This window comes from Saccostrea cucullata, unplaced genomic scaffold, assembly GCF_032062105.1.
Source record: "Saccostrea cucullata isolate Sc308-1 unplaced genomic scaffold, CSIRO_AGI_Scuc_v1 ctg1163, whole genome shotgun sequence".
NCBI classification, from domain to species: Eukaryota; Metazoa; Mollusca; class Bivalvia; order Ostreida; family Ostreidae; genus Saccostrea; species Saccostrea cuccullata.
Window position 1 is genome coordinate 2,889 of NW_026926444.1, and position 72,089 is coordinate 74,977.

At 33.1% G+C, this 72,089-nt stretch overlaps 4 protein-coding genes across 4 annotated transcripts in view; 1 reads left to right on the top strand and 3 right to left on the bottom strand.

Annotated features, from left to right (window-relative positions):
- The window catches only part of LOC134271711 (probable serine/threonine-protein kinase pats1), a gene marked incomplete at its 5' end in the record, with an annotated part of 6,473 nt that extends 2,637 nt beyond the window's left edge, over positions 1–3,836 (top strand). The window contains 2 exons of the mRNA XM_062753920.1: positions 1,935–2,050; positions 2,504–3,836. Coding sequence (XP_062609904.1) covers positions 1,935–2,050; positions 2,504–3,733 — 1,346 coding nt within the window. The remainder of the gene's footprint in view (positions 1–1,934; positions 2,051–2,503) is intronic.
- Positions 3,837–12,864: 9,028 nt separating this feature from the next.
- LOC134271708 (uncharacterized) lies at positions 12,865–38,541 on the bottom strand. Its single transcript, XM_062753916.1, has 6 exons — positions 36,784–38,541; positions 34,733–36,598; positions 30,388–30,458; positions 29,752–29,918; positions 14,291–14,429; positions 12,865–13,121 (listed from the first exon to the last, which is right to left on the bottom strand). The coding sequence occupies exons 1-6, from the start codon at positions 38,539–38,541 to the stop codon at positions 12,953–12,955; spliced, it is 4,170 nt and encodes a 1,389-aa protein (XP_062609900.1). The 3' UTR covers positions 12,865–12,952.
- Positions 38,542–38,664: 123 nt separating this feature from the next.
- LOC134271709 (interaptin-like) lies at positions 38,665–44,998 on the bottom strand. Its single transcript, XM_062753918.1, has 2 exons — positions 44,930–44,998; positions 38,665–44,586 (listed from the first exon to the last, which is right to left on the bottom strand). Exons 1-2 carry the CDS (start codon positions 44,996–44,998, stop codon positions 38,665–38,667), a joined length of 5,991 nt encoding a protein of 1,996 aa, XP_062609902.1.
- Positions 44,999–70,323: 25,325 nt separating this feature from the next.
- The window catches only part of LOC134271710 (uncharacterized), a 12,833-nt gene continuing 11,067 nt past the window's right edge, over positions 70,324–72,089 (bottom strand). Inside the window, exons 3-4 of the mRNA XM_062753919.1 lie at positions 71,228–71,394; positions 70,324–70,355 (exon numbers count right to left, since the gene is read on the bottom strand). Coding sequence (XP_062609903.1) covers positions 70,324–70,355; positions 71,228–71,394 — 199 coding nt within the window. The remainder of the gene's footprint in view (positions 70,356–71,227; positions 71,395–72,089) is intronic.

A 72,089-nucleotide genomic window follows, 5' to 3' on the forward strand; every position in this document is an offset into this window, starting at 1 on the left:
ATCACTTCCATAGTGTCGGAACCGGGGGGGGGGGGGGATAAGGAGGTAGACATAAAATATAGGCATTGAATATTGAGGCGTAGGTTCAGCACCCCCCCCTTTTCAACGGGTATGTTGCAGTGTACGTCAAAAAAGGATAAGTGGGTTTTTTTATTTGCTTGCCAAGGTTTTTTTTAGAAGGTCTGAATTTTTGTTTCTCTTTCATTTAACCCCCCGATCCCCATTTAACTTTCAATTTGCTTCCGACGCCAGTACTTCAAATATTTTAACGCCCTTTTTCATTCATGAGAAAGGGTAATACAAATACAAATGCAAATTCTTGCTTTAAAATTTTGTGTTTTTAAAAATACCTGCGAACATTGAATTTAAAAAAAAATGCCCCCCCCCAGGGATGTATTTTGTACAAATGTAATGTATTCATCCAGTGATTTTTCATCCGAAATACGTACAGATTCTTATAGCACTCCATACTTCAATTCCTTTCCCTTAAGTATGCGTGCACTTTTAATTATTTTCTAAAGATTATGATAAATTGGTATTTTTCAAACAACTATCTTTAAACTTACTGACAGTTTTAATATTTTTCAAGAGTCAATGAACGTAACGCTGGTGTCCATATGTGCTTAGGATCAAAGACAAATATATAATATATACCCAGAGTATTTCAAATTTTAAAATTCTGTATTAATGAGACACAAGCTGTAAGTGTAAGAATACGCTACAGACCTCCAATATGAAATGATAAATACCGAATAAAAATAAATCAAAATCGACTGAAATAGCTTTTCATAACAAGTAAATCAAAATTCTTGTAAACATCTTAAACATAAAAAAGTTTTGTACCTAAATTTTTAATTATAAATTTGAAAAGAATTGACCATCGATAGCTCGCAGATACTTGGCACGATTTCAAATTGGTCTGCTCAAAGCATAAATGTGAATAGATTTGAGTCACGTGTTCAGTGCTTTGTTATTCATGAGGTCAAAGACGGGTTGGAATTTGTAAACAAGGTACCTTTACTATGGAGACAAGTACCCGTGGTTTTGCACCTTTTTGCAAAATAACAATTGAGCGCACGACTGTTTCAATTTCTTTCATGAATGTAAATAACTAGTATAACTCTTCACATTGACCGTATTTAGCACAACTTGAAAAATCAATGCGCTCATATAAAAAAAGGGCTTGCAAAATGGGGGTGTGGCCTTAAGTCTATGAGAAATCGATTTAAAAAACGTACCCCTGCCATATTAATCAGATAAATTTCCTAATTAAAGAGCAAGAAAATAAAAACCGAAAATGAAATTAATCAACTACAATGTTTGGATAGATGGAGGCAAAAGTATGTAGAAAATCTTTAATCTTATTTTTTGTAAATTATCGGGGGGCCAAATGTGAACGTTTACCCGATTCATTCTTTGACATTATCACGTTCATCATTTATTTTGTTGTTGGGTTGCAAGAATGTGTTTTTCTTGTAAAGTATCCAAATATGAAACATATTTTTCTTCTACATGTATTTCGATTTCATTGTGTGATATTGAATCAATGTACATGTAGTTTTGAAAATGAATATCGTTAATTGACAAAACGTCTTTTTTATTTTTGTCGAGTTGACGTCCACAGCAAGAGATTTCTCCTTAGCATGAGTTTTTTTAAAATAAATTCTACTTTATAATATTGTAAAATAAATACGAGTATGCTACATGTACATGTAATATTAAACCCCTTATTCCAAAAGATTGTTCGTAAACTTGATCTCCAGTAAGCAATGACTAATTTTCTAAATGCATCTCCAAAGAAATTTCAAATTATACAAATACAGGTTACTTTGACTGAAAGTGTGAGATTTGTATATTCCAAATAAGATGGCACTTTTGCTTCATTAATATCCTATTCATATTAATTCAAACTCTTTTCTCCATTCCTTTTTAAGATTATTTCCTATTCTGGTTGAACTCTATCCACACATACTGCTTTATAAAGGGTGGAAAAGGGAGACATGTAGATGTTGTAATTGTGGCGTCACACTGGGACGAAAAAATCTACAAGGTAGATGTTGTATTTTATTTTAGTAAAGCTTGTATTCCAATCTTCTTTTCGAGTATTTTAAAATAATTTTCTTAATATTCCACTGAAAAATCATTCAATAAACATTAAAGAGTTATTTTTCTTTTTCAAATAACTTGGTTAATGACTTTTAACTAATATGGCAGTTTATGAGTAATTCTAGGAAATAATTCCAATTTTTGAAATTTTATTTAAAAAATTTTCTTACTATTATTGTGTTTCTTTATTCTCTCTTTTAAGGAGCAGTCAATAATTGCATTATATTTCTAAACTTGAAGTATTTTTATGCAGAGGTTGTAAAAAAAAAACCATGTGCTTTGAGCTTTATTTTTCCTGGTTTTTAGCAAGAAATAAAATATAAGATGTATTTGAATAGAATTTGAATTTTGCTTTAATTGTTGTATATTGTATACATATATTGTCTTATAAACATAGGACAAAGCCGACTTGCTGAAATCTCTCGGGGATGCACTTCCAGGTGATTCAAATCTTTCTCAATATATCAGAGAAGACAGATGTTTCCACGTACAACTTTTGTCTGATCCAATAGGAAAAATAGAGAAAATTCTTGTAGAAATAGCAGACCTGGATATATTGGAAGAAGACATCCCACATGAATGGTTGTTTTTTGATTATGAATTAGGGTTAAATAAGGAGAAAAGGCATATTCTTCCTTTTGAAGAAATTACTGAAAAAATGTCGTTTATGGAGGAACAGAGAAAGGAAAAAGTGGAGGGAATGTTGCGGTATTACCATGACGCCGGGAAAATACTATATTTCAACGAAGAGGGGCTCAGTAAAAATGTCATTATTGATGTCCAGTGGTTTGTAGATGCATTCAAAATCATCATTACTGACCGAAACCACGTCAAAGGAATTATTGCCACTATGAATGATTGGAATGAATACAACGATACTGGATATTTGAAGAAATCCCTTCTATGCGAAATTTGGAAAAAAGAAGATGAAAATTTGTTTAAAAATTTCGATAGAAAGGAACACGCAGCCGACATCCAATTTGATCAGGATTCACGATTTCTTTTGTATCACACAGAAGAATTGTTGTCATATATGCAAAAGCTTGGATTATTGTTCATCGGATCGAGTTCTCTGTATGTTCCATGCATGAATAAAAGGAGTTTTGGAGAACGGAGAGAGAAGTTAGGGGCAATTGATTCCAGAACATCAATTTTAGTTTTCTCTTTCGAATTCTTCCCGTTCTTTATTTTCTGCCGACTTATAGTAAAATTGACACAGATTAAAAATTGGACGGTCCTTAGAGATGGAGGCAAAAGCTGCTTATACAATAATGCAGCCATTTTTATATTCAAAGAGCATTATATCTCAGTAGCAATGTCATCATCCACAATTCAGCTTCAGATCTTTAAGTCTGATTCTCAAGTTTTGAAGGATGTTACAATTTTAATCAAAAAGGAAATCGAAAACGAAATCATGCAACTTTCTCAAACTTTTTACAAGCAACTGAAACACAAAGTAGGATATTCATGTAAGGATCACAAAAAACAGATTCTGGGTTATGAAGTCACAGATGACTTTTTGGAACAGACAATGCTGCGACCTAAAAAACGAATGACTTGTCCCCAACATCGCATAGAAAGACTGCATGCAATCAATCCAAATGACCTTATGTTATTTTGGAAATAGAGAACAGAACTTTCTTCCAAAAGATACATCATAGGTGCACATTTCTACAGTTTTACATTGTACATGCTTATGAACCGTGGAAAACAATGGTTAAAATTATATGTGAAAATATATGTACGTTCTAAGGAAAGAAATGTATTATTTAATTAATTGGTCATGAATTGTGTTCTCAACGTTTGGATTGTTTGGAATCGTCTGAAAAGTATTACGATTGATATTTTCTTTTGATTAAGAAAAATTACGTCTATACATTAATTCGTTTATTTCCGAATTGAAGAGTACATCCTGACAATCATGCAGTTATGATAAACCAGTATATCGATGATGAAGTGTGGCAAATATATAAATAACTGCCCCACCTGTCTGCTTAATCCCTTCCTCAATAAAAGAAGCAGCAAGAGATAATCTCAAAACTTCCGTATTTATTCTTTATTGTTCAGAAATAGGTACTGAAGCGAGTGGGTTATTTTCTAAGATGACAGCTTAAATTGTCCCATGAAGAGTTTATGTATATACGGTGTGGTACATTTGTTTTAAGTAGGTTAATATTATTCTTAATTAATTTATTTTACATTTAACAATCCAGAGAAGAGGCCAATATGGTTCTTCATCCTTAGTCATTAACTACCCCTCTGGATAATTAAAGTCTATGGAACGCCGTCACCGCCTTATGTGGAGAACTTTCATTTTATGATAGTATTTTGTCATTATATGATGGTATTTTGTCATTATATGATAGTATTTTGTCATTATACGATGGAATTATTTCATTATATGATGGTACTTTGTCATTATACGATGGTATTTTGTCATTATATTATGTTATTTTGTCATTATATTCTACTACTTTTCATTATTATGCTTCCTGTCAGTTTGTCTCTATATAACATATACCCTACTATTCCCACATAGTGGTCTAAGGATTTTAAGCGTAAACATACTATGCCGGAATAGTGCACGGCTTTATTTACTGAATAAAATTCTTCAGAGCACACGTCGAGGATCGAACTCACGACCATGAAATTGTCAGTCCGATGCCTTGTCGATTACGCCACAGAGACGATCACTAATTGGTAGAATTTTATAAAATATATAAACTTAATTTATACAATTGACACAAGACGGAGAAAATAGACAAATTTTATTTGAAAACAGTTATATTATTCTAAGGAACATTAGATTAATATGTACAACAAAGTTTCAAACTAATTACATACAGATCGTTAGATGAACTGATTTCATAGGGTCATAAAAACGCTTTTTATATGACGCTTGATTGAAGGGTGTTAAAGACAATTATCAATGAGAATCGACGTCTGCAAACAAATAAGTCTTACTAACAAAACAGAAAATAAAGATGAGTTGCTTTGGGACAGAAAATCCTGACTTGTTTAGAGAAAATATTAATAACCAAAATAACTAAGGTTGCAACCAATTTTAGCATGAAGATTTTGAATGAGTTCTTGCAAGTGCACTGTGTTAGCACCGATATTTTCAGGAAAATTAAAATGGATTGCCGCATAAATAATTACAACAGTCAGCATAATAATAACAATAGTGTTGCATTATGCATTTACTATGCCTAAATAGTAGGCAGAGTTTGACACATAGTGCACTCGCCTCCGGCTCGTGCACCATGTGTCAAACCCTGCCTACTATTTAGGCATTGTACATGCATAATGCAACAATATTATATAATTATGATGGTATTTTGTCATTATATGCCACTACTTTTCATTATATGCTACTACTTTGTCATTATATGCTCTTACTTTTCATTATATGATACTACTTTGTCATTATATGCTTCTACTTTTTTCATTATATGCTACTACTTTGTCATTATATGGATATAATTTTGGAATAGGTATAACATCGGGATCGGGATACCGTTAAGTAGTACACTTAGTTTAAGGGGAAAATGGCGCAAAATTGTGAAAACGCGATCACATTGAAAAGCATCCTCGAAGAACTAATGATGGGTCCGCAGGTCATCGATAGATTTGTAGAAGAAAGAAGAGATGTTGAAAATATTTTAAGCTTGAGCGATGAACAATAGAGCAGTTCTGGAATTACTACTATATTGGCGATCGAATTCGTGGACGAGAAATGGTCAAATGCAAAACCGAGAGAAGTTCAAACAGCAGTGGCAAATTTAAGGGCTGGCGGGAAATCTAGTCTTCCCGAGTCCCGACGGTCCCGGATTTAAGATTTTAAGCGATTTCCTTTTATTGTTGCACAGAATGTATTCAAAATTTTTCATAACATTTTCTAGGTTTAAATGAATTCATTAATGCATGAAAACTTTAGGAGACATGCGTATTCATTACATGTACTAAATCAGCAGTATTATTTAAAATATCAAAGGAAAACCTCATTAACATACTAGATAATTTGTACTCACAAAAACTTTAACATATTTTTTTTTAATTTAATTCAAAGTTATGCTCATAAATTATCGATACATAGTGATGAGCGAAGACGTGAGGTTTCGTAGATCATTATATTGGTATTTTTTGGGAAGATAATTGGCGGTGTTAAAAAAATATGAACATATTAATTTTCATTATATCCATAGCATGAAAATGACTTTTAAAGTCAGTTGCCGTAAGAATTTCAATCATATATTTTTTTTAACATGTCAATGGAGACGATAATCACTTATCATTAAAAGCTTTATTGAAGCAATGTTAGATTAATTTCCTAATCACCTGATACAGTGAAAGTGAAGAGATACTCTGTCACTATGTCAAATAAAAAAATAATTCTGCAGGGGCGGATCCAGGAATTGGAGTTGGAGGGGGTGCCAAAATTAGGCAAGGGGTTTAGGGGCCGAAGTCCCCGGAAGCTCCTGGATTCTAGAGATTTTGTAGGGTAAAAATGAGGTCTAGCAATTAGACATATTAACATTTTCTAAACGAAACTGTGATTTACGCTAACTTTGACAATTTTAGGGGGGCGGGTGCGCCCCCCCCCCTAAATCCGACACTGTAGAATATGGTAAACTGCTGTTAAATCAAAGCTATTGACAAAAAAAAACTGTTTATGCTTCCACAGTAATTAAGTTACAAAAGTACAATCAAATTAAAAAATACAAAGGGGGGCTCCAACGTAGAACCATACAAGGCCGTAACTACAATTGAGGCAAGTGAGGCAAATGCCTCACTAAATTTTTAGAGTTTTCTGAAAAGTGAAAAAAGTTTTACATTGAACTTATGAAATATGTGTGTCTACGTGCTAAATTAAAATTTTCAACTTTTGTTTCAATTTCTGCAAATCGTTCATCTCACTAGGTGCCTAATTATTATTTAGAACGCATGTAAAATATATAATTCAAAATGTTTATGTTGTAAGTTGAATCCCTTCTAAGAATTTCTTATTCATATTGAGACACCACTACTTGCCGGTGGAGGGCTGCAAGTTTTAAATTTGTACTGGAATTGCAGATGATTGAACAGTGAGAGATCTTTTTTTGTGCCATCACTTTCTCTGACTTAGGACCTCGATTTTTACTTCTCATCTGAAGGCCCTGTCTCTACATCCCAGTGGGATTTGAACCCGCGATGTAAGGATCAACTCCTTAGTCTGCGACTCTAGAGCGTACGCTCTAACCACTGTGCCATGCAGCGGCAATTCAAAACTTAACACTACCTACGATTAAATATTTATTTTCTAATACTAAAATCAATTTCTAATACTAAGGTTTCAGGACCCCCCCCCTCTCCACCTGGAAACCCCCATCACTGGCCATCAGGCATTACCCTTGCCCTGTCTGGGACTAGGAATGCCTGATGGCCTTGCCACACGGCCTTGCCATGTCAGCGGCTGTGAACATGATGTGACAAAGAGTTCTATTAGTACATGTATACAAGGAAAAGAAAGAAAATATGTGGGTATTTTTGTGCATGCAAATTATCTGGAAGGTAAATGAGGTTTTCCTTTACTTTTTTTTTAATTTACTTCATTTTCAAATTTTGTTGTTTGTAATCCCGATTCGGTATCCGTTTTTGGTTTTCAAATTTATAACAGAGTGCTCGATTTACCACTTTTTGGTAGGTGATACATGTTGTTCAGTAATAAATACACAAATTTGTGAAAGTTTTTATATATTCACGAATGAATTCATTTAAACCTCGAAAATGTGCTTGAAAAGTTTGACTAGTTCTTAGCACCTTGAAAAAGAGAAATCGTCAAAAATCAAAATTAAATTCTAGACCGTCGAGAGTGGGGAAGACTACATTTACCGCTTGTCCCTATTACGCCACAGGTGTTTGAACTTCTCTCGGGCTTGCATTTGATCATTTCTCTGAGACGAATTCTATTGCCAATAGGAGTAAATCTAGAACTGCTCAATTGTTCATCGCTCTGGCGAGCTTAAAATATTATCAACATCCCTTATCTCTACAAATCTATCGATCACCTGCGGACTTATATGTTGAAGTATCATCATATAATTAAAAGTAGTAGCATATAATTAAACGTAGTAGCATATAATGCCAAATTACCATCATATAATGACAAAGTACCATCATATAATGACAAAGTACCATCATATAATGACAAAGTACCATCATATAATGACAAAATACCATTATATAATGACAAAATACCATCATATAATGACAAAGTACCATCATATAATGACAAAGTACCATCATATAATGACAAAATACCATCATATAATGACAAAATACCATCATATAAAGACAAAATACCATCATATAATGACAAAGTACCATCATATAATGACAAAGTACCATCATATAATGACAAAATACCATCATATAATGACAAAATACCATCATATAATGACAAAGTACCATCGCATAATGACAAAATACCATCATATAATGACAAAATACCATCATATAATGACAAAGTACAATCATATAATGACAAAATGACAAAGTACCATCATATAATGACAAAATACCATCATATAAAGACAAAATACAATCTCATAATGACAAAATACCATCATATAATGACAAAATACAATCTCATAATGACAAAATACCATCATATAATGACAAAATACCATCATATAATGACAAAATACCATCATATAATGGCAAAGTACCATCATATAATGACAAAGTACCATCGTATAATGACAAAATACCATCATATAATGACAAAATACCATCCTATAATGACAAAGTACCATCGTATAATGAAAATTCTCCACATAAGGCAGCGACGGCGTTCCATAAAAGTCCGTTAAGTTCAGTTGTTAACAACCTCTTTTTTCCAAGAATAGTAGTCTAGATCATCAAAACACTTGGACTCTATCGCAAAGTTAACAAGCGTCTGGATGATCGAGACTACTAGAAGAGTCGTTGAAACGGTCAAATAGTTCATCCAAAACCTACACTCTGTGATATTTTAAAAAAAAAAATTTAGCAATTTTAATTTCTAATTATATTCTGATATACTTTAAAAGACACGTCTTCATGCAAATATTTCATTGATGCCTAAAAGTTCCAATGATATCAATAATTGACCCGTTCACATAAAGAATCATAACTTCAAACAGACATTCTCGGGCCAGGTCTTCCTACATTTTCAGGTCAAAGGAAGAACAATTAAGCTTCTGACTGCGTACTTTGCATGGCGATTGTCGTTTGCATCATCATTAATATTACCTCACTAATACAGATATTTGATTAGATTTATTTTCAGAAGACAGGTTTTAAAAAAGATAACGACGAAGGACGCCACGGAGCACTCGGGAAAATTCGAGGAAAAAAATCTCAAACTCAAATTCCTTAAATTCCCCACCTCCAAGAATTTGTGCCTTTACGGTAACATATTATTATTTGTTTAACGTCTTTTTTTGCAAGTTTGTCTATGTCTGTTGTTTTATATTATTGTAGTAATCGGGAATAATAATGGATCCTTTTACTATGAGGCTGTCATTTTAGTCTAAGTAGACTTAGCATTTTCTGATTTCAACATTCTACTTGAAACAATTACTGACAAATATTCCTTTAAAAGAAAATGTTTTGGTAGGGGGCTCTATTAATTGAGTCTACCTTTAAATCCAACCTTCTTATGTATTTCGGGACATAATGCAAAGAGGAAGGGCGTAGGCTCCGTGGGGCAGCTTAAAACATGTCTTTCATTTTTATGAGTAGACAGGCACTGAAAACGGTAGCTGACCACAAAAAAGTACCTAAATTCGTTTTCTGATTAATTTCTCCATAATGATCCAATGAAAAATGTTTAATTGCCGAATATGAAACTTAAAAAAGATATGAAATGATGACGTCATCAAAGGGTATTGCTAGCTGTTGTTTTTAAACATGTACATTGTAATGTAAATTATCATACACATCGTTGTTACATGAAAAATGTAAAAAAAAAAAAAAAAAAAAATGCAGGTTAACTTTGTTACGAGGTGTCGAGATATGAGTTGAGATTTTATGTCCAAGATTTCACTGCATAGTAAAACAGACAAGCTTATTATATGTACATCACTTCAAAAATTAATAGACTGTAGCTTAAGATATTTCAGCAATCCCTCTATTTTCAATATTGTGTAATGAAAAATGCGATGGAATACGAAATGCGCTCTATAAACTTGGAACTATACAGCTCAACAAACTTTTTAAGCTCACATGGTTTTTCGCACAAATTAAGGTCACATTGTTGTAATAAAAATTACCACTTTGGAACTGCAGTACAATGGCATAACCCTTCGTTATATTACATATATAATGTCAAGCATAAATGTCTTTTAAAATCAGTATCTTAAGTTTCCAAAGTGGATGTTCTAAAGGAAAATTTATAAATAAATGGTAGGATGTTTCGACTATATGATTCTACCATATGTTTTTACAAATTGTATAAAACGAGCTTTCCTTGATCCCATGTATTTGAAATATTTAAATTTTCTTCTTAAAGGTGAGTTTTTAAAAAAAATATTTGCTCATTTACCATACTCATCTTTGTTTCGTCGAAATGTAGTGCCGAAAGGGCAATAATATTGCAGAAGGAAACCACACTAAAGGGTAGGATAATGAAGTATTGTTCATTTTTTTGAATAGTAAATTCCTTCTATGAAAAGGAAAATTCTTCTGCATTTACGGTTTGAAACGTTAAAATTTTGCAGTGGGATGAATCTTTCATGATTCTTGATTTTAGAAGTTGACTCTTAAAAATCCCACCTTATTAACATAGAAAGCAATCAAAAAGATAAAAAATACTATTACCACCCCGAGTTAAAGAGTCAAAATGTACAGAAAATACAAGTTACAGTAGCTGTACTGTACCCATGTCTACGTTTCTGCCAAGAGCTATTACTTTCAAAAGAACGGATAAAAAGACAGTTACAATTGGTAAGAAACTTTGAAAATTCAAATGAGATTAGTTATTATTTTCAGCCATGAATATATCAAAGTTCTACCAATTGATTCGTGTGAATTATGTTTCAGTAAATGAAATAAAACTCAAATTATGTAAACAAAATACTTTTAATATATATTTTGTTGTCTCCATACACAATATAATATCATATCAATGTTACTTTAATTTGTGCGAAAAACCATGTGAGCTTAAAAAGTTTGTTGAGCTGTATAAAGGCATTAGAGATAAGTAAGAAAATATGATTTTAAAAATCCGTCAAATTATAAAGTTATGTTAGGTTTCGAGATAAATATACTCAGAATCGTGTAGAGTTATCGATGATATTACCTAAGCTGAACATTAAGTAATAAACGTCTCAAGGACGCCTAGGGGGATATGGATTCTCCTACAAACACAGTCTATAGAATTGATTAAAGCAATATTAGCTGCATGATTGACATTGGAAAAAATGTTGCAAATTTGTAATTAACTATTTCAATGACAGAAAAATAGAACATTTATAAACTTCTGTTGTTCTTTTTTGCTATGAAAGAACTTTCTATAAGCTTTGATTGAAGCAAAATTGAATTATTGTCGTCCTGTAAAATAATGATTTCTTATATAATACTGTATATTCGGTTGTACAGATATATATCTTCTGAAACATTTTTAAACTTTATTTTGATCTTATTGATCATAAGGGTTTAGATTACATACAAATTAATCATAATAACACATTTTACCAGCAAAGTAAAATTCTCAAAAATGCAGCTCATATTGCTTTAAGCAGAGTGCAGTCAAAATATGTGTGAGAAAGGTGTAAAAGCAACTCTCTCTCTCTGACAAACACTTAATTTCAGTAGAACAGAAACCTGCGGATGTCGACAAATACCAAGTAAAGTTTGCTCTTGGGACTGTGGATATATAAGCGGGCTAGTCAACCGAGGTCGACATATCATGAGTTTTAAAAACCATTTATTACCGGTATAGTAAATGATACAGGTACCGTGGACAGACGTCAAAATGTAAAATCTTTGATCGTCAGTTGTTGCCCTACTCCCGGGGTCATGATTTGAACAAAATTGAATTTACACTAGCTAGGGATGCTTCCACATGACTTTCATCTTTCCTGGCACAGTGGTTCTGAAGTAGAAAATTTTTTTAAGATTTTACTTATATATTCCTATATAAAAATTTGATCAGCCATTGTGGCCCCGGCCTACACCCGGGGGTCATGATTTGAACAAAATTGAATCTACACTACCTGAGGATGCTTTCACATGAGTTTCATCTTTCCTGGCCCAGTGGTTCTGGAGAAGATGATTTTTTAAAGATGCCACTAATTTTTCATTAATTCATAATAATCTCCTTTTGGAAGAGGGCTTGGCCCTTCATTTATACAATCTTGAATCCCCTTTATCAAAGGATACTTTGTGGCAAGTTTGCTTGAAAATGGCCCAGTGGTTCTTGAGAAGTTGAAAATGTGAAAAGTTCACGACAAAGACAACAACGACTACAACAACGCCAACGACAGACAACAGAATTGTGATCAGAAAAGGTCACTTGAGCCTTTGGCTCAAGTGAGCTAAAAACACAGGAATTTTTTGACTGTAGAAGACGTTTTATCTGATTTCTTTTTCTCTCTCACCTTAAAAGAATTATAACTACTGCTCTGTCATTTATTTTTTATTTCTTACAAAGTCGTAAAATATTATACATGTATCTAATATATATCTTAAAAAATAATAAGCATAAATTGAATAATTATATTAGCATAATCAAACAGCGCATGCATAATCAATAAAAATTACTCAAATTTATCAATTTTAATTTTTCTGTGTTCATTAATCTCGATCTGTAAACCAGATTACTTCAGTGACATATTACGCCAGCATCTTCGCTATGCTGACAGTCATGTTTTCCAAATTCGTTGAAGGAACATTTAGCAAGAGATGATTCACTACCCCCACAATTCACTCCATCCATCCATATCTGCCCAGAAAATTGTCCAAAACGAGCGTTAGATACCGCCTCAGCAGTTCTGAAAATCGAAAGGAAATTGAAAGAAGAGTGCGGAAAAAAAGAGTTGACATACTTAATTAGAAGCTATTTTTTCATATACATGTACCATGATAATATACTCCAGCATGCTAGAGGTTCACGGCGAGATACTTTTGACTTGGCACCGCGTTAACCGAGGCTCTTACTTGTAGGAGTACATGATAATAGTACTCGAGTTAATGGATCTGTATGAATGCTTCAAATTAAATGCATTTTATCATTGTAAACCCTTTGATATTGCAAATTTGTCTAACTGGGCACAAGGCAGTAAAATATTACGATTTGATAATAATGAAGCTTCTTCCTAAAGTTGCCACCCGCGTTGCGCAGTGGTAAGAACTTCGATCTGCTCTAGAGTGGCGGAGAAAAGAGTAGATCCTTACGTTGCGCGTTCGAATCCCACTGTGGGACGTGGAAACAGGTCCTTCGGATGAGACCGTATTAACCGAGGCCCCGTGTACCAGTAGGTGCTGACACCAAAAAGATCCATCACTGCCAATGGCCGTTAAGTGAGAGTATAGGTCAGAATTTGTAGCCTTCCACCGGCAAGTGGTGGCGTCTCCATATGAGTGAAAAATTCTTAAGAGATTAAGATTATTTCAAATCTCCATTCAATGCAATTCATTGATTCTTAAAAATAGCATGCAAAAGTAAACTAATATATGATGCAAAAAGTTATTTTTGCACTGCAAAGAAATATAAATTTCAAAGCCCTTCGATATTACGACATAGAATGGTTTACATATATTGAAAACTATTAACTTCAGAAAAAAATATACACTTGTATGAGTAAATAGAGGGGTGATGATTCCTAGGGTCTTCTGCTATTATTCTATTTTTTTTCAAACCATGAAAACAAATACTTATGTCTAGGTGAAATGAAAAGCCATATGATATAAAGTGTAATACTTTTCAATATTTATCAATAAAATCATATAGAGTGATAAAAATTGCAAAGCTTTACAATACATTAGACAAAAATGAGAATTCTGACCATCATAGATAATAAATATTATCTTTATGTCTTAAAGAATTTGATATCGACTGATTTTTACCAAACCATGCATCCAATGTTTCATTTGTAACAACTGAGGTTTAGAAATATAGATATAAAACATATAATTCATTTCAATCCTGCATTGACTTTACCCATTGTATCCCAACATCCTACAAACCACACGAGCGTCATCATTATCCCAGTTGTCATCACACACACTCCCTTCTGTATTTCCCAGTTTTACAACCACTGTTCCATTAGATGCCGATCCTCCAATCAAGCGGACGGAGACTGTCAAGTACATTTTTTAAAAATATATATTCCATATCTACATCAGTTATATCATATATACTCCGAACAAAAAAGTAAGCTAGCGGTGTCACTCTTTCACAAATGCTCTGCAAAAAATTTAAAGAATGCAATGTCTTCTTGAACCTGTATCTTGAAGCACACCGTCGCCCGCGTGGCGCAGTGGTTAGAGCATCTGCTCTAGAGTTGCAAAGTAAGGAGTCAATCCTTACGTCGCAGGTTCGAATCCCATTGTGGGACGTGGAGACCAGTCCTTCGGATGGGACCCTATAAACAGAAGCCCCCTGTCGCAGTAGGTTCTGGCACGAAAAAGATCCCTCCCTGCTCAAAGGCCCTGAGTGCCGAGCATAGAACAAAATTTAAAGAGCTCCACCGGCAAGTGTTGGCGTCTCCATATGAGTGGAAAATTCTCGAGAGGGGCGTTAAACAATGTACAATCAATGCATCAATTGAAGCACAGCAAGAGAAAAAAATCATGACGACACTGATTAATTTTAACTTTCTCGGAAAATAAGTTAATTATTATGAACCTTGGATTTATTTTTATGAAGAATTGTTCAGTAGTTATATATTTGCAATTTTATATTTCGAAAATCGTGGTAGACATGAATTGTGGGTCTCTTCATACAATGTCCAAAACAACAGAAAGTAAAAAAAACAAAAATTTGTGATTTCACTGTAATTTAAAATCATCAAATATTAGGTGCGATAACTTTTTTAAAAATGAAATAAACTACGGAAGCCCGTTGAGGCCAGTTCAGAGATAGAAATATTTCTATTGCGTTTAAGCCCCGTGAGGATCCGGGTTAGAATAGGTCCTCAGTACCCCTTGCTTGTCGTAAAAGGCGACTAAATGGGGCGGTCCTTCGGATGAAACCGTATAGACCGAGGCCCTGTGTCACAGCAGGTGTGGCACGATAAAGATCCCTCCCTGCTCAAAGGCCGTAAGTGCCGAGCAAAGGCCTAAATTTGCAGCCCTTCACCGGCAATGGTGACGTCTCCATATCAGTGAAATATTCTGGAGAGGGACGTTAAACAATATACAATCAATCAATCAATCAATATTGCGTTTAATCGCAATAATTATTGCGTTTAAACGCAAAACATCAATCGCATTAATCATTGCATTTAAACGCAAAGTACTTTGCATTTAATCGCAAAATATTAAACGCAATAACATTGTTGCGTTTTAATCGCAATAATTATAATTGTGTTTAATCGCAAAATAGTTTTTGCGTTTAATAGCAATAATAGTAATATTGCGATTAACCGCAATAAATTTTTGCATTTAAACGCAACAATTTTTGTTTTTAGAAGCAATCATTTCTATTGATCTTTGAAGAGCGCAATGGACCAACGCTGATATGTAGTAACCTATGAGGAGAAATGTTTATTGTTAAGCTTTATAGAATCAGATTCTTCTAAACAAGCATTTTCTGAATGGTTAAATCTTTGATATGGATTTAAAGAAGAGAAAGAAGTGTCGGTCTGTAAAAGCAAAGACAACCTAAGAAAGAAACAAAGCTTCAGCATGTATAGATATCTATATTCCTGTTAAAGTTTGGTCAATTGCTTACAAACACAATTGACATTTCCTAAATTGTTTTCTCTACTTTTAAACTTTAAAAGTATTCAAACAATTTTTAAGGATTTTCGAAATAAAAGACCGGAAAAGAAATAAAGATTGAAAAACTATCACTCAACGTTGCAGTCACGAAATTTAAACCCTGTACCTGTATAAAGGGCTTAAGGAAACAACTAATAAACTGTTTTGACTTATGTATAATTATGTACATGTACATACTATGTATATGTATATTCACAACCTTTCCTTTGATCACATACGTAAACATACGAGAACACAAGAATTTTTGAGATGGAATCATATGAAATCAAAAATAAATCAAATGAAAACAGATTGGCCGATGTGTTCTACCAAATTGAGATGTCTATTAATTCCACTGAAACATTCTTAATTATCTGTGATATCTAAGGAATTGATTAATGGCTGCATTAAAAGTGTTGGGCTCTAAAAGCTTTAAGAAACTTAAATGTTAGGATGCCGTTGTTAAACTTAAAATCTCATAAACTACAACATTTTCAAAAAGACACACAACCAAACGGCTCTTCTTTAAAGAATAGGACCATAGTATATATTATAATCTTTGCATTTAAATATAAAAAATTATTGCGATTAAACGCAAAAAATTATTGCAATTAAACGCAAAAAATCATTGCGATTAAACGCAATATTATTGCGATTAAACGCAAAACATATTGCGTTTCAACGTTAAAGTATTGCGTTTAAACGCAAAAAATTAATGCGTTTAATGGCAATTTTCTTGCGTTTAAACGCAAAAATACTGTTGCGTTTAAACGCAAAACAACATTGAGTTTAAAAGCAATCTTTTGCGATTAAAAGCAAAGTGCTTTGAGTTTAAACACAATGATTATTGCGATTAATTGCAATGTTTTGCTTTTAAATGCAATATTTTTTTTGGATTAAACGCAATGTTTTGCGTTTAAACGTAATAATTATTGCGATTAAACGCAATTAAAAATACTTCTCTCTCTGGACTGGCCTCAATGGGCTTCCTAATAAACGACATGAAACTCATATTTATTTATATGTTGTCAATATCTAAAAACACAGCAAATAAATATCAAGAAAAACGAACTATAGCGTAGTGGTGGGCATTTGGCATGGGCATAAACATGTTAATGTGTGGCTCAAAATAAATGCATGCATATTAGGTATATGTACGGAAACGTATAACCGTCTCGTTTTGTTGTTCAGAACGCGATATTATGATATAAAAATGTTGTCAAATACAATTACTTCAAGGTTTGGCGAATTAATTATGACAACAATCTCTAATGAATAATACTTTTCTGGTATGTTTTAGACGACTTATACACTTCAAAGTTGAATTCCTAAATGTCGCAATAAAATAAAGTGTAAAAAGTATGCCGCTAAAATTAAATATGCTGACATTGGTGCAATAAAACTATGTGAAGGTTTAGTATTTAGAAATACTTGTCCACTATTCAAACTATGATAACGATATCTTTCATCATGTTCTTAGCTTGGAGAATACATGCAGACATATAAGCATTAAATTTTTCCGTCTGCATATACTCTCTTTTTTAACATTAGGTGAAGATTAATAAAATTAATGGGAAAAAATGCATTTTGTCCTCTTTCTTTTTTATGATAATACACAAGCTCATTAGTTAGTGCTGTACCAGATTTTCATCCAATCATGCAATAATATTATAGATTTTGTAAATTCAGATTTATGTTATAATTTTTACAATCATACACATTTTATGAAGTTGTTATTTGAGTACATTTAAAAAGCATCAACATTAAGAATTATAATACTGTAATAACTACAAATTTCTTATTGCTTATCCTGAGAAAAAAAAACATTGCAACTACTGACAACGTGAAATTTAAGATTTTTAATTTTAATAATCAATTGTCTTAATAATCAATTTCGGAGTATAAAAATCTGACCCGTAGCTACGGTTTTCAAAGGGTGGCATGGATCTTTAAAAAATGCACAGAAAAAGAGGAAGACATTGCCTAACTATGCACTACGGGCCTGCAAGATATCCTATAACTATTTGAAGTATTCCATTAATTAAATCAGACATCGATTCAGTGCCATACCTTATATTAATGAATCTGATGTTACAAGTCGTTTTAATTTCGTTGAATTTTTCTCATTGATTTAATCGAGTCGTCTACGCATAGTCTTCATATTATAGGGTTATTGAACTTATATTGGTGAATATTGGCACGAGTTGGCTATTCAAATGCACGAGCTTGCGAGTGCATTTGAACAACCAACGAGTGCCAATATTCACCAATGTAAGTTCAATAACTCCTTTATTATATAGCTGAAACATTTCTACATAATTTATAATAATTATTCCAACTAAAACAACCCCTCAAATTGATAATTTTTTAGAATTCAAATTAAAGTCTGTCCTATTAGCGTTCAATATCGCATCATTTCGATGACCCTACCGAGCGATATGATTTGCTTATTTAGGTTTTAATGGGTCTAATATGTACTATATTTTAATAAATAATTTCATTTTTGTGTGAAAAATTAAACACATCTTACCTAGGTGCCACTTCCTTTCTTTAATTTAGCTCTAAGAATTTGACCAGACGACTTTTTTTGTTTACAACGTGGCGTTCGATATTGAATGCTCGTATTCGGAATGTTTCGGGCATACTCATATTCGTAGTACAAAGTTAGCGTTCAATAAAATGTCTAGATATTGAACGTTAAAATTCTCTAGATTTTGGTAGTATTTTATTAGAGACTATTTATTAGCTATATAATAATTTTTTTTATTGCATTTATGTCCGCATATTTAATTTTAGCGGCATAATTTCTACACATTATTTTAGTTCAACATTTAGGAATTCAACTTTTATATTTTTAAGTGTATAAGTCGTATAAAACATATCAGAGAAGTATTATTCAATAGGGATTAATGTCATAATTAAATCGCCAAACCTTGAAGTAATTGTATGTGACATTTTTATATATCATAATATCACATAATATTTACATTCAGTGTAATTTTCCTTATGAAATCCATTAGAAATCCACGACGTTCAAATTTCTATAACACACGCGAAACCTTGTCACCGCGCGTTAGAATACACAGTAGGAACTACATGCATTTTCAATACTCTAGGAATTTTAACACCAAAATGTAAAATGTTTTATTTCAATTTACTAAAAAACTATTACCCTGAAAAAGTCACGTAAAAATTAACGTAATGTGCATTAAGAATTAATTTGTCACTTTTTTCCTCGCAATGTTTGTTTGTGTTAATTAACTTTGCAACGTCATTTAACGTCAGTTGACGTCACAGTCGGCTCTTACATCTATTAACTACGGCATTTTTGAAGGGCACTAAATTCACATTTAAGATTAACGAAATAAGCAATTCTGAAAAAGGAAAATCAAAGAATGTAAATATAAGCATTGAATTCATATTTTGGGATGTCTTCGGTCCTATAACACACCTGGCCGTGCCGACAAATTATCATACCGCGCTAACGCGCGGTATTCAATTTGTCGGCACGGCCAGGTGTGTTAAAGGACCGAAGACATCTCAAAATATGAATTCAATTCTTAAATAAAACAACAACACGAGACGGTTATACAATTCCGTATATATAAGATATAAAACAAAATGTCAAAATGAATAGTTACTTCACCCACCGTTTAAAAGTCAAGAAAGGAAATACAAAGAAAAAAACGGAAAACTCTAGCTTCAAAATTCCCACTTGATCTTCTTGATTTTTCTGACAATTAAAATGGAACCCTTAAAGGTAGATGTGTGGTGTCTCGATAGGGCCATTGCAAAAGTGTATTAGGGCGTTAGAAACAACACGCAAGCGCGATAATGACAAAGCACAAGCGCGTTAATAACAACGCGCTAGCGCGTTCTTAAAAACAACAAGCAAGCGCATTTTTTAAGCGTTGAATTCATATTTTAAGATGTCCTCGGTCCTATAACACACCTGGCCGTGCCGACAAATTGAATACCGCGCGTTAGCGCGGTATGATAATTTGTTGGCACGGCCAGGTGTGTTATAGGACCGAAGACATCCCAAAATATGAATTCAATGCTTATATTTACATTCTCTAATTTTCATTTATTATATTTTTTTATTTCGTTCATGTTTAATGTGAATTTAGCGGTCTTCGGTATTGGTGTGCTAAATAAACGTAATAGCTGTTCGTGACGTTGGAAAGCCGTTTGTGACGTTGGAAAGTTAAATAACGCAAACAAACATTGAAAAGAAAAGTGACAAATTTATTTTAAATGCATAATTCGTTAATTTTTTATGTTAATTGTTCACATTTATAGTTTTTCATTAATTTGGAATAAAACATTTTACATTTGGTGCTCCTAGAGTATTGACAATGCATATACATGTATAGAGTTCCGAATGTGTATTCTAACCCACGGTGACAAGGTTTCGCTTGTGTTATAGAAAGAACAAAAGTTAGGAAGTACAATATACGGCCTGTGAATTACTTAAGGATTTAGAGGTGTAATAGGCCACTTCCGGTTAAAATGCCGAGGTGTTTGACATCGGCAGTTCTCGGAACATCTATCTTCGTAAACAAAAATGGCGCGTCGTCAAGACGGCCTAGGACGCTATCATAAAACATACACTAAAGGAACAGATTATAACTAATCAAAGGAAAGAATTGATATAATATTAAATAGAAAACACCTTACTATAATTTGGTTTGGCAAAATAGGCAGTTAAAACGATGTTATCTTTATATACACACTACAAGGGTTTTTCCAACTTCTAAAAATAGCACCGATTTCGAAAAAAACAAACGAAGTAACTTTTCATTGTAATTAAGGTCTTCCGTTTCTAACGGAAGACCTTCTACTGATTCTGTTGGTAAAGATTATTATTCTTTTTTTTTTCTTCTACTTCCTAGACGCCAACTTTGAAGCCTCATATCTCACTCATTTCTCAATTGATTTCGCTCAAATTTTCAGAGATACTAAAAGTTACTAAACTCTATCAGAATAATATCTAAAATTTCAAAAAGTCACTTCCGGTTTTGAGTTATTTCCCTTTAAACGAAAATTTAAAGGCTTTCGTTTCCAGACAAATGCTCAGAGACGGCTAAAGCTGGAGCAGAAATTCTACTGATTTTAGATAATAGAAGGATTGAAGTTGTGCACATCGGTTTTTGTTTTTTGATTTCTCTATTCTAATTGGCTGCTATATAGGGGTCAAAAATTAGAACGCCTAAAAGAACGAAAATTTACACTTATTTTGCTTTTTATCTTCTAAACTAAAAATATTTTGTTAAAACGTATAGAACAAAGTTTGGGCAAAATTAAAAGATCTTTCAAATGATATGTCGAAAAAAGGGCTGACCCCTAAATTAAGGGATCTAGAGGGGCCAGAAGTTTTTTCCAGATATCTCAAAAAGTATTGAGAATTTGTAATGTGTCCAAGAAGCAAGGTTGTTCAAAATGTCAAGCTTAATCTATTGAAATCATCAAAATGCGTCCGGCGACGTCATTTCTGGTCAAACCGGAAGTCCTCAAAAAATGCATATTTTTGCCGTTCTTGACAAGTTTTTGGGTAACATATGTCACTGGAAGCATAAAACTTAATTTTCTGTCTGTCAACATCACTTCCGGTCAAACCGGAAGTAGCCAAAAATAGCTTATTTTTAAGGTTTTGACGCAAAATTAAAAGTATAAAGGGACTGGAGAAGACTTAGCTCATTACTTTCTTTTGTTGACGACACATCCGGTCAAAACAGGACGGAAGACCTACTCGTTGCTTTGCAACGAGCTTTGCTCTAGTTTTGTGATTCTCTTAGTATCAGCTAACAGTTTCAGAAAATAATGTATGTTACAATATTAATAGCATGGCGTGTATTGTGGAATCTGCAATGAATAAATCGACAGATGTTGCGTACATATAATCCCTACATAATGTAATATCCTGGAATTGTGCAAAGCTGTGGCCGTGCTAAATGATTCTCAGGATTTGTGAACTATTGATGGTTTCTTGAAAAATAAATAGATTTTAATAGCCTAGTTCTTAGTTCAATTAAAAACATAAAAGAAGTAGAAATGTATTCGCTTTAGTCTGTGTTTTCCAAATCTGTTGTGGACCATTGTTTAACAGAAGCCCTCCACAGTAGCCAGGCTATAACCAGAATAGGTCTATTTGTTGCTTTGCTGTTTTTTTTTTCAACATTTGACAAGTCGTCAATTTTTTCCTCGTGACGTCACAATATGCAGAAAATGACGTCGAAGTTTTTAGGGAACTTCAATATTTTTCGTACTCGTAATGATTGTTGATTTCAAAAAATATCAATTTTTGAAAAATGTAATGCTGAAAATTTAAATAAATATAACATTATTACTATTTAAAGTTAGTAGATCTACACAGGCTTACATGTACTCAATATATTCTGTATGTAACATAATCATTATCACGCATCGGGTAGATCGCGAGCGATTCACTTGTAAATGTCTACAATAACATAGCTCTATGAAATACAGGTCAGATGTAGATGTGTACTGAATCTTTTTATGGGTATATTTTGCTCAGACATTGATACTTTTCATTTAGTCTGTATATCAAAAGGTAGACAGCATGTTCCAGAGAGCGCCCGGGGGTGAGCGAGGGGGTACTAATATTTCAATATGTAGATTGTGCTTTTTAAAAATCATTCGTAGTAAATGACCCAATATACTCATCAAATCGTGATTTTCAAGTATGTCAGCCCAAGTCTGTGGGCTCTTTTTCCATGTGTATGCTTTATGGTTGGGGGTGTCTATTACTGACAAACAAAATAAGCATCCTGTTAAAAAGGCAACATATGGAATAGGAATACTGTAATATTTATCCAGCCTTTACATAAATAATAAATTTATCAATTTATTATCAGAATTATCTCAAAAAGGAGGAATTGTTTCTGTGCTGTGTTTAAGGTATGAATAATTATGACATACATGTATATTAAAAAGAGTAGTTTCCGACATCGCTCATCATATGGGGTGTATTCACTTTGACAAAAAAAATGACTTATAGAAGAGAACGATTTCCCGAAAAAAGTGACATCTAGAAAATAATTTTGTCCTAGAAATCTTTCAGGGCAGGCCTGTCCCTAAATAAAATCGTGATAGTTCTATAGATTGGAATGTGAGGAATAATTCAAGATAAAAAAAAAGATTAGGGGCACCCCGCCCTAGGGTTAAATTTACAAAAACACACACCCTCATACAAACAAAATAAGGAAACCTTAGGGAACGCCATCACTGCCTTATAGCATAAAACTATGCATTCATTATGTCAGTCTATCATTACGTGATGTGAACATATCTTTACCTTATGTCAATCTTTTATGGGGTGTTGTAAAAATATCTTTACATCACGTCAATGCTGCATTACATGAAGTGAACACATTCTTCCATTATGTAAGCACTTTATAACTTGAAGTCCAAAGTTCATTATGTGAAGTGAAAATATGTTTACATTGTGTTAAAACTTTATTACGTGAAATGAATGTATCTTTATATTATTTCATTTCTTTAATATGCAAGGTCAAAATTGCATTACGTCAAGTTAATTTCGTTTTACCTGTGTTCTATGATTAAATTTATCATTGTTCATTCCCTTTTGTGAGTGTATATTTCTATAATAACAAAGCATTATTACGTGATGAAAATGTATCTTTATTTTACGCCGAGGTCATCACAATGTTAGGTGAAAAAATCTTACCTTTATGTCAGTGCTTTATTACGTAATGTAAAAAGGTTTATAACATAATGTGAACATATATTATGGAGACAGTCCCGGCGTTCCATATTATATCAACACTTTATTACATTATGTCAAAACTCCATTCCATGATGTGGATATATAATTACCATGATTACGTTATGTCAGATTTAAGAATATCTTTATATATATTGTGTTAAATCTTTATCATGTTGATTCAAATGTTCATTACGTGCAGTAAAATATATTCACATTATGTCAAAGTTGATAACCGTGTTTTCACGACGGGGAAGGGGGGGGGGGGGTGTTCTGATTAATTAGGACGAATTAGAGACACATGGGGGGGTGTCTGGCTTCCTCTTTTTTTCCGACATAACTTTATCATAGAAAATGTTCATTGAAGGGGTTTGAAATTCCGCCCCACTTTTTGCTGAAGTGTAAGGAAATTTTTTTTCAGGACTGATCGAAGTTGGACCCCCCCCCCCCCCACTTTCACCCAAATAGGATTTTTGAGTTTGGACGTTATTTTTTTTCCTGGCTGACAAACCTCCCCCAACTTTCAAAAACGATGCAACGTCACTGGAATTAGTCATTTATCAACCATTCCAGGTCCAGAATTCTGTTACAAAATTCTACCAGTCCCTCACTGGTTCTTGAAAAGAGTAGCTATAGAGGGACGGTATGGTGTCTAAGTTGGGGACCAGGGGGTGAAAGCCTGGAATTTCTCAGGCTTTTTAGTGTTTCTTTTTTATATAAAACTTTTCAACTTATTTCAGTTATACTTTATGTGAAACTAATGCAATTACCTACAAAGTAAAACCAATTGATTAATTTCATGCATATTTTGGACACTAAAGATGGGAGGAAGGGATCCCCCCTCTCCCCACCCACACATCGGTGCACGTATGAAATGTAGAAATGCGATGCGTTTACACTTTAAAAAAAAGAAGGAGGGTTAAAGACTGATAAAAAGCTTACGACAGTGTTTTCTAGTTAGATCAGAAGTTTCGGACTTTTCAAAATAAAATGAAAAAAATTGCTGCATTACACATACTATTTGATTTGCGATAATTATGAGATTAAACGGCTATTGAATTTCGACGTTGAAAAAAAAACAATCGTCAATAAAGATTCCACGGGAACATGATCCTACTTATAAATTTTAACCTGATATTTAATTAAGGAATTACCAAGTCTTGTGTATAATTTAATATTTGATATATTTAATTTAAATTAAATCATTTGCATCTTTAACATATGTGCATGTAATATTGAAAACACAAAACGAACTTTTAGGCATAACCTAAACCTTACGTCACACAATAAAGAGTTGAAATATTCTAAGATATACTGACAAGAGGCTAAGCATTTTAGACACAATGTAAAGATACAATGGCATAACATACTAATGATTTGTCAAAAAGTTAGGAAAAATTGACATCATGTAATAGATTCCCATCGTCCTGTAGCATATTGATGACACAATGTAGTAAAGAATTGGCCACATGTGACAATTAGTTCAGATCATGTAATGAAATTCTGACATCGTGTTAAATCGACTTGATATTGAATTAAAGATAAATTCACATCATGTAATGAACTACTTAAACCAAATAGTAGAGAGTGCACATAATGTAATAATGAGTTGAAAATATATAAAAACATCTTTAAACCACGTAAAATTGTTTTGACTTAATGTCATAAAGAGCTGATATAATGCAATGGAAGATTGGCGCAATGTAATTAAAGTGCGAGTTAATGCCATAAAGACTAAACATAATGTAATAAAAAGTTGACATAACGCAATAGTAGTGTGTGTAAATGTCATAAAGAGTTGACATAATGTAACGAAAGATTGACACAATGCAATAATAGTGTGGACTAATGTCATAAAGAGTTGACATAAAATAATGGAAGGTTGACATAATGCAATAGTATTGTGGGTTAATGTCATAAAGTGTTGACATAATGTAATGAAAGATTGACACAATGCAACAATAGTGTGGACTAATGTCATAAAGAGTTGACATAATATAATGGAAGGTTGACATAATGCAATAGTATTGTGGGTTTATGTCATAAAGTGTTGACATAATGTAATGAAAGATTGACACAATGCAATAGTAGTGTGGACTAATGTCGTAAAGAGTTGACATAATATAATTGAAGGTTGACATAATGCAATAGTTTTGTGTGATAATGTCATAAAGAGTTGACATAATATAATGGAAGGTTGACATAATGCAATAGTATTGTGGGTTTATATCATAAAGAGTTGACATATTGTAATGAAAGGTTGACACAATACAATAGTAGGTTGAGTAAATATCATAAAGAGTTGACATAATGTAATGGAAGGTTGACACAATGCAATTGTTGTGTTCTGTTATAAGGCAGTGACGGCATTCCATAAAACCTGATTTTAATAATGTGTTTTTAGTTTAGTAAATCTTGCTTAAAAATTCGAAAGCAGGAAGGGGGGGAGCGCACACCCGAGGCACCGGCCCTAGATCTGCCTCTGATAAAGCGGCGTTTTTGCATTAGAAGTTTGCTAATGCTGCTCTCGGAAGTATTCCCTTAACGAAGCATAGACCGTATAATTGCTCGAAAATACACAAGTGTCAAAAATAGTTGAAAATATTGATAAGCAGAAAGATGACAGGGGAAAATGAAACTTCAACCATGTCTAGTGATTGTCAATAAACACACTGTATAGATTATTTAAAATAAATCCATTTATTACTTCTTCTAAAAACTCTGCAATTGATGATCGTGATAACATTTTGTTAAAACATGAGGATGATTACTTTGACGAAAAGAATATCTTCACAAGTCCATGCGTAAAATATCACGCGGTACCTCTTTATAATTTAGAGGTCTTCTTTGTTGGAGAATGTGTATGGAATGCCGCCGGACTGTCTTACATATGAGGAATAATCATTATACGCTTTATGTAGTACTATTATTATTTTAACATTTAACGCCCCCCCCCCCCGGTTGCTACGTTCCTGTACTTGGCTTTATATCTACAGGTTGATTAAAATATCAAATGCATAAAGTTTGTGTAAATAATTAATGAATTTATTATTTTACAAAATTATCGAAGTCAAACAATGAAACGTTACAATGTCAATGTATAGATCTAATTATTTACGTGTACCGTGATAAGCACACGGGCGCTGAATGGACACGCTGTCATTTATACTTGTACATGTACCTAAGCTTGATTATACCAGACGTCATGATTTCAAATTAAGTTATCTTTTATTAACAAAATATCAAAGCACTATCTGTAATATATTGTAAAATACATTTTTTTGAAATTCTCATCAATTAATAAATATTTACCACTTTATTTTATGAGAACCCAGAAGTGTTAAAATTCACAACGTCATTACGACGTTCCGTAAAATGTACGAAATTCGGCCATATACATATGCTATTTTGAAGACCTCTTACAGAAAATATGAAAGAGATATTGAAAAAAGAAAGTTGGTTTAAAAAAATATACAGTCTGTAGATATATCTAGAGGCAAAATTGTCCTATTTTGAAAACAGGCGAATTTGTGTACTTTCTGACTCATGCTCTTTGAATATCGTGCATATCTTAATATTTACAATTTCCAATGTCTTTCTTTATATGACTATACAAAAAAAAATAGAATTCAATTTTCGATGACATGCAGTCGGTCACATGATCTGACTTTCTTGCGTATGGAAAGCAAACTGCACGAGACATTTGGAAAGTCTTGACTGTGACGTCATATGACGTCGTATATGTAGTAGATGTATATTTTGTTAAATAATTCAATAAATGATAAATAAATAAATAAATTTAAGATAGTTAGATAAATTAAAATCTAAACTCTTTCTATTACTAATAATGTATTAAGTGTTACCCCCCACCCCTCTTGATCCACCTATACATTTCATACACACATTCATTCATTGGTTGAACATTTACATTTCATTGGTCAAGGGTTTTACATTATCTAGTGAGTGATTTTTACTCAGTTTGAAAGATCTAAGAGTTTCAGACGTAGAAAGATAGATCTGGTGAATTATTAAATTATTTTGAATTCTCACTGACTTACTGACAGAAACAGTACAGAAATATGTAAGTACTTAGTCTAATATTTTAACATTTTAATCTATATTAGAATATGAATTATGATACACATAAGAAACTAAGAATTTGATACTTTGTAAAACTATGTGTATAGAATATTTTATGTCTAGATCAGATGTTGATAAATCTGATAATTCCATATGAGTTAATATATTAATCAGATTCTGTTAAATGTATATAAGTAAATATTTTCATAAGAAATATTTTGGTGTAAATACAGAGTTATTGTAAAGAGCATATCTTTAGGAATTTATTTATTATTAATATAGTGTAACACCATATTCTGAAACATGTGGAAAGATCCATACAGTTTGTCAGATGGACTTGGTTCCACAAACCGGTATGCATTACTGTTTTATTATTTTGGTTGCATATGAAAGATAACTCTTCACGATTGTGGAAAGTAATTTTAAAGATGAAGCTTGTAAGAGTTATTGCCCTTTATTCATGTAAAGTGTAACAACATTCCATAGAGTGAAATATTCATTTATGACACTATTTGAATAATGACTCCTATGTATATCTACTATTATATTTTATTGTATCAGTATAATGTTATTGTGTGTTTTATATTAATTTCAGAGCCAATGTGATTGTTAATATATAAATTATGAAACCAGAAAGTTCTTCGACTTATTATTGCCGGGATTCCCGTTACATATATATACGTTATGTTGCATTCAATAACAAAGTCTAAATACGGCATTTTATCTTTGTAATGTGAATAGAAATAAAAATATAAATTTAAGAAATAAAATATCATTTTTAGAGTGTCAATGGGATATGACATGAAGTCGGTACGTGATGAAATCTAATATAACGCCCTTCGGGCGTTATAGAATTTGATCACGTGACCGACTTCATGTCATATCCCGATGACACTTTAAAATGACATTTTATTTCTTAATGGATTTCATAAGGAAAATTTCACTGAATGTAAATATAAGACAATGCGCTAGCACGTTAATCTCAACGCGCTAGCGCGTTAATTACAACGAGTTGTGTGTTAGCGCAAAGTCATGTTGTGAACAACGCGATAGCGTATTTATGTCAACGCGCTAGCACGTTTATGTAACTAGTGCGTTAATGACAACGAGTTGTGTGTTAGCACGTAGTCGTGATGTGGACAATGCGCTAGCGCGTTGACATTAATGCGATAGTGTGTTGTTAGAAAACAACAATGCAACCATACAGGAATACAACAATACAAGAATACAACAATAGGGGGTTGTAATTAACGTGCTAGCTCGTTGTCATTAATGCGCTTGTGTCATGTTAAGAATACAACAGGCAAATGCATTAGTGTCGACGCGCTAGCGCGTTAATGACAACGTGCTAGCGCGTTGTTCACAACACGACTTTGCGCTAACACACAACTCTTTGTCATTAACGCACTAGCGCGTTGACATTAACGCACTCGCTCGTTGTCATTTGGCTATTTCATTTGTTCCTGATCTAGGACTACCAATCAGAAAACAGCTTTTATTATAAGTAAGTTTTGTAAATCACAAAAGATTTGCTCGTGAGTTGGGCCATTAGAAAACGACGTATTTGAAAGCTATATTCTCTTTGATTAGATTATAATTACCCATTAAGGCATGTGTATCAACTTTTAAATAGCAACATACCAAATCATGTGAAGGGTTTGTGTGATTCTAAGGAATATTTTTTAATTGAATTAAATTGAAACTAGCCAAGGACTACTTTAACATTTATATCTGTATTTTGTGACCAAATGATTCTTAAATTATGTTTTACTTGATCAATCCTATATACTAGTAGACTATTCATCTTTTATCTCGAGCTAGACGAAGTTTTTTCCCCTTCATTTAAATATACGAGTCAATAGAACACATACAGCATACAACACCGACGTCTTCACTATGGGAACAATCTTCTTTTGTAAATCCATTATGCTGACAACTTGCTATGGACTTTTCTGGTCCTCTACAAGAGACATTGTCTAGAACTGTTGCTCCCGTCCCTTGTCCATATGGAGCGTTCTGCTTTTGAATCGCGCCATTCCTATTAAATAATTCAAAAATTGATAAATTTATCAATCGTAGGACTGTTATTAAATGATGAAAAATATTTCAGTAAACAATATTTTTTGTACATCTTATATACACTTACTCATAAGTTAGGGACCAGCACTCTTTTGCGAAAATCTTTAAACATTTCATGAAACTCAAACGTATCCAATTAAATATTATAATTTTCGTTTTAAAATCTAAGTAGATCTAATCTTTCCTTAGTCAATGCATGTTTCGAAATTATCTGATAATTAATTAGTTTTATGCAATTGATAATTTTCCAAAGAAAGGATTTCAAGTCAAAAAAATGTAGAATTTAAAGTTTCACTTTAATTTGTTGTTGACAAAAAATGCTGATAATTAGCATGTTTAACTTTATTGGTATTTAAAGAGACATCAATGTTGAACATTTTATAAGTATGGATGTTTAATAATGTGTATATCCACCACGACTTTTGTACAGTTCTTTCACACGCCTTCTCATACTCTGGACAGGTCGTCGTAGGCGGTTTTGGGGGAACTGTCTCCATTCCTGAATTAAAGAGTCTTTCAATTCTTGTATGTTTTCACATCTTGGGGTCCTCTGATTAATTTTACGACCAAGATAATCCCACACATGTTCAATTGGATTCATATCTGGGGACATGGCGGGCCAAGGCATGGTTTCATTGGCTTCTTGGCGAAGATAGTCTTGAACTATTCGGGCTTTTTTGATCAGTTGTCCTTAACTTTTGAGTAAATAAATAATTGACTGATTGTATAATTTTTCAGTCATATGTAGACGCCACCAATAGCCGGTGGATCAACTCCTTACTTCGCGACTCTAGAGCAGACGCTCTAACAACTGTGCCTCACGGGTGACCTTAAATTTATTATGTTCATTCACAGGAGTCTGAAGTTTTTATTGTAAAAAAAAAAAATCCGGAAAAAAAATTTCCTACCCTGAACTAAAAAAACCCCAGGATGGCAACGTGTTTTGGGGGACCCACCAAAACAAATAGATCTGGGCTTGGCCAGAAAAATCTCGCGACTTATTCAGTTTCCGGAGCGATTTTGTTATTTATTTTATGTTAAAAATTCAATCTGCTTGACGACTACGGGCCGTTCCTAGCCCCTTTTCCACTTTGACAGCTCATCCTGGACTCCATGCCACTAAACCGGAAGAGAATCTCGCAGTGTACATGTATATTTGACGTTTATAAAAACTTGTTCAAATGAAATAAAATGGATAATTGTTCAATGTAATTTTATTCAGTTATTTTAAATGTATTTGAGAGAACTTAAAAAAGTTATTTATTCTTTTTCTTACTTGTACGACGATGTGTACCAGGGACAGATTTTTTTTTTGTTTTTACAAGCGCCAAATTTAAATCACTGAAAAACCATGTCGACAAAGAGCCAAACAGTTAGACTAAGCGCCATTATAAAGCAGTATTTTGTTTGAAAAATATATCTTTTTATTGATCACGTATGGTAACATAAAATTGTACATGAAGTTTTACGTGCATTTTTTTGGTTCTTTTCTTCAATTACGTCATATATTCACCTCGGAGTTCACTTCCGGTTTAGTGGCATGGAGTCCAGGATGAGCTGTCAAACTGGAATAAAGGCCATGAACAGCCCGTAGTCGTCAAGCAGATTTGATTTCTTAACTTGAATAAATAGCACAAACACTCCGGATACTGAATTAGTTGCGAGATTTTTTCGACCAAGCCCAGATCTATTTGTTTAGGTGGGTCCCCCCAAAACACGTTGCCATCCTGGGGTTTTTTTTAGTTAAGGGTAGGAAAATTTTTTTCCGGATTTTTTTTTTTTTTTTTTTTTTGACGATAAAAACTTCAGACTCCTGTGGTTCATTTAAGTGTGTAGGCCTTTCAACTGCCGCTAGGGGTCGGTGTTATGAACGATAACTCACTGCTGAAACTTGTTTAGAGCAGGCTCGGGGTATCTAACTGTTTATACGCAAGGCAGTTTTTAGCATTTCTCAGGTGTTTCTTTGCTTTCAGTAGAATCTAGTGGTTTTAAAATTTAGCACCAATGATTAACTTATTTACTGTATAGTTGCGGACACCGGTTTACTGCAAATAATTAAAAATTTTTATTAAAATAAAAAGTAAAATCTACCCTCCTTCTCAGTTCTAACCTATTTAAATTTTTATACTCGGTCGTTCCCCTTCGTGCTTAGTAACACAAATAAGATGATCAATTGCTGCATTTAATTGTAAAAATATATATATTTACACAGGAAGCATTGGCGGATCCAGAGGGGGGGTTCCGGGGGTTGGAACCCCCCTTTATTTTTTGCCAAGTGGAGAGAGAGAGAGAATAAACGTTATCTGAGAAAAAATATTTGTACGTCTAACTTATGTATTGAATAGATAGATTCCCACACATTAAGTTTCCTCAATTCACCTCCATTATTACTTTTTTATGAGCGAATGGTAGAAAATATTTTACTAGTTTTTATGAAACTTACATATGATATGTAACATGCGAGGTTTAATTAATTTGATATGATATTCCCGCGATCTTTGGTTGTATTGGCTATATATATGTACCCTTTTTATCAAATATTTTGAAGGAACTAACATAAAACTCTTTGTTTTAAACCCCATCCGCATCAAGATTACACCCCATTTTTTTTTCAAGTTCTATAAGAAAATTCTTTTTTTACTCTAATTCGGAAATGCTGCAGATCCAATTTTATAAGGCTGAATTTTTGAAATGAGTTTGTTTTTTTTAATTCTGACTTGGGGTACCTTTTCAAAGAAAGAAAAGGGATGTAAACAAAGATATTATTTACCACAACATAAGATCTTTCAATACGTGTGTGAATCTTTGCTTGAGAGTTTGTATGAGGGGGGGGGGGTTGAGGGACACGACCCTGGAACCCCCCTTTCAAAAATTGCTGGATCCGCCCCTGGGAAGCGAAAAAGCGCGAACACAAAAAACATGACATTAAATTTTCTTCATAATAATCGTCAAAGAGAGTTAAACCTATTGAATATAGTCTGTTCCCCATTCATTTGACCCTGTTGTTTCAGGTAGAGAGAAGGCATTCTCTTTCTCTTGGTTAAAACTTTTTGTGTACAAAACAATGTAAGGAACCCTTTTGTGTATATAACAATACCATTGCTGAAGCAGCCTATATGTCATTCTTATAAACGATAACTCATAAATCGGCACTAAGTTGGTCATTTTTCACACCTGAGTTACCTGTCCTTAAACACAACATCGGAAAAGTCAAGTATAAATGATTAAACTTTTTAATGAGGTAATTAAAATGCATAAGTTATTATCTTTTTTGATAATTTTATTTACCTATAAATCTATATATACAATGTTTTTTACCATATGTGCAACTTGAAAAATTAGTTGAAAGGCCTAAAGTGTGTTGAATTTCTTGCACTTTTAAATGTACTTCTTAATAATCTTTGATGCAATTATTTCTAAATATTGTTTCCCGCAGTATTAAGACAGTATCATAATTTCCGACTTTAGACTGGTAGATTTGTTAAAACCTTCTTTTAAAATAATTGCATGAGTTTCTTAGCCAGAAAGAAAATAAAACCAACTTTACCATGTATATCCCAGCTGGCGACAGACAACTTGAGCGTTAGTGTCAGTGAAACCATCATCACATACAGTTCCCCAGGCGTCATGGTACTTGACCTCTACACGCCCTTCACCAGTGTAACTCCCACCAACAAGTCTTACACCTGATAAGTTTATGAATTTTTTTTAGAAAAAAAATATTAGATGATCATAAGTGAACGTTTTAAAGACAAGAAAATCAGGTTTCTCAAATGTACACAAAATCTTTCTACTTCAAACTCAAGTATGTTATCGTTCACAGCGTGTTTTCTCACTCTTTTTAAATGGAAAATTGAATTAAACTTATGACACTTCACAAACCAAAGCTTTTCACTTAAATGAAAAGGAAAATTCAACGTAATCATTCGCATAATATTGTAATACATCTATTTAAAGAAAGCAAATTGATGTTTTATTTAGTGTACTAAATTATTTAATTAATAAATGCAGTCAAACTTTCACGTGACAATGACCTTGTCAGCAAATACAATTTATCATTGAGTCAAATGCTGACTGACGTTTTTCATACCAATTGTGAGTCCATTATTTATACACTGAATTGACGACGGATTTTTTTTCCGTTATATCCTGATCATGACAACGAGCACACGGCGGGTGTGACCGGTAGGCAGGGGATGCTCACTCCTCCATGGCACCTGATCCCACCTCTGATGTTTCGGAGGTCCGTGTTTGCTCTGTTCTTATTTTGTATATTGTTTAATGGACGTTGAGATTGAATACTGTTCGTTATCTCCATATCCTTCTCATTACTAATTAAATTATAAATGTCACTTGATTCAAAGTATAAATCATTAAAACAAATTCAATTCGGGACTTACTAGAAACATATTCTTTTTCCAAAATATGAAGGCGTGAATCTAAATATGTTGTATTGCTGTCCAGTTGTGATAATATTTCAGAAAGGCTCCTTGTAATTGTAGATTCCCATTTCGTTTGTGAAGCAAATTGATTTGATGTTTGAAGTTGATCCTGAGATATTGTGGTTTGTAGAAAACTCAGTTTGCTTTGTGTTGTATTTAGGTCAATTGACAAAGTTTCGAACTGTTTTTCGTTCTTATATTCTAAGGCTGCGAGTGTTTTCAAAAAACGGTTAATTGTAGAGTTCACGTCTTCTTGCAAATCATACACATATAAATGCAGAATTGTTACATGACTTTTTAAATGTAATAGCATCTCAGAAACATTCCTTACATTTGAAGAATAGTTGTTTAATTGTGAAACCAATTTATCTGATATACGAAGTTGGTCTTGAGACACTGTGTTTTGCAGAGATAATAGTTCGGTCTGTGTTATGTTTAAGTCATTTGACAAAGTCACGAGTTGTCTCTTGGTGTAACGTTCGTTAGTTGCAAGTGTGTTCAAAGACTGTCTAATTGTAGAACTCGCTTCTTCTAGATCCTGAACGCGTGGATCCAGAATTGAAATTTTTCTATAAAGTTGATATAACCTTTCGTTCAATTCTCTTGCAGCTGAAGAATATCTATTTGAAAATGCATCGGATGGACGAAATTGTTCCTGAGAAACTCTGTTTTGTAAAGAATTGAGTTTGCTCTTTGTCACGTTTAATTCGCTTTGTAGAGATGTTATTTCACTCTTTGTCATGTATGAGTCATTTTGTAGAGAAGTTACTTCGCTCTTTGCCATATTTAAGTCACTTTGTAGAGACGTTATTTCGCTATTTGTTGTGTTAAAGTCACGTTTTAAAGATGATACTTCGCTCTTTGTCATGTATGATTCGCTTTGAAGAGAGGTGACTTCGCTCTTAGTCATCTTTAAGTCACTTTGTAGAGATGTTACATCGCTCTTTGTTGTGTGAGAGTCACTTTGCAAAGATGTAACTTTACTCTCCGTCAGGTTTAAGTTACTTTGAATTGATATAATTTCGCTCTTTATCATGTATGAATCGCTTTGTAGAGAAGCGAGTTTGCTCTTTGTCATGTTAACGTCACTTTGTAGAGATGTTACTTCGCTCTTTGTTATATCCAAGTCACTTTCTAGAGATGTTACATCGCTCTTTGTTGTGTTCAAGTCATTTTGTAAAGATGTTACTTTACTCTCTGTGATGTTTAAATCACTTTGAAGTGATGTTATTTCGCTCTTTGTCACGTATGAGTCATTTTGTAGAGAAGTGACTTCGCTCTTCGTCATGTTTAAGTCACTTTTTAAAGTTGTAACTTCGCTCTTTGTCATATTGAAGTCATTTTGTAGAGATGAAATTTCGTTCTTTGTCATATTTACGTCATTTTGTAGAGAGGTGACTTCTTTCTTTGTCATGTATGAGTCGCCTTGTAGAGAAGTGAGTTGGCTCTTTGTCATGTTAACGTCACTTTGTATAGCTATAATTTCGCTCTTTGCCATGTATGAGTCACGTTGTAGAGAGCTGACTTCGCCCTTTGTCATATTTAAGTTGCTTTGTAGAGAAGCGATTTTGCTCTTTGTTGTGTTTAAGTCTCTTTCTAAGAATAATACTTTGCTCTTTGTCATGTTTATATCACTTTGTATAGATATTATTTCGCTCTTTGTCATGTATGAGTCATTTTGTAGAGAAGTTACTTCGCTCTTTGTCATATTTAAGTCACTTTGTAGAGACGTTATTTCGCTCTTTGTTGTGTTAAAGTCACGTTTTAAAGATGATACTTCGCTCTTTGTCATGTATGATTCGCTTTGAAGAGAGGTGACTTCGCTCTTAGTCATCTTTAAGTCACTTTGTAGAGATGTTACATCGCTCTTTGTTGTGTGAGAGTCACTTTGTAAAGATGTAACTTTACTCTCCGTCAGGTTTAAGTTACTTTGAATTGATATAATTTCGCTCTTTATCATGTATGAGTCGCTTTGTAGAGAAGCGAGTTTGCTCTTTGTCATGTTAACGTCACTTTGTAGAGATGTTACTTCGCTCTTTGTTATATCCAAGTCACTTTCTAGAGATGTTACATCGCTCTTTGTTGTGTTCAAGTCATTTTGTAAAGATGTTACTTTACTCTCTGTGATGTTTAAATCACTTTGAAGTGATGTTATTTCGCTCTTTGTCACGTATGAGTCATTTTGTAGAGAAGTGCTCTTTGAGAGTCATACTCTCCGTCAGGTTTAAGTTACTTTGAATTTCGCTCTTTATCAGTATGAGTCATTTTGTAGAGAAATTCGCTCTTCGTCATGTTTAAGTCTATTTTTAAAGTTGTAACTTCGCTCTTTGTCATATTGAAGTCATTTTGTAGAGATGAAATTTCGTTCTTTGTCATATTTACGTCATTTTGTAGAGAGGTGACTTCTTTCTTTGTCATGTATGAGTCGCCTTGTAGAGAAGTGAGTTGGCTCTTTGTCATGTTAACGTCACTTTGTATAGCTATAATTTCGCTCTTTGCCATGTATGAGTCACGTTGTAGAGAGCTGACTTCGCCCTTTGTCATATTTAAGTTGCTTTGTAGAGAAGTGATTTTGCTCTTTGTTGTGTTTAAGTCTCTTTCTAAGAATAATACTTTGCTCTTTGTCATGTTTATATCACTTTGTATAGATATTATTTCGCTCTTTGTCATGTATGAGTCATTTTGTAGAGAAGTTACTTCGCTCTTTGTCATATTTAAGTCACTTTGTAGAGACGTTATTTCGCTCTTTGTTGTGTTAAAGTCACGTTTTAAAGATGATACTTCGCTCTTTGTCATGTATGATTCGCTTTGAAGAGAGGTGACTTCGCTCTTAGTCATCTTTAAGTCACTTTGTAGAGATGTTACATCGCTCTTTGTTGTGTGAGAGTCACTTTGTAAAGATGTAACTTTACTCTCCGTCAGGTTTAAGTTACTTTGAATTGATATAATTTCGCTCTTTATCATGTATGAGTCGCTTTGTAGAGAAGCGAGTTTGCTCTTTGTCATGTTAACGTCACTTTGTAGAGATGTTACTTCGCTCTTTGTTATATCCAAGTCACTTTCTAGAGATGTTACATCGCTCTTTGTTGTGTTCAAGTCATTTTGTAAAGATGTTACTTTACTCTCTGTGATGTTTAAATCACTTTGAAGTGATGTTATTTCGCTCTTTGTCACGTATGAGTCATTTTGTAGAGAAGTGACTTCGCTCTTCGTCATGTTTAAGTCACTTTTTAAAGTTGTAACTTCGCTCTTTGTCATATTGAAGTCATTTTGTAGAGATGAAATTTCGTTCTTTGTCATATTTACGTCATTTTGTAGAGAGGTGACTTCTTTCTTTGTCATGTATGAGTCGCCTTGTAGAGAAGTGAGTTGGCTCTTTGTCATGTTAACGTCACTTTGTATAGCTATAATTTCGCTCTTTGCCATGTATGAGTCACGTTGTAGAGAGCTGACTTCGCCCTTTGTCATATTTAAGTTGCTTTGTAGAGAAGTGATTTTGCTCTTTGTTGTGTTTAAGTCTCTTTCTAAGAATAATACTTTGCTCTTTGTCATGTTTATATCACTTTGTATAGATATTATTTCGCTCTTTGTCATGTATGAGTCATTTTGTAGAGAAGTTACTTCGCTCTTTGCCATATTTAAGTCACTTTGTAGAGACGTTATTTCGCTCTTTGTTGTGTTAAAGTCACGTTTTAAAGATGATACTTCGCTCTTTGTCATGTATGATTCGCTTTGAAGAGAGGTGACTTCGCTCTTAGTCATCTTTAAGTCACTTTGTAGAGATGTTACATCGCTCTTTGTTGTGTGAGAGTCACTTTGTAAAGATGTAACTTTACTCTCCGTCAGGTTTAAGTTACTTTGAATTGATATAATTTCGCTCTTTATCATGTATGAGTCGCTTTGTAGAGAAGCGAGTTTGCTCTTTGTCATGTTAACGTCACTTTGTAGAGATGTTACTTCGCTCTTTGTTATATCCAAGTCACTTTCTAGAGATGTTACATCGCTCTTTGTTGTGTTCAAGTCATTTTGTAAAGATGTTACTTTACTCTCTGTGATGTTTAAATCACTTTGAAGTGATGTTATTTCGCTCTTTGTCACGTATGAGTCATTTTGTAGAGAAGTGACTTCGCTCTTCGTCATGTTTAAGTCACTTTTTAAAGTTGTAACTTCGCTCTTTGTCATATTGAAGTCATTTTGTAGAGATGAAATTTCGTTCTTTGTCATATTTACGTCATTTTGTAGAGAGGTGACTCGCTTTCTTTGTCATTCTTTCTTTGTCATGTATGAGTCGCCTTGTAGAGAAGTGAGTTGGCTCTTTGTCATGTTAACGTCACTTTGTATAGCTATAATTTCGCTCTTTGCCATGTATGAGTCACGTTGTAGAGAGCTGACTTCGCCCTTTGTCATATTTAAGTTGCTTTGTAGAGAAGTGATTTTGCTCTTTGTTGTGTTTAAGTCTCTTTCTAAGAATAATACTTTGCTCTTTGTCATGTTTATATCACTTTGTATAGATATTATTTCGCTCTTTGTCATGTATGAGTCATTTTGTAGAGAAGTTACTTCGCTCTTTGTCATATTTAAGTCACTTTGTAGAGACGTTATTTCGCTCTTTGTTGTGTTAAAGTCACGTTTTAAAGATGATACTTCGCTCTTTGTCATGTATGATTCGCTTTGAAGAGAGGTGACTTCGCTCTTAGTCATCTTTAAGTCACTTTGTAGAGATGTTACATCGCTCTTTGTTGTGTGAGAGTCACTTTGTAAAGATGTAACTTTACTCTCCGTCAGGTTTAAGTTACTTTGAATTGATATAATTTCGCTCTTTATCATGTATGAGTCGCTTTGTAGAGAAGCGAGTTTGCTCTTTGTCATGTTAACGTCACTTTGTAGAGATGTTACTTCGCTCTTTGTTATATCCAAGTCACTTTCTAGAGATGTTACATCGCTCTTTGTTGTGTTCAAGTCATTTTGTAAAGATGTTACTTTACTCTCTGTGATGTTTAAATCACTTTGAAGTGATGTTATTTCGCTCTTTGTCACGTATGAGTCATTTTGTAGAGAAGTGACTTCGCTCTTCGTCATGTTTAAGTCACTTTTTAAAGTTGTAACTTCGCTCTTTGTCATATTGAAGTCATTTTGTAGAGATGAAATTTCGTTCTTTGTCATATTTACGTCATTTTGTAGAGAGGTGACTTCTTTCTTTGTCATGTATGAGTCGCCTTGTAGAGAAGTGAGTTGGCTCTTTGTCATGTTAACGTCACTTTGTATAGCTATAATTTCGCTCTTTGCCATGTATGAGTCACGTTGTAGAGAGCTGACTTCGCCCTTTGTCATATTTAAGTTGCTTTGTAGAGAAGTGATTTTGCTCTTTGTTGTGTTTAAGTCTCTTTCTAAGAATAATACTTTGCTCTTTGTCATGTTTATATCACTTTGTATAGATATTATTTCGCTCTTTGTCATGTATGAGTCATTTTGTAGAGAAGTTACTTCGCTCTTTGTCATATTTAAGTCACTTTGTAGAGACGTTATTTCGCTCTTTGTTGTGTTAAAGTCACGTTTTAAAGATGATACTTCGCTCTTTGTCATGTATGATTCGCTTTGAAGAGAGGTGACTTCGCTCTTAGTCATCTTTAAGTCACTTTGTAGAGATGTTACATCGCTCTTTGTTGTGTGAGAGTCACTTTGTAAAGATGTAACTTTACTCTCCGTCAGGTTTAAGTTACTTTGAATTGATATAATTTCGCTCTTTATCATGTATGAGTCGCTTTGTAGAGAAGCGAGTTTGCTCTTTGTCATGTTAACGTCACTTTGTAGAGATGTTACTTCGCTCTTTGTTATATCCAAGTCACTTTCTAGAGATGTTACATCGCTCTTTGTTGTGTTCAAGTCATTTTGTAAAGATGTTACTTTACTCTCTGTGATGTTTAAATCACTTTGAAGTGATGTTATTTCGCTCTTTGTCACGTATGAGTCATTTTGTAGAGAAGTGACTTCGCTCTTCGTCATGTTTAAGTCACTTTTTAAAGTTGTAACTTCGCTCTTTGTCATATTGAAGTCATTTTGTAGAGATGAAATTTCGTTCTTTGTCATATTTACGTCATTTTGTAGAGAGGTGACTTCTTTCTTTGTCATGTATGAGTCGCCTTGTAGAGAAGTGAGTTGGCTCTTTGTCATGTTAACGTCACTTTGTATAGCTATAATTTCGCTCTTTGCCATGTATGAGTCACGTTGTAGAGAGCTGACTTCGCCCTTTGTCATATTTAAGTTGCTTTGTAGAGAAGTGATTTTGCTCTTTGTTGTGTTTAAGTCTCTTTCTAAGAATAATACTTTGCTCTTTGTCATGTTTATATCACTTTGTATAGATATTATTTCGCTCTTTGTCATGTATGAGTCATTTTGTAGAGAAGTTACTTCGCTCTTTGTCATATTTAAGTCACTTTGTAGAGACGTTATTTCGCTCTTTGTTGTGTTAAAGTCACGTTTTAAAGATGATACTTCGCTCTTTGTCATGTATGATTCGCTTTGAAGAGAGGTGACTTCGCTCTTAGTCATCTTTAAGTCACTTTGTAGAGATGTTACATCGCTCTTTGTTGTGTGAGAGTCACTTTGTAAAGATGTAACTTTACTCTCCGTCAGGTTTAAGTTACTTTGAATTGATATAATTTCGCTCTTTATCATGTATGAGTCGCTTTGTAGAGAAGCGAGTTTGCTCTTTGTCATGTTAACGTCACTTTGTAGAGATGTTACTTCGCTCTTTGTTATATCCAAGTCACTTTCTAGAGATGTTACATCGCTCTTTGTTGTGTTCAAGTCATTTTGTAAAGATGTTACTTTACTCTCTGTGATGTTTAAATCACTTTGAAGTGATGTTATTTCGCTCTTTGTCACGTATGAGTCATTTTGTAGAGAAGTGACTTCGCTCTTCGTCATGTTTAAGTCACTTTTTAAAGTTGTAACTTCGCTCTTTGTCATATTGAAGTCATTTTGTAGAGATGAAATTTCGTTCTTTGTCATATTTACGTCATTTTGTAGAGAGGTGACTTCTTTCTTTGTCATGTATGAGTCGCCTTGTAGAGAAGTGAGTTGGCTCTTTGTCATGTTAACGTCACTTTGTATAGCTATAATTTCGCTCTTTGCCATGTATGAGTCACGTTGTAGAGAGGTGACTTCGCCCTTTGTCATATTTAAGTTGCTTTGTAGAGAAGTGATTTTGCTCTTTGTTGTGTTTAAGTCTCTTTCTAAGAATAATACTTTGCTCTTTGTCATGTTTATATCACTTTGTATAGATATTATTTCGCTCTTTGTCATGTATGAGTCATTTTGTAGAGAAGTTACTTCGCTCTTTGTCATATTTAAGTCACTTTGTAGAGACGTTATTTCGCTCTTTGTTGTGTTAAAGTCACGTTTTAAAGATGATACTTCGCTCTTTGTCATGTATGATTCGCTTTGAAGAGAGGTGACTTCGCTCTTAGTCATCTTTAAGTCACTTTGTAGAGATGTTACATCGCTCTTTGTTGTGTGAGAGTCACTTTGTAAAGATGTAACTTTACTCTCCGTCAGGTTTAAGTTACTTTGAATTGATATAATTTCGCTCTTTATCATGTATGAGTCGCTTTGTAGAGAAGCGAGTTTGCTCTTTGTCATGTTAACGTCACTTTGTAGAGATGTTACTTCGCTCTTTGTTATATCCAAGTCACTTTCTAGAGATGTTACATCGCTCTTTGTTGTGTTCAAGTCATTTTGTAAAGATGTTACTTTACTCTCTGTGATGTTTAAATCACTTTGAAGTGATGTTATTTCGCTCTTTGTCACGTATGAGTCATTTTGTAGAGAAGTGACTTCGCTCTTCGTCATGTTTAAGTCACTTTTTAAAGTTGTAACTTCGCTCTTTGTCATATTGAAGTCATTTTGTAGAGATGAAATTTCGTTCTTTGTCATATTTACGTCATTTTGTAGAGAGGTGACTTCTTTCTTTGTCATGTATGAGTCGCTTTGTAGAGAAGTGAGTTGGCTCTTTGTCATGTTAACGTCACTTTGTATAGCTATAATTTCGCTCTTTGCCATGTATGAGTCACGTTGTAGAGAGGTGACTTCGCCCTTTGTCATATTTAAGTTGCTTTGTAGAGAAGTGATTTTGCTCTTTGTTGTGTTTAAGTCTCTTTCTAAAAATAATACTTTGCTCTTTGTCATGTTTATATCACTTTGTATAGATATTATTTCGCTCTTTGTCATGTATGAGTCATTTTGTAGAGAAGCTACTTCGCTCTTTGTCATATTTAAGTCACTTTGTAGAGACGTTATTTCGCTCTTTGTTGTGTTAAAGTCACGTTTTAAAGATGATACTTCGCTCTTTGTCATGTATGAGTCGCTTTGAAGAGAGGTGACTTCGCTCTTAGTCATCTTTAAGTCATTTTGTAGAGATGTTACATCGCTCTTTGTTGTGTGAGAGTCACTTTGTAAAGATGTAACTTTAATCTCCGTCAGGTTTAAGTTACTTTGAATTGATATAATTTCGCTCTTTATCATGCATGAGTCGCTTTGTAGAGATGCGAGTTTGCTCTTTGTCATGTTAACGTCACTTTGTAAAGATGTTATTTCGCTCTTTGTTATATCCAAGTCACTTTGTAGAGATGTTACATCGCTCTTTGTTGTGTTCCAGTCATTTTGTAAAGATGTTACTTTACTCTCTGTGATGTTTAAATCACTTTGAAGTGATGTTATTTCGCTCTTTGTCACGTATGAGTCATTTTGTAGAGAAGTGACTTCGCTCTTCGTCATGTTTAAGTCACTTTTTAAAGTTGTAACTTCGCTCTTTGTCACATGGAAGTCATTTTGTAGAGATGAAATTTCGTTCTTTGTCATATTTACGTCATTTTGTAGAGAGGTGACTTCTTTCTTTGTCATGTATGAGTCGCTTTGTAGAGAAGTGAGTTGGCTCTTTGTCATGTTAACGTCACTTTGTATATATATTATTTCGCTCTTTGTCATGTATGAGTTACTTTGTAGAGAGGTGACTTCGCCCTTTGTCATATTTAAGTTGCTTTGTAGAGAAGTGATTTTGCTCTTTGTTGTGTTTAAGTCTCTTTCTAAAAATAATACTTTGCTCTTTGTCATGTTTATATCACTTTGTATAGATATTATTTCGCTCTTTGTCATGTATGAGTCATTTTGTAGAGAAGTGACTTCACTCTTTGCCATATTTAAGTCACGTTGTAGAGACGTTATTTCGCTCTTTGTTGTGTTAAAGTCACGTTTTAAAGATGATACTTCGCTCTTTGTCATGTATGAGTCGCTTTGAAGAGAGGTGACTTCGCTCTTAGTCATATTTAAGTCACTTTGTAGAGATGTTACATCGCTCTTTGTTGTGTGAGAGTCACTTTGTAAAGATGTAACTTTACTCTCCGTCAGGTTTAAGTTACTTTGAATTGATATAATTTCGCTCTTTATCATGCATGAGTCGCTTTGTAGAGAAGCGAGTTTGCTCTTTGTCATGTTAACGTCACTTTGAAGAGATATTACATCGCTCTTTGTTGTGTTCAAGTCACTTTGTAGAGATGTTAGTTCACTTTTTGTCATGTGTAAGACGATTTGTAGAGATGTTAGTTCACTTTTTGTCATGTGTAAGTCGCTTGACACAAAGTCAATATGTTTCTCATTGTCCCGTTCTTGCGCAGAGAGAGTTCTAAAAGATTTCTCAATTGCAGAAATAGATTTGATATTGGATGCTACCTGATCGGCTGTTTTCTGAAGAGAATTGGAGAAATTCTGATCTATTGTTTCAATTTTTTTATTGAATTTTGTATCCAGATAATTTATCTTATCTTCCTGTTTGGTCATTGACGATGAAAGTGCTTGAACAGCGCCGAACTTGTTACTGAGCTGGATTGTAAGAGCAACGATAAGTGGAATTTCCTTTCTTAGACTATTTAACAAAGGGGACTGCTGCGTGATTTTTATTAGATGTTGAATCAAATTAGCTTGATTTTCAAACGTTTCATTTTCCATTTGGTTCTGCAAAAGGTCCATAATTTGAAGCATGTCGGTAACAGCATTTGCCTCCTTATTAGACGAGTACAACGTAGGTGATTGCTTTGTGTTAGTAAGAGAACAATAAATAGGGGTGTTTTCGATAAAAACGACAAATACAAACGCCCACGAGAAAAGGAACATTTTGTGATTATGTTCTCCCTGAAAAAAAAGAATAAATGTTAATCAATATTAGAAAATACAAATTAAACTGAATTCTTTATTTCATATAACTTTATATTGATGAACTAGTTTTTGGTATTATTTTATTGCACATTTAAAATGATAAGTCATGAAATTCAATTATATTTATTTGATTTTAACAGTTGAACTGTGGTTCTCTATATTCGGATAGAAAACAGAGAGACAGAGAGAGATTCAACATTGTAAAGACCTTCGATTTACCATCGAATATGGTTTTCTTTTTTCTTGTATTGTACGCATTCACCCTCCAAAAACATGGCATCATTAAATAAACCATGTATTCTACTCGTTATTTAGTTGCCTTTTTATCCCCTCGTAACGGAGTTGGGACGCGCTTGGGTGAGTGAGGGTTTTCTTGTGCGTTTGGCATTTAGTGATATGCAAAACGCAAGTGCTTTGTTTTCCTTTCAACCATTCTAAACAAATCATTTAATTCAAGATAACATACGAGCGTTCTTCGAAAAGTTCGTGGACAACGGCCATATCTTTTTTATTTGACGTCATATGTTATCCAAATTTGGTAAAAGTATTTCTAAAATAAATCCAAATAATTTGTATATATGATATTAATATTTATTCAAAACTTATCAAGATTTTAAAAATGCAATAATTGGACCGCGGAGTAGGTCAAAATTTAGTTAAGTTACAGACAATACCCAATATAATGTCTGTAGTCATATTCTTTGTAAAGTGGCGTAAAAACGAAAAACAAACTAGAAATTCAAAGAAAGAATTGTTACCATGAAATCAAATTGTTACCATGAAATCAAATTGAGAAGATCGGTAGTCTTCATTAAAAACGACAAAAATGATGACGTTTTAGAACGTCACGGAGCAGCAGATAACGATGCACTTTGAGTTTTACTCAAGAAAAACCTACAATAAACTCTAAAAATGTTAGAAGAATCGAGAAAATATGTGACAAGCGAGTTATGCATGTGTGTACAAATACTAGTAGTACAGGTAGTATCTGAGTGACAGACACTCTGTATTGGATGAGAACCTGTGAAGCTTAGGTCTAACTGTTAAAATCTGAATAAAAACTTTAAAAAGTTGGAACGTCAAGGAAAGACATAGGCGCTTCAGAATTGCGTATGCAGATTTTAGTAAAAAAAAACAATGAAATTCTAACAAAGGAAATTATACAACGAGAACAATTCTTAAAAAATAAATGTCAAGTATAAAAAAAAATTGGGCATTGGATTATATTGTGTGAGATTTAAAGGGATAGTTTTTTTAGTTGGTTTTGATATGAAGTAAATTGATTTCTGTTAAATCGAATGGCATGAAACTTCACACATCAACAAAACAAATATTTTTACATATAATATTGTGCTTAGTTTAAATTTCTGGTGAGTAATGTAATGAAGATTGACAACGTCCACGAACTTTTCGAACAACCCTCGTATATTAAGAAAGATACCATTTTATTCTCTTTTTTTTTTTTTTTTTGTAAAATAAAGCTTTTGATAATAAATTGAAATCATCACTGTCAACACGATATACAGAGAATATGAGATAGGAATGGTATATATATACATGAAACTCTCATCATGCTGTAGTAATGACAAGAGCATGTTAAGCATGGAGTATTTAAATTGTTTTTACGGAAGAAAATAGATATTACAAGATTGGCAAACAATGAATAATTAAAGTATTAAAGCAATAAATCTGTTTTTAAAAAGTTAAATTTTGAGAAAAAGATGTTAGCTTAATCATTATAAACTTAAGCTCACCGAGTTCAGCAATAAAAAATATTCAACTGATTCTCCAAGAGACACAGAACATCGACGGATGAAGAAAAAAGCAAAACCGTCTTCAGATCATCCAAAGAATAAGCTAACAATGACATACACATTCACATATAGTTTGCTTGATATGGAAACAGAGTGGCTTGTCCTTTCAGACATGTTTTGTTTCTTACAATCCTAGGAGCTGATGAATCATTTAACTAATTTTTACTTTTTTTCAATTTTTTGCGTATATAACATAAAGGGAATCTTATATCTAATTTTTAATGAACGGGCCAATACATTGAATTAATTCTTATCATCTATGACTGCAGGTATATTTGAAGATGCATGTATTTTGTTTTCCACGCTTTACTATCTATCATTAAATAAGTAACCTTCGACACAATTTGCTAAGCAATGCTGATAAATTTTGTCGAGTGCATTTTTCAAAGAAGCGGGAAAATGTGGTTGATTGCAGGAGTCAAGTTCTCATGCACAGCTCATTTACTTTGAAAATCTGTTTTTATTCAAAGTCGAACTGCTATAAGTAATGTTTTAATAAAAATTATGAGATTTCGTTTTATTTTTATCTTGTTTTTCGAATTTGAATTGCTTTTCTCATGATGTCCGTACGATGGGTAAGTGAAAAGAATTTAAAGAATTAGGAAAGCAAAAATAAAACAAACAAACAAAAACCAAGATGTGTTTGTGAAACACAGATGGCAATATAGCGAAGGTTAAGCTTTCTCAAATTCAAATCAAACACTTTATAAAGGAAATTTTGAAATTGCTCAAATGATTGTTGATTGAACGTCTAAATTGATAATGTATTTATAATGCATAAAAGTTGAATACATTCATAAATTAGAAAAACGATATATTTTGAAACCTGTCTAATCCGACACCTGTGAATTCTGACAATAAATGTCATTCGTATTTTACTATTTTCATTTTTTCTTTCCACAGTGCAATGTCCGACACCTTGCAATCACGTAGCAACAGGGGGGGGGGTGCTGCCCCCCCCCCCACTTTTTTCCCAACATTAGTTATACTAGTTATAATAAAGGAATTGTTCATTGAAAGGTTGGTTGACCCCCCAACTGTTAGTGATATAAGGAAATTGTAGTTTAAGCCTTTTACCCACCCACCCACTAGTGATGGAACGATTTTACGTGTTTACACCGCGGCGGGGCCAGCTACCGTTATTCTTCAGCTAAGATGTTCTTACCTGTAAGGTATTGTCGATTTTTAATCGTGTCGAAATGAGGGGGGGGGGGATTACGATTATCATAGCTAGTATTTGAATGTATTTCTATTTTCTGCTCTTTTCGAAAATTACTAAAATCATGTCAATGAACATAAACAAATTTCAGATTTCTCCGGTTCAAATAAAACACAAAAACTTAAAATATTTGAACACACAACACAGAAATTAACTTATTTTAATCAGCAAGTTGCCAAGCTTCAAGTTTTCAGATGTCTGTGTTACCGTTCGGTTTTCCTCAGGTAAGTTTGGTGTGGAGTGGAGCTTACTCGAAGCGGATGAGAAGCCCCGAGGGAACGACGCTGTCTAGTGTACATACTACCTATATACACAGGATGTTACCTGAGTGTATTACCTGTATGCGTTTTCCTATGACATTGTAAAACGAAGCCGTTTTTTTTTCATGTGTAGCTCATGGATTGAAATGCATGAAATGAAGAATTCAATGTTTTTGTTGCAGACAGAATACTTTTTAAATTTTTTGTTTCAAATAAATATTTTTAATAATTCGACAATTTTAATATACTGTGTTTTTCGTAATCAAATTTTATAACAAAAATACATTTTTTACCACCAAAATCTGTCGTTGTAATCTGGCGACAAAAAAGGAAGTAATTCAAATGACATGTCATGTACATATGCTATACGAAAGAAGAAAGTGGATCATAATCAAGTCTCTCGATAAATAACAATAAAACTTAGACAAAATCCACAAATGGTCAATTAACTGATAAATCAGCGATAGTTTTATTTGCTAGACTTAAGAAATTGATATACTCATCAAAAAGGAGGAAAAACGATCATGCACGTGACTTGATATTGTGATATTTTTCTTCTCTCTCTCTCTCTCTTTCTCTCTCTCTACTAACTGGTACAGATATAAACAGACACGAAATAACATAGCAATGGATCATTATTTGATTTAATTAATATCAAATACTTCATTAAGAAGAAGGTATGATTTTAGCTTTATTGCACCCTAAAAATGTAATGACATCAAAAAGTTTTGAAACTGGCTTAGATATTAGTTAAATAAATGACTCTGATAAATCAGGAAAGAATATGGCATGAAGGTTTACCATTCTGCAAATATGACGTCATTAATGGGAAGCATTTCTCTATTTTCAACAGAAAAAGCCTCAAAATGGCACATTTCAATGGTGATTTTCCTTTAGAAAACAGTGTCCACAGCCATCGCCCACGTTAATTTTTTGATATTTTGTGCAAAATTCAATAACAAATCACATATCTCAAGATCTTTGTGGGCGATGCCTGTGGACAATGTTATCTGAAAGAAAATTTCATTGAAAAATGGTGTCTTCTGCAACTTTTTAAGGAAATACGGGAAAATGCACATGTTTATGACGTCATACTTAGCATTTAAAAACACATGTCAGAAAAATGACTTGTATGATTTTTTTGCATTGAATTTCAATTATTTGAAAAGCATGAGTTTTCAACTTTTACACCAGTTTCATTTTTTAGAGAATCACAGGGCAAAATTTGTATTGAAACCATACCTTCTTCTTTGTTTTAAAAGTTTTTTTTTTTTTACTTTTATTCTTTTTATACACTCCGTTTAAAAAAAGCAACAATAATTTGACACAAATTCCAAGGCTAATAACGCATCTGAAAATGATATCGATGAAATAATAATGAAACAATGAATCAAATGTGTTGTTGAATGGCTAGACAACGATGTGCACATCCAGCGAGCGTTACCCAAGGTATACGCCAAGACAGGTGAGAAACCCCCAGGGCATGTCGTTTCCTGCTCAGGCACTTCTAATCCCTATACACAGGAAATGATCGCGGCTAATACTTATTACACAAAGAAACAGAATTTGTCAAAGAAAACAAAAATATATGAATTTTTGCATTGAATATTTATTAATATAAACTATAATTTCGTTTGTGAAGTTTATCATTACACCTGCACATCCTATCTTATCTATTGAACACAAAAATCGAGAAATATTAAAATTAAAAAGAAAGACATTGTTTTAAAAAGTAATACATGTTAATATGAAGGTGAAAAACGATATTTTTTCTTGATCTCTTGTATAAAGTTCACGTGCTCAAAGTTAACTCTCGCCATCGAATGCTTTTCGGTCATTTGACAATTTGAGAAAAATGCCTGCACATTTATATAAAAAAGGGAAATAAATTAAAGAAAAGTTATCTTAATTTGGGAACAGAACATGAACGATGAGAAACAAAGAAGAAAAGAACTTTTTCTTGATATCTTTGATAAAGAAATTTTGCCAAGCAAATGCTCGTCATCGGAAGTTTTCCGGTAATTTGACACTTAAAGAAAAAGCCTGTACATTTTATATACAATAAATCGAAATTAATTAATAAACAATATGAAGATGTACCTTTTTTTAAAAGATGTACATCTTTTTCTTTTTTCAAATGAATGCTGAAAATCGTTTATCGAAACTTAAACAGTCTGAGTTCAACATTTATTAAAGTTTGCATATAATATGAATATTTAAAAAAAACTAATTAAAATTTTTAGTATTTAATTTTGTTTCTTGATAGATTCTTAATAACACACAATAATTAACCATTGCAAAGACGTAACAATTTATAAAATTTTCTATTCAATTTCAAATATTGATATGTAATTTTAGAAACAAAAATAAACTTATTTTTTCTTAGATTAAATTCTATTCATAGCAAAATTAATTAATAAACACACGGTTTTTTTTTTTTTTTTTTGTTACAGGGAAAATTCGCAAATTAAGGATTTCAATCCGTAATGGGACCAAATTCTCTACCCTTAAATGTTTGTCAAGTACACAATACTCTGATATCATATTAAAGCATTTTATAGTGGAAAAGGATTGCCCAGGAGAAATTTTCAAAAAGTTCATTAATTAAGCAGTAGTTAATTAACAAAGATTGCATTGAAGTCTATGGGAAAAAGCGTTTTTTCAAAATAAAAATTCAAATAATTTGAATATCAATAAATCCTGCGGTGGAAAGATGCATTGATATATTTAAAATAGAATGATAATTGAAAACAATTTTTTTACCAGCTAAATTTTTTTTAATTGATTTTTTTTATTAATTAAAAAAGGGGAGATAACTCTTACCAAAATTCAAGGTCATGAATTAGGACACGTCCCACTAAACATACTTATAGTAATAATTTGGAAGTATGTCTAAATAAACTGATTTAATTCAATGCCTACATATCTGTTATGTTTTCAATTTCATTGAATTTTTTCCTATTAGGGATTGAAGACCTTAAAATTCGGGGAGATAATTCCCGTTTGTTTACGATACTAATTGTCAGTAATTGATCGATGATTTAACCGCGGCGGGTACAGGTAAGTGATGAATTTCCCGCGGAGGGAACGCGGTTTACCTGTCTACCTGGCCAAAATACCGCGGCGGGGACGCGGGAAATACGGGATCCGCGTTGCCTGTACTGTACCTAAAAATAATAGATTATGTACATGTTGTAATCTCTATGATATAGAAGATGAATTTCATTTTATTTTGAAATGTCCATTGTATATTGATATAAGAAAGAAATTTTTGAAAAAGTATTATTATACTAGGCCTAGTGTCTTTAAATTAATTCAGCTGTTAAGTTCTCATAATATTAAAGATCTCGTAAATTTAGGCAAATTTTTGAACGCAGCAACAATGTTAAGAAAAATTAAATTGATGTATAGAATTATTCCCATGTATGTGTTCTTTACGTTCACTCTCTCTGTATGTTTTTTTTCTTTTTGTTATTATCATGTTTGTTGTATAACTCTGATGGGCCAGTTGGCTTAAACAAATAAAGAAACTGAAAGCATGGACTTTCTAAAAAAATTAATTTCCATTCTGTTTAAATAGTCCTATATTGTTTAAAGTAAACAAAATATTTTTTCCACTTAAAAAAAAAATTCAATTAACATTTTTGAATATTTTATGTAAGTAATTGTTTTTTTTTTTTTTTTTTTTTTTGTAAAAGTCTGACAGAAATCTGAATAAGTTTTAACTTTTTTTATATAAATTTCATTAAAGTTCAAAGTTTCGATTGTAATCGATTATTAATCGATTATGCCCAGCCGATTATTACCGATAATCGATTCTGATTTTTTTCCGATTCCCCATCACTACCACCCACGCACCACCACCACTACGAAATAGGATTTTCGACTTTGGGCGCCTTTTTTCCTCTTTTTTTTTTTTTTTGCTTGTCAACTTCTTCAGGTAAGTAAAGAAAAAATTCCTCGGCTCCTTCCCCATCCCACTTTCAAAAACGATGCTATGTGGCTGCCCTGTGCATTCCGATATAGAATTCATCTACTAATGCATGTCGGATTAGACAGGTTTCACTGTATTATAAAAATGAACCTTAAAGAATTGACATGTAAGAAATTTACAACAACGGTTACTCGCTTTTTACCGATGTAACGAAGAAAGCCCCTAGATAGAAACGACACGTTAAGGCCCTTTCACAATTGGCGCACGAGCACTTTACAACACTTTGCGATCGGAAAATTTTAGCTTCGCACGAGCTCTCGCATACGTTGCACGATGTCTCGCATTCATTGCATGTGTTTTAGTGGTCGCATCAAGTCTCTTCAAAATAGTCAACATGCACACTATTCAGGCGCGACCAAATGCGATCCAAATTATCGCAATTCAACGCACGAAAGTTAGCAAGAATGTCTTACAACGTTTTATGTACTCGTAAGATTGATGTACGATTCTTAAAAATCGTAAGATGAAACGCAGCTGTCTTTGCGTGTGTTTTGCGACCATGCATGAGACTGTTGCTCAACATGTCTCATGTAATCTTGCAACGTTTTACTATCATTGCTTGATTTATCACCTTCAATTGCCATTCTTTGCAACATGTATTTATACCATGTATAATTATAAGCATCTTAACTATGTCAACTGAAGAGCGTCGGAAACGGGTGGTATATATACCCGGCCCTCTGACTCGCACGAACATTCGTACTATGGAATGCCTGAGCGCACGAGCACCGCTCGTCTAATCTTATTGTCGCACGTTCAATCGTCCGATTACCTGATCAGTCGTGCAATCTTATCGCATTATCTTACAACTCTCGCTTTCATTATACAACAGTCGCATATAGACGCAAGATATATCGCAAGATTTAATGCACAACAGTCGCTTTAAATCGTGCGCATTTCGTACGAACACTTTTTTCATATGCGATTATTTTTGCAACAGTTTACGATCCTAGACAAAATTATTCGGTCGCACGAATATTTTGTCGCTTCTGCTCGTGCGCCAATTGTGAAAGTGCCTTTAGAACAAAGATTTTTGACAAATAATGAGCTACTAATATAATTATACGTATTTTACAGCAATGTTTATTCAATTATGGGCAATATTAATGAAAATTAATACTTCTGTAGCTACATGTAAATATGTAAGCATGTATAATTGTGGAATCAGCTCCTTGGGGGCCAGTGTTCGTAAATTTTGTGAGCCACTTTTTACCAAAAATTGTTATTTTGGCTCTAAATCTTTTGTATAAAAAGGCTACCAAAAATACGTCCCTAAGAATCAACAAAATTTTGCTTCCCTACAAAAAAAAAAAAAAATAAACAAGTATTGTACTCGTATATATGAATAAATCATTAAATCTGATTAGTAAAAGACTTGTGACGATTTTTTAATCACTATAAGGTACATGTATATATTTATATGTTTACTGTGCTCATTTTTGTATTGAAAGAAAATGCATTTTCAAATCGTTCCATAGACTTATGTGCATGTATAAAATCATTGCCTTTTTGACTGATACTAGTATCCTGTCCAGATTTTCAATCTTGTTTTTTTTTTTTAAATATTAAATTTTCTTCACATTGAAATTATATAAAATATACTCATATAAAGATATTGGGATCTCAATTTTCGAAAAACTTTTTTTTTAATTCTGTAGCACCAGTTTTGGACTATTGTAGTGAAATATGGGGTCTTCGAAATTCTCACTACATTGAGATGGTACAGAACCGCGCACTTCGTTACTACTTGGGGGTACACAAGCTTACGCCTATACCAGCATTACATGGAGATTTCGGTTGGAAGATGCCTTTCCATAGACACTGCATGAAATACTGTACGATACTGGAACCGTATACTGACATTTAGGACAATCGAAAAAAACATGTTTTCTTGTGGGAATTAAATCAATGTAGTAAATTTTAATTAAATTAAATTCCTATTTGAATCGGTAAATTCTGAACATGTTTAACTTAGGTTACTACTGTTTGATATAGTTGAATTTGAACGAAAATTACTTTTAAATTATGAAAGTGAATGGTTAGTAAAAATAAAACAACTACCTAAATTACGTACGTATGTATAAAGATTTCAAAACACATTTTAATATTGAAAACTACTTACATGTAGAAATGAATATTCCAAAATTTCAAATAACAAACAAAGACATTTTATTGTTTATATTTATATCTGTTTAAATAGCCATTTAAAGTAGGATCGATTAAAAAGATTAATTATTGTACATGTATTAATCATGTGAACGTTTTTATACGTTTCATTGATGGAACAGCCATTAATCAAGAAATCTGTACAGGCGACATGCCTACTGTAGTTCATGCAGTGATCAACGCAATGGGTTTTCTTAAGAAATAAAGCAGAAAATATTCAGTGGATGTAAATATTTTCTAGTATTAAATGTAACCCAACTTTTTCTGTGTCAGATCAAAATAGTGTAATGTTTCTTTTAACGAATTTTCCTAGCGCGCTTCATGAAATATACCTACGTGACAAGTCTGCGTGGTTCACACACAAATAACTCATACCAAACTTAAAAACATTCCTTATATTTACATTTTACATGTTTGGAAGCAACTAAAATATCCTCAATATTTGAATTTTCTCGCTGCCCTATATCGTTGCATTTTTACTAACGTCGCCCCAGCCTCATTGTGACGTCAAGTTAACACGTTTCTCCGTGTATATTTCTACGCGTGAGTATACACGAAAATGGTTTTCAAATAAATTTCACAGTTGGCTTAGTAGAAAAACACAGCTAATGTAAATATTTGTGTATATATTTTTCATTTACTTGGTACTGACATATAGGTCTGATGGGCCGGGTGTTTGGATATTAATTGTTGTATTAAATGTTTCTTATTGTAATGTATAACACATGTCACTATAATAAAAGATTTACTTACTATACTTAAGGACAGGTATCAATATTTTGATTGGCTTTGGTTGCTGAGATCAAACTTCTCTTACCTTTTATTTTTCTTGTATTTGTCTTTTTTATTCAAACATTGTGATAAAATCTCTTATTTCTTAAGCAATAAGTTATGGCCTCTGTATAAGACGTACACTTAGTCATTGTTGCCAGTTGCTCTGTCATCTGTGTATAGATAGACATGTGCTACATAGCTATTGCAAAACACTCAGTAGCAACAAAAGTATTACTAGGTGTTTCTTCCTTCCTAGAGTCCCTCACATAGACGAAAAGGTCTAAGTAACAACTAAACTGTTTGACAAACGGGATGAATAAGCTTTTCCATCGTCAGGTTTCCTTATTTAGGTGGTAATATTCTCCTGTATATGATGTGTACATCTCCCAGCCTATTCTCAACTTATACCCATTTATCATATGCTCTGAATACTATAAACATTCTAAACCAAGACAGACCATTGTCAAATAAATTGATGTGACAACTTCAAGAACCTCGTTTAAAGTCAGCATTTTGTAAATATTCTATCGTAGTTATAATGACCTTATAAGCAAATACAACTATCATTGGGTCGTATTTTGACTGACAATTTCATGCTAAATAATTATAATCGTATAAGAGACCAGAGGCAATTTGTTGATGGCTATATTTAGTAGTCTGGCACTAGCCTCCCAATCTCTGAGGGAGGTATACGATAATTTACAGTTGGGTATAAGCGTCTCATGGGGAGGATACTGCATGACCACTTTAAAAACCCAAGAATGTGCTGAAGAATGTCTCGTCCGACTTGGATGTCCGCCCTTCAACTACAGAAGGGCCGCGATATTCTGGGAACTATATAATGGTAGATAATTTGAGCCCCGGTGGGATCAAGTTGGCGTGGGAGTCTGTCATTAAATGGGCGTGTCGGGACGTGGTTGTACAGAACACTGACACGGACTATCAATAGAGATTTTGATTAACTTCTAATTAATGTATATAATAGCTTTAAAAAATATGTTGGAAATATTAAATATGTTATTTTTTATTTATAGATGAAATGTAAATACATGTATAAAACAAATCTTATTGTGTCAGCTGATTAAACAGATCACGACGGCTGACGTGACAATAGTGCATTCTACACATTCTGAGAGATGGCCTTCATAAAGGTCTATCCTGTATTTCTGTTCTGAATTGAACAATCGCTATTACAGAAAATCATCGAAATTTTTCGGAGCAAAAATACATGCAAATATAAAAACTTATACAGGGTATTAATGCTACTGTTGTTTAAGTCTTGATTCCCTCTTGCTTTGTTATCACCATGTTTTTGTTCAGTTTTTCCCCTTCCTTACTGCATTTACTTAGCATTAAACTTTTTTTTTTCAATTTTCAGAAGCAAATCATTTTTTTATATATACTAACAAAGCAGAAATCAATGTTCACGCGTGATTACAATTAATTCAATTATATTTTCTATTCATATTAATCTCTTTAACCTATAAAACATATAAAAAAAACGTAAAGCAAATTCCATATCAGTGACATATTACGCCAGCATCTTCGTTATGCAGACAGTTATTTGTTCCAAATCCACGGAAGGAGCATTCAGCGAGAGATGATTCACTACCCCCACAATCCACATCATCCATCCATATCTGTCCGCTTTTTTCTCCAAACCGAGCGGAAGACACCGCCTCAGCAGTGCTAAAAATCAGAAATAAAAATAGACATTTATCATTATAATTAGGCGAATGTGAAATAGACATTTATCAATGTGAAGTATGATAGTTTTTGAATATTTTACAGTTTATATAGATCTTTCTTTCAATACAACCTATCCAGAGACCGTCTTAATTGTTAATCGTATATACATGTAACAATACTCATACTATATGATTTCTTTCATTTGAGGAACGAATTAGACAGAAATTAATTCATTATTGGTACCATCTCATGATCTCTAGTTTCCGAGATATGGCACGCCAGTTTTTAGCCCTACTATTTAATACTATACGAATAAACATCGGGCTCGAGGACATCGAAGTCCCCTACCCTGGGGTCTTGAATTCTGGGGGTAGGGTACTAGGGGCAAGATACCACTTCTATGAAAAAATGGTGATGGTATTATCTCTAGTTATGACCCTCCAGTTTTTAGCCCTACTATAAAACACTATACGAATAAATATCGGGCTCGTGGACATCGAAGTCCCCTACCCTGGGGTCTGAAATTTTCAGGGTGGGGTACTAGAGGTCAGATACCATTTCTTTGAAAAAATAGTGATTGTACCATCTCTAGTTTCCGAGATATGGCCCTCCAGTTTTTAGCCCTACTATGTAATACTATACGAATAAACATCGGGCTCGGGGACATCGAAGTCCTCTACCCTGGGGTCTGAAATTTTTAGGGTGGGGTACTGGGAGTCAAATACCACTTCTACGAAAAAATGGTGATGGTATTATCTCTAGTTTCCGAGATATGGTCCTCCAGTTTTTACGAATAAACATCGGGCTCGGGGACATGGTATATATTTTCTACAATCCTATAAAGAGCAGACAAACCATTTTTCTCTCTTGGAAAAACCCCTGGATTTTATACGAAACTATGTTTAGCTTCCACATGTGATACGTGTTAATAGTCAATCGCATTGTCTTTGAATTTACGTCAGAAATTGGAAAAAAAAAGCAACGTAGAGTTTGCTTTTCGATTGTTTATGTGAGAATATTTGATTTTTAAAAATATTTTATCTAAATAATTGTCATGTTTTTCAATTCTGAAATTTCATTTCAACTGTAGTCGTTTCGGATATATATATATATATATATATATATATATATATATATATATATATATATATATATATATATATATATATATATATATATATATATATATATATATATATATATATATATATATATATATATATATATATATATATATATATTCTTGATTTTATAAATCATTTACCTACTCATCTTGATTTTATAAATCATTTACGTACTCATCTTGATTTTATAAATCATTTACCTACTCATCTTGATTTTATAAATCATTTACCTACTCAGAGACGATCTTGATTTTATAAATCATTTACCTACTCATGTCACCTCTAACACCAAACTTGTCACACTGGACGTTGTAAGTTTGTATACAAATATTCCTACAGAATTGGGATTGCTAGCTGTCAAATTCTGGACTGAAAATTATCCCGATGTTCTAAACAACAGGTTTCAACGGGACTTCATCCTAGAGGCTCTAAAATTAGTTCTAGATAACAATACGTTTGAGTTTGCAGACCATCATTACCTCCAAATTAAGGGAACAGCAATGGGGACAAAAGTCGCACCTACCTATGCAACATTAACCCTTGGTTATCTAGAACATAAATTACATGATCAACTGTGTACGCTGTGGGGGATAGAATCTGCGAACAAAATACGGTCTAAATGGAAAAGATTTTTCGACGATTGTTTTATCTTATGGGAGGAGGATGTCGAAAAACTAACGGAGTTTTATGATTTACTTAACCAAATGAATTCGGATATTAAATTCACGATGGAAACAGATGATTTGCAAATGCCATTCCTCGATGTTCTTGTAACAAAGGATAATACCAGCTTAAATACGGATATTTACTATAAACCAACCGACACACACCAATATCTGCATTTTGGATCAAGCCATCCCCATCACACTAAAACAGCTATACCATATAACCTCGCAAGAAGGATATGCACCATTGTGAGTAATACCAATATCAGGGATATTCGACTGGAGGAATTAAAATTGTATTTATTAAACCAAAAATATCCAGAACAACTTGTAGATAATGGTATAAAGAAAGCCAAGGAGTGCGATAGAAGTCAGTTACTTTTAAACATACGACGTGCGAATGACGTTGAAATAATTCCATTTGTGCACACGCATAACCCGAGAAATCAAAACGTGAGTTCAATTATTCATGAATTGAACAACGTACTTAGAGAGGAAGAACAAACGAAAAACGTATACAAGAATTGTCGTTTTATCAACAGTAAACGCCAACCCAAAAACCTAAAGAGAATACTTTGTTCTTCCAAATTCAACGACCATACTTATACAGTCTCTAAGTGTAAGAACCCTCGATGCGGTACATGTGAATACATTACAGAAGGGACCAGCTATAATTTCAATGGGCGTGAATTTAGAGTTAAAGAAAACATGTCATGCGATACAAAAAATGTCATTTATGTCATCACATGTCCTGGATGCAAGGAATATTATATTGGTGAAACCGGCAACACTCTCCGTGCCCGTGTACGTGTACATAAGCAACACATTAGTACACCCGAATACAGACAAATTCAATTAAGTTCGCACCTGGAGGCGTGTGGTAAAAAACAATTCAGAATTTTCCCTTTCTATAAACTCAGTTGTGCCACTGATATCCAGAGACGGGAAAAAGAAAAACATTTTATTAGTATTTTTCAGCCAAAACTTAATAGTGTTTTATAAATTACTTGTGATTTCCCCGTACTTTTGTCATATTGTATCTATGACGTCATAATAGACATTTAACGTTCCGCTTAACATGACGTCATAAACACTGTTACTATGATACTATTGTAAGCTTCTGAAGATTGAATATGAAAGCGCTAAAGCTTAACTGAGGATTTTTGTGTTTTCTTTTTACCATTTTTTAATATATATATATATATATATATATATATATATATATATATATATATATATATATATATATATATATATATATATATATATATATATATATATATATATATATATATATATATATATATATATATATATATATATATATATATATATATATATATTTATTTTTATATATATATATATATATATATATATATATATATATATATATATATATATATATATATATATATATATATATATATATATATATATATATATATATATATATATATATATATATATATATATATATATATAATATATATATATAAATATTTATTTATTTATTTATTTATTTATTTATTTATTTATTTATTTACCAAAAATATGTCAGCTAAAAATTAATTGATTTCATGTATATGTGCATAATTTCAATATTTCGGGTTTTTAGGGTTTACCATTTTAATAAGAAATCTGCAATCAAAAAAAGGGGGGACGGGTTACAGAGGAAGAATTTAAAAATAATTATAGTGGAAGAAGATATCCAATATTTAGAAGATATCAATGCATATGATTCATAATGAAAATGTTTTTATAATTTTATATTTCTTTCTCCATAAATATGAAAAATTTAAACAGCAAGATTTAAAATTTAAATATATTTTTTTATGTTCTAAAAATTTTATTTTTTAACTTTTGTTTGATATTATACAGATAAAGCCCTTTCATGGTGTATATCCATACATGTAGATACAGTTGTATATATAGTTTTCACAGAAATACAAAATACTCTTTTTATGAAGTCAATATATATACATGTGTATGGATTGACTGTATGAAAGGGCTACCCGGTAGGTTTGTTAACTTTTTAACTAAAAAAAATAGTTTGTATAAGCCATAATTTTTCTCTTTCATCTTTTTTCCACCAAACGAAATTTTGAGTATATACGAATTAACCTGTCCGTCTAGCTGTCCGTCCGTCTGTATAACTGTCTGGTTGCATGTGCAACCGGGTCCGGTCCACATATATATCTTTTGATGAAACTTAAGAATTTACTTCTTCCTACAAAAATTGCTCATGGCCTAAGGATGTGTCATGACCTTAACCGAAGGTCAGTTTGGCAAGTTCAATGTCACTGAAATCGTCATAAATCGTGTCCGGCACATATCTGATGTATACACTTAATGAGTTCACATTTTACACTAAGATTGTTTTTTTTTCTTTTTTTTTTTTACATCCAAAGTTGTTTAATATATATATATATATATATTTATATATATAGATATATATATATATATATATATAAAATTTTATTTTAACTTTCACATTTATATCAAACAAGTACATACACTAAGATTGTTTATGTCCCGAGGTTGTGCCATGATTTGACTTAAAGTACATTTGTGTAAGTTCATGTTCAACTTTAAGAAAAAGTTCATAATTATAGTTCTTGTGCAAAAAAAAACTGAATCTACCACTTTACACGGTGTGTTATGACCTTGACCCAAATTATTTTGTGCAAGTTTAATTTGACTAAAAGAAAAAGTGCATAATTTGTTCATAGTCCATATCTTACTCATGGATAAAATTGGTGGGGTTTTCTTTAATACAAAGATTGATTATGACTTGAATCTTTATTTGATCTTTATTCAAGGTGTTTTGTGCACGTTTAATGTTATAGGAAGATAGTAGAAATATGTCCATAGAACATGAATGCCCCGCCGAAGGTATATTAGTAATGCAACATAAAAAATTATATGAAATTTGTTTAGAATATCTTGAAAAGTGATGGAGTTGAATTGATTGCATCAGTATGTATCAGCATATGAAGTTTGACACTAATTAAGAAAAGTGAGGTCAAGATCAAATGAAAGATCAAGGTAATGTTTCATCAGTATATATCAGCATATTTAGTTTAAGGCTAATTTTGGAAAAGTGAGGTCAAAGGAAAGGTTAAAGGTCAAAATTGTTGATGCAGTTGAATAGTTCTCATCAGTATATGAAGTTTGATAAAATATCGTTAACGGTTTATTTAAAAGTGAGCTTAACACTAGTACAAGAAAAGTGTGGTCAATTTTCAAAGGAAAAGTCAAGGTAAAAAATGTTGATGTAGTTGAATAGCTTTCATCAGTATATGAAGTTTAATAAGAAGTTTAATAAAAAATTCGTTGATGGTTTCTTTAAAACTGAGCTAAACACTAATTGAGAAAAGTGTGGTCAAGGTTAAGGAAGGGTCAAGGTCATAAAGTTTGATGCAGTTGCATAGCTCTCATTAGTATGTATCAACATGTGAAGTTTGATAAAACCACCTTGAATGGTATGTTTAAAACTAAGCAAAACATTCAGTTAAGAAAAGTGAGGTCAAGGTCAAAGGAAATGTAATTGTCTAAAATATTGATGAATTGAAAAGCTCTCATAATAATGAATCAGTACATGAAGTTTGAAAAAAAAATATCTTGGATGATTTCTTTAAAACTGAACTAAACACTAATTTATGAAAAATGTGGTCAAGATCAACGGACAGGTCGAGGTATAATAAGTTAATGCAGTTGCATAGCTCTCATTAGTATGTATCAACATGTGAGCCATATCTCAGAAACTACAGATGGTATCATCACCATTTTTTTTCAAAGAAGTGGTAACTGACAACTATTAGCCTACCCTCAAAATTTCAAATCCTGGAGTAGGGGACTTTGATGTCCCCGAGCCCGATGTTTATTCGTATAGTATTATATAGTAGGGCTAAAAACTGGAGGGCCAAATCTCAGAAACAAGAGATGGTACCATTTTTTCATAGAAGTGGTATCTGACCCTTAGTACCCCACCCTCAAAATTTCAGACCCCAGGGTAGGGGACTTCGATGTCCCGGGCCCGATGTTTATTCGTATAGTATTATATAGTAGGGCTAAAACTGGGGGGCCATATCTCAGAAACAAGAGATGGTACCATCACCATTTTTTCATAGAAGTGGTATCTGACCCCTAGTACCCCACCCTCAAAATTTCAGACCACACAGCTAAAGTTAAAATTTTAAATTGCGAACTGCGTTCTAGAACGCAGTTCACTTTCGAATTGCGAATAGCGAACTGCATTCTAAATTCGAACGCCCGTACATGTACCCCATAATTGAAGCCAATTTCTACGCGTCCTTCAATGATCTTTGACAGGTTAACTATTTAAAAGTGTGTCTCTTATAAAAACAAAGAGGGAGCGAGAGCTTGGGATAAATCTTAATTATAAAATTTGTGCAAACAATCAATGATTGTATGAAATGAAAAGAAAACACGCTTTAATTAGTCTCATAACTGACCCCAATTTACATGTATTTACAATTTTTTAGTAGCCGTTAAATTAATATTCTAAACATGTTTGATTTACTTTCCCAATCTGCATTTTTGCGGAGAACTTTACTTTAGGAAAGTTTCACTTGAAGATTGTGTATAATATGTTTGACTGATTCGGCATATGATACATCATGTTTGATGTTACACTGCAGAAAGTTCTGTTTCACATAACCTTGATAACGCTCTTCACCTTTTTTGAGCTACGAGGGGTGATCAAAAAGTTCGCAAACTTTCTCTATATCTACAAAACCACAATTCAGATTAGAATGAAATTCGGTACACTCATAGCCATACACAAGTTCTATATATAGCATATGCTGAATAAAGTTTCTCTCCTTGTTTGTGACGTCACAATGTGAAAATGACATCACTATTTAGGTCACTTGTGACGAAAAATGGTTGTCTCAGTCGATCTCGTTCAACAAACAACTGTATTATTTATTATATATCTTAGAAATTCCTTTGCAGTATCATATAATAATTTGTACACAGTTTATTGAGATAAACGAGTTCCTATAAATTCAATTAATGATTGGATTAATCGTTTTAGTGAAGGAAGGCTGATGGTTAAAAATGATACTTTTCATCTTGCCAAGTGAAAGCAAGTTTGAAAAGATATGTATTTTTAATTAAGCAATTTGCTATCAAAGACCTCCAATTAGTACTTTGAAAAATAGTTGAATATTTGAACAATGATATTAGTATTAATAGAGATTGTTCTATCTGACGTATCCGTTTAAGTATCCGTATCCGTATCCGTATCGAGATATGAAAGGCATCTTGATCCCGATGTCTAAACAATCTGTTTACAATTCCATCGTTTCATGTTTGATTTTTAAACTCATTCACTAAAAAATGATATGCAGTGTGATATTTTTAATAAAAAAAACCATATCAGTTGCTGTACACGCCTTATGCATCATGTGTTTGGGGAGGGGGGGGGGTAGAAAAACAGGCATGATTTTAATTATTTAAATGTGTAGAAAATTGTACGAAAATCTCTCTCTCTCTCTCTCTCTCTCTCTCTCTCTCTCTCTCTCTCAGGGTATTCATTCTTCATTCTAAAATAACATGTACATTTACAACAATTTTACACGACATATCCCCAATAATATATAATTATATATACAGTTAAACCTCTTTATCTCAAACTTGTAAATTAATTGTAAAAACATGTAATTGTACATTAACTGGGGAAGATTTAACCATATTGCAAAACAAATGTGTATCGGGGATTTACTGAAAACATCCATCCTCTTTTCCTTTTTTATCATCTTCTATGCCATTCATTATCAAGTATTTGATGGTCATATTTCTCCAGAAAAAATTGGATAGCTGGTAATTCTGGGGCGGTTTAAATACACTCCATAAATTGTAGGTCGACAGCCGTATCATGGGCGGCGCAGGCAAATAGTGGGGGGCGTTAATTGAAAGGGGGGCTAAACCAACAAAAAAGGTAAACCCCACTTTTAAATGCCTATATTATGTCTTTGCAAGAAAGTGGGGGGCTTAACCCCCCAGCCCCACCCCCCACTCCCCGGTTCTGACGCCTATGCGTATCCAGGGTTTCAAGGAGCTTGCATTGAGTTAAGGAATAACTGTCTTATTTTTCGAATTCATGAAGTGATCAATGGATTGGCTTGTGTGATAATTTGCATAAACGCCGAAGGCGTTTATGCATAAAATTATCACACAAGCCAATCCATTGATCATCTTCATGAATTCGAAAAATCTGACAGTTATTCCTTATATTTTACATGTTTTGATTCCGCCATTCCACGGGCTCCAAGCCTGCTTCTCTCTAGGTGTTCTCCCGCCCTGCACGTGGTTTTTTTGGGACCGCGCCAAAACATTCATGAGGAAATCAATTACATTTACAATTGGTAATTTTATCTCGGACAAAGACATTGGAAATGTAAATATAATTGAATATGTACAATTTCCGACAGTATTGCGATTAAATGCAGTATATGTAGTACTCGATTGATTTAACACTTGTCGATAAAGGGGGAGAAAAATAAATGTTAGGTTATGATGTATCTTCCTTTCTTAAACTATTCTATTTGCATATTAACTTCTTTTTATGAAAGTTACTTGATCGAGTTTAAAGTGAACAAAGCAAGCTCTGAAAAACCTTGATACATGTATTTCATCACTGTGATTTTTCTTTAAATGCCTGATTTTTTTCTTGGCTACATTGAAGCAGTTCCTTCTCTTCAATTCTATAAATTGTGCACACTGATCTCGATCTCGGCCTATTTATATATATGAAAAAGAAAGTCGGATAAAAAAGAGAAGAAAATTAGCACGATGGACAAGTAGACTTAGCAAAATAAGATGTATTATTTTGAAAATTTTGAGCCATATTTATTCTAATCTTAGCATAAAAAGAGAGTTGAGATTTATTGAATACCATATTCTGAAATAGTTTTTATATAAAACCACAAATGATGTTAATGAATGATAGTCAAAGACGTTATCAAATGTCGTGTGTACACATGGTGAGGCACAGACGCCGGAACTGGGGGGGGGGGGGGGCTGCGGGCGTAGGATAAGCTCCCTTTCCACTTTCAACAGGCATGTTGTATTGAAGTCAAAGAAGAGTAAGTGGTAGTGTTAAAAAAATGGCAAAGAAAAAGTATGCCCCCCCCCCACACAAAATAGTGTTTAAGTACTTTTTTTTTGCATGTCAGGGTTTTTAAGGGCTTATATTTTTTTCTCTTTCAATTAGCCCCCCCCCCCTTCCCTACTTTCAATTTGCTTCTGACGCCAATGTTAGGGGAGGGGAAAGGAGGGAGTTGAACAGGCTCTTCAATGCATATACTCAACACTTGTAACGGTCCTGAGGCGAATTACGAAATCAGTTTGAAAATTTTAAGTCTCTTTAAAAACGGCTACAGTGTTTTATTAATCGCGTTGATGATAACGTATTTTGTATTTCAGTGTGTGTGTGTGTGTGTGTGTGTGTATGTGTGTGTGTGTGTGTGGAGGGGGGGTATCTGTTATACCGTGTAAAGGTATATGAAAAATACAGAATATATTTCCTACAAAAATTTTGAAACAAAATGATTATAATTTTAAAACAAAATAATTAAAATAAAATATTTTATAATTGAATTCATTTTCTTTTTTTTTTTAATAAATATTTTTCTACGAAATGATAGAGGTTAATTTACATCAGTTTAGTATTTTTAATAGAAAAATTGTCATTTGCTATTTTCCAATGCATGACTGTGGCTTATTTAACCACAAACAGAGACGGAAATTGTATTAGATGGTTGAGACATCGGGATCGAGATGCCTTTCATATCTCGACACGGATACGGATACGTATAAGGATACGGATACGTCAGATAGAACAATCTCTAGTAAATACCTAAGATATCGTTTACTTTAGATTTTAAACATATTAGATATGATAAAAAGGATGTACCCATACTCTATCCACCTTGAATAAAGGTCTCTCCTGAGACAAAGATTTAATTTTTAATTTTCGCTATGCTTATTATTATCCACCCATTCTGTTGCAGAGATATGACCATTTCTGACAAATGAACTGTTTTTGTCATAAAAATTAACTCACATGGAAAGAAATATAAAACTCGGAAAAATCTTTCAACTTTTGTGACAGAACGCTACGGAGGGGAACATGTGACCGCCGATTTCACGTGATTCGCGCATGCGCAGAACGGTGGTTGATGTGCATTAAAATCGAGGAGGATTAATTTAAAATATAATCAACATTAAAACCAAATATTGTTTCTTGTATGAAAGTTATTCAATTAATTTGCGAACTTTTTGATCACCCCTGTCAAAACTGTAGATTTTAAAGACATTCATGTTTGCAGAACATACATCGACGTACAAATATTTTACTTATGAAAATATTGATCTGTAAATAAATGAAATGGGCAAATATAAGTTTATTGCTTTGAATTCACAATTACTTTGATGAAACACATTTTTAAGGAATAACCGACTTAAGAAACTTTAGTCGATAGTCTGTATGATCGAACGATAGTCGAGTACTCGAATATTCGTTGACATCCCTAAATAATACAAAATGTCTACGGGAAGGAGACTTGTAGAAAGATAAAAAACAGACGGTCTAACAAATTTAGTAGCCAAACAATTTCAGAGCTTATTGGATTAAGCCATAACGCTAAACAGATGCTGCTTTTTGGTTTGGTTATTATTTAACGTCTCCTTGAGAATTTTTCACTCATATATATAGAGAGAGAAAGAGAGAGACGCCACCACATGGTGGCGGAGGGATACAAATGTAAGTGGATTTTTTTTCCCTCCAAGACTACACCCTTTAAAACGACGCTAAGTACGTCACAGTTAGGCCTACTGTAAGCATAATATCTGCCATGGCTGTGTAGTTAGATGATTATACGGAAGCGTATTAGTGCCACGTTATATATATATTAAGTTGGTAATTCCAATGATAATATCAAGATACTTTTACAAGCAATTTTTACAATGATTTTAAAAAGGTATTCCAGGTATTCCAACAATCTATTGGAATTCCCATGGGTACAAATTGCGCTCCGTTATGAGCAGACTTATTTTTGTATTCCTATGAAGCAGAATTTATGCAAAATCTTATGCGTGAAAAGAAGAAAACACTTGCTGTGGCCTTCAACTCGACATTTAGATATATTGACGACGTATTGTCAATTAATAATGATAATTTCCATTCCTACGTCGACACGATATATCCTGGTAAGCTTGAGATAAAAGATACCACAGAGTCCGACGCTTCTTCTTCATACTTGGATATTTTACTTGAAAAAGACTCTAATGGTAATCTAACAACCAAGCTATATGATAAACGTGATGACTAACTTTTCTATCGTCAACTTCCCTTACTTATGCAGCAATATACTTTCATCACCTGCATACGGAGTATATATATCTCAGTTGATTCGATACGCAAGAGCATGCTCTACGTATGAACAATTTCTTAAACGAGGTAAATTATTGGCAAGCAAGTTGATGAAACAAGAATAGCAACAGTCTCGTTTAAAGTCATCATTTCGTAAATTCTATGGTCGATACAATGACCTTGTCAGCAAATACAATTTATCATTGAGTCAAATGCTGACTGACGTTTTTCATACCACTTGTTAGTCTATTATTTATACACTGAATTGACGACGGATTTTTTCCGTTATTTCCTGACCATGACAACGAGCACATGGCAGGTGTGACCGGTCGGCAGAGGATGGTCACTCCTCCATGGCACCTGATCCCACCTCTGATGTTTCGGAGGTCCGTGTTTGCTCTGCTCTTATTTTGTTATTGTTTAATGGGCGTTGAGATTGAATGCTGTTCGTTATTTCCATATCCTTCTTTAAATGAATAGTCAATATTTTTCTTTAAAATATGCTATAAAAACAAAATTTTACTTTTTTGGAAATTTTTATTATTTAAAATTAATCATGTTTGGATGGTAATATGCCGTTCTTTACACCTTTTTCAACAATTTTTAGACTTTTTGTAATTTTAATTTGAAAGGTTGAACAAATAAATGACTATGTAATATGCACCTAAATACCGGCGATTTTAGTGCAGAATTAACAAATAAATGACTATGTAATATGCACCTAAATACCGGCGATTTTAGTGCAGAATTACCCAAATACAGATGTGACCAACTTTCATAATTTTCGGCCACCTAGACAAAATATTTTTACAAATTATACTTAAAAGCAGCTATATTTACCCATGAAATCCAAGCATCCGGCAAACAACACGAGCGTCATCATTATCCCAATTGTCGTCGCAAACACTCCCTTCTGAATTCCCGAGTCTCACAACCACAGTTCCTTCTCTAGAAGAGGTCCCCCCAATCAGGCGGACAGAGACTGTCAAGCATAACAATTTAGGTTATTCTTTTTGATCAGTGTAAAAACTCATTATCCTGATGAAGAATCTGATGTTGAACGTATAAGTATATTAGCACATGCATCAAAAGGACAGCCAGGGAAATATTTAGCAAATGTTAGTAATGCTTAGTTCGAGTAAACATTAATTCATTATGAAGAAATAAAATAGCATCGCGTTGCTTTAAAGGTGTCTTCATTTCATTCACAATTTTATGTCTCTGCAATTGAAGATTCGGAATATATAGTTTTTGCCCTGTCCGTCTTTTGTCTTTGTTGCTGTCTGTTTGTTTGTCTAGTCGTTCGCAAACTTTTTTGTGTGGGCTATGGCTTTTATAAAATTTTCAAAAGTGTATTTATTGTGACAAAAGTTCTTTTTGAGATTCTTTATATTTGATCTGTACACTGATTTTTATGCCCCCGTAAACGAAGTTTCGGGGTATATAGTTTTTGTCGTGTTGCCCATAACTTTTGATTTAGTGGAGCCATAACTTTCATATTTCACATGTGCATTCCTTGTGACAAAACTTTTCTTTGGGTACCACCAAATTTGACCTTTTGACCTTGGGGTTTGACTCACTTTTACATGAAAATTCTATACTTTTGTTTTGGCCATATCTTTTGAAAAGTAGAAACCAGGACATTTGTCCTACTTAAAAAAAAGCAAACCTTAACCATAACTTTTAAAGGGTTAAGGCTAGTCCTTTTATACTTTACATATTTAATTCTTGTAACAAGACCTTTCATTTGATAACAAGAACTTTGACCCTTTGACCTTGACCTTTGAGTGTGACCTACTTAAAAAAATAACCATTGGCCATAACTTCTGAACGGTTAGGGCTATGGCTTTCATACTCTACATAATTATTTTTTATGGCAAGACCTTTCATTGGAAATCAATTACCTTGACCTTTTGACCTTGGAGATTTTTGTTTATATTGAAAAAACTTTAACATTGGTCTACTTTCAAATTTCACAATTGTTTTCCAGTGAGAATTCCCTACTTATGGTGCCAAGAAATTAAATTTGCATTTTAGAAAAGTTTTATATCTTCTATGTTGCCATACGGGGGCATCAGTGTTTCACAAACGCTTCTTGTTTCCATTTGTTTTACTCTGTACACATCACTGATCACAGAATGATCATATTAATGAGTTGGATTTAATAGCTTTCTTACTTTTCTACACTGATTTATCTGGATAAAAGTTTTAATATCTTCATTAATGCACAACAAAATTTTTTAAGTATTGAAAGTGCCAGGATGTGTCAATCAAACGTGACTGTCGTGATCCCATGCCGGATTGGACAAAACTTATTTCCTTCGGTATGATAAGGTATATAATGAATTCCTCCCCCTGGTATTTCATTTAACGATGCATCCATAGCTGAAATCTAAAAGAGAAAAAAGGTTATTTAATAAATGACTATCGTAAACACATCCAATCCCGCACCAAAAATGCTGTCTAATCCGGCACATTTTCCGTTAAAATTAACCGCTTCAAATCCAGCACATGCCAATATTTTTAAATCGAAATATTATTGAAAGAAAATGGGTTATAACAAATAAACATATAACACCAGGTCAGAATTACTCCAAATTATCATTTGTTAGCCACACTCCTGCTGCTGGATGTATAAAACTGTCAAAATCGAAGAAAAAAAAACAACTTCATGCCGCTTCAAACTCAATCGGAAATATTGGCAGTCTTCAGTCGTTAAATTTTCAAATTTAAGAGACGATAGGAAAAGTAGCTATTAAACACACTAATAAGCATTTTACTAGGAATTCGACAACATCTATGGAGCAAGCATACCTGACGGTTAATGGGGATATTTACCGAAATCTCAGGTACCTACCTTTTTCGATTTGTTCCCGCCGCCATCTTGTTTTGTCCAATCCGGCACGGGATCACGACAGTGGAATCAAAGGCATGTAAATATAAGGAATAACTGTCCGATTTTTCGATTTCATGACGATGATCAATCGATTGGCTTGCGTGATAATTTATTAATTTAAAGGCGTTAATGCAAATAATAACGCAAGCCAATCGATTTATCACATCATGTAATCGAAAAATTAGACAGTTTTTCCTTAAAGAGGCTGGGGGGGGGGCAGCCATTTAAAGACTTTTTCGATCTCCTTTTAAAGAAGAGCTCCACATAGAGATATACAAAAATGATCAAATTTTAAAACTAAAATGTGTAAAAATTTTCTTTGCCAAATGATAGTTGACAGCTTAAGATACCGTATCTAAAAAAAAAATAAGTTAAATCTGGTGGTTAATTTGTGGTTAATTTGATGACCCTCAGCCTCCTTAAATACATACAATTTGGGGAAATATTAACTTCAGACCTGTGCCTACGCCCCTTTAAACCAAACCCCATAATTAAACATTTTTTACGTAAGACGTTCATTATAAGTGTCTTTTTTTTAATTAGAGATCTAATTTAGAACACCAGTAAGCGTCCTCATTTTTACAGGTTAATCATCGATGACTTTAAACACACTCACAGCACACAACGCCGACGTCTTCACCATGGTTACAGTTGTTCTTTGTAAATCCTTGATGCTGACAACTTGCTATGGACTTTTCTGGTCCTCTACATGTGACATCATCTAATACGATTGTTCCTATACCTTGTCCAAATGATGCACTCTGCTTTTGGATGGCACCCGACCTTGAGTATATAAATACATGTTTACTGGTATCATATCGACTCACTATTTCGCATTTTTGTTTTCTGGTTCAGACTCGCTATAAATAGCTTTACACCTATTTTCACATAATCCGTCGACATGCAGTCTAGCTTCCATAAAAAATAAAGTCATTATTTTTGGGAGATGTTGATGTTTTTAAGTCAACAAAACACCGGAGAATTATTTTTTCAAAGTATCAGAACCTCACCATGCACGATAAATATATGTATTCGTAGGGTGTTTTTCTTCGTAATTTACGTTATTTTCTTAGGTCGATTTGACCCCCTTAAAAAATCATTTTATTGCTAAAATGAATATTCAGTTTTATCTATTTTTTAGCACTATGTCTGTATTAAAAATCTATTTCAAAAGTTTTGTTTGTGTGCCAATGTTTTTTCTCTCAATTTGTAATTAACAAATGTTGTTTGCTTTAATCTTATTTTTCAACTATTAAATAATTAATTCTGTTCTTTTTCGCTAGAATTTTTTTAAACTGAATTTCTGTTTTACTTAATTTTATGTTTTTGAATCCTGAATAGAGGTGGGGGATTTTAATTTTACTTTGGATAAAACTATGAACATAGTTCCGAGTGTTTGGGTCCATGGGTCCGGTTGGTATCAACTTGTAAACGTTATTCAAATGTACCAAAGCCCAGAAGGCTCATTCGAGATTCAA

What these genes read in the sequence shown, in the direction of transcription:
- LOC134271709 (XM_062753918.1), bottom strand. Translation starts at nt 44,998, where the DNA reads ATGCCAAACGCACAAGAAAACCCTCACTCACCCAAGCGCGTCCCAACT. An exon ending in CGTTACGAGGGGATAAAAAG is followed by an intron (nt 44,587 to 44,929) that starts GCAACTAAATAA and finishes CTTTTTTTTCAG; the next exon opens with GGAGAACATAATCACAAAAT.
- LOC134271708 (XM_062753916.1), bottom strand. Translation starts at nt 38,541, where the DNA reads ATGACGAAGAGCGAAGTCACTTCTCTACAAAATGACTCATACGTGACA. An exon ending in TAAACAACTATTCTTCAAAT is followed by an intron (nt 30,459 to 34,732) that starts GTAAGGAATGTT and finishes TCTTTAATTCAG; the next exon opens with GAATGGAGACAGTTCCCCCA. An exon ending in AGAAGGCGTGTGAAAGAACT is followed by an intron (nt 29,919 to 30,387) that starts GTACAAAAGTCG and finishes ATTATTTAATAG; the next exon opens with GAATGGCGCGATTCAAAAGC.